Source organism: Ananas comosus, linkage group 4 (assembly GCF_001540865.1).
Source record: "Ananas comosus cultivar F153 linkage group 4, ASM154086v1, whole genome shotgun sequence".
NCBI classification, from domain to species: Eukaryota; Viridiplantae; Streptophyta; class Magnoliopsida; order Poales; family Bromeliaceae; genus Ananas; species Ananas comosus.
The window spans coordinates 12,088,158-12,145,932 of NC_033624.1; the positions used below are offsets into that span (position 1 = coordinate 12,088,158).

The 57,775-nt window shown below is 35.5% G+C and overlaps 4 protein-coding genes across 34 annotated transcripts; 1 reads left to right on the top strand and 3 right to left on the bottom strand.

The window, feature by feature from the left end:
* Positions 12,100 to 16,315, top strand: LOC109708844 (ETHYLENE INSENSITIVE 3-like 1 protein). Of its 3 annotated transcripts, XM_020230707.1 has the most exons (3): positions 12,100 to 12,324; positions 13,976 to 15,983; positions 16,104 to 16,315. In XM_020230707.1, exon 2 carries the CDS (start codon positions 14,046 to 14,048, stop codon positions 15,936 to 15,938), a length of 1,893 nt encoding a protein of 630 aa, XP_020086296.1. In that variant the 5' UTR covers positions 12,100 to 12,324; positions 13,976 to 14,045; the 3' UTR covers positions 15,939 to 15,983; positions 16,104 to 16,315. The 3 variants fall into 3 exon arrangements, with proteins under 3 accessions (XP_020086296.1, XP_020086293.1, XP_020086294.1); XM_020230704.1 differs by having other exon boundaries at positions 13,976 to 16,315; XM_020230705.1 differs by lacking the exon at positions 12,100 to 12,324 and adding an exon at positions 13,028 to 13,466 and having other exon boundaries at positions 13,976 to 16,315.
* LOC109708402 (protein PHYTOCHROME KINASE SUBSTRATE 1-like) lies at positions 30,853 to 32,849 on the bottom strand. The gene has a single exon (XM_020230126.1). The coding sequence runs from the start codon at positions 32,704 to 32,706 to the stop codon at positions 31,072 to 31,074; it is 1,635 nt and encodes a 544-aa protein (XP_020085715.1). The 5' UTR covers positions 32,707 to 32,849; the 3' UTR covers positions 30,853 to 31,071.
* Positions 44,860 to 55,838, bottom strand: LOC109709289 (presenilin-like protein At1g08700). Of its 29 annotated transcripts, none has more exons than XR_002215981.1 (6): positions 54,226 to 55,838; positions 52,836 to 53,011; positions 48,958 to 50,555; positions 47,378 to 47,457; positions 46,355 to 46,396; positions 44,860 to 45,319 (listed from the first exon to the last, which is right to left on the bottom strand). XR_002215981.1 is itself a non-coding variant. In XM_020231448.1 (2 exons), the coding sequence occupies exons 1-2, from the start codon at positions 55,669 to 55,671 to the stop codon at positions 51,589 to 51,591; spliced, it is 1,512 nt and encodes a 503-aa protein (XP_020087037.1). In that variant the 5' UTR covers positions 55,672 to 55,838; the 3' UTR covers positions 51,325 to 51,588. The 29 variants fall into 29 exon arrangements, 3 of the variants coding, with proteins under 3 accessions (XP_020087037.1, XP_020087039.1, XP_020087038.1); XR_002215979.1 differs by having other exon boundaries at positions 46,355 to 46,393; positions 48,410 to 50,555; XR_002215978.1 differs by having other exon boundaries at positions 48,410 to 50,555.
* LOC109709108 (putative disease resistance protein RGA3) lies at positions 46,144 to 50,185 on the bottom strand. Its single transcript, XM_020231176.1, has 6 exons — positions 49,444 to 50,185; positions 48,958 to 49,359; positions 48,557 to 48,914; positions 47,378 to 47,457; positions 46,355 to 46,396; positions 46,144 to 46,313 (listed from the first exon to the last, which is right to left on the bottom strand). Exons 1-6 carry the CDS (start codon positions 50,183 to 50,185, stop codon positions 46,144 to 46,146), a joined length of 1,794 nt encoding a protein of 597 aa, XP_020086765.1.

The following is a 57,775-nucleotide window of genomic DNA, read 5'->3' on the forward strand; positions in this document are numbered from 1 at the left end:
TTGTGAATCCATTAGTGAGACTCATGACAAAAGTGTGGCTTGATCAATAATAAATAGGATATAGTCACTAATTTGCAAAATGAACTGAATTAGAGAGCCTACTTATGTTATTCTACCGCTCGCTAATCTCTCTAATTAAGTTGTAACAACAAACAAGAAAAGCATTTTCTCTTTAATTATATATCATGCATGTGACGATACGCAAATTAATGACACCTCAAAAGATGCCCATGAATAAACTAACAAAATTAAAGAAACTAAACCAAGTTAATTAGCATGAGAAAGCTTATCTAGTTCTTATCTTCGGAACGCGTGCGACAAACTTAAAAACTAATTAAGTTGTTCAATAACTACCAAGTGAGGTTAACTAACAAGGTCTCATGAGACATGGCATTGTTAAATCCTTTAAGTTGGACTCCCAATGTGTTGTGGTCCCTAACATATGTGCTATGCAATGAACCAAGGGAGCAACAAAAAGCCTCCAAATCCCTATTTCCTAATTGATTTTAATTTACTCTCACATGCATTTGCTTCTTTGTTTACCTAAGCATGCATATGAGTGCTCATGTTCTTTTAAGCACCTCAAGCATGTGCTGTTGATCTAAAGCAATGTGCAACATGTAAGAGACCTGGGGCATTGAACCTGGGAGAAGTGGTTTAATTAGAGTTTGAGGTAACATGTTAGGGTTAATACACAAGGTAAAAAGTTTATACGAGTCGATATCCGAGATCGACTTTTTTCGGACAATTTACTCTACAAGTTCTCACAAAAATTCTCACAAATCAAGTTATAATATGCTTTAGGAATTAGGAATATGTCACATGTAACTTGATATCTACCAAAATGAGCAACCAAAGATATCTTCAGATATGTTTGAAAAGTTGATGCTGTTAATTACATTAAACAATGAAAACTATTCAGTGTCTTTGTATTTTGAATGTACTCCCAGGTTGGTTTCATTGATATGTTACAAGATCTTATTATATTATTATAGTTTTTAAGCTAAAAGGGCCTTTTTATTAGTCAACCAAGCATTAGAGATATTGTTTAACATATATCATGACTTAAGATCGATCTCTTAAAGCCACCAATCGAATATATATGTGACCATGTACAATATAAAAATATTTAACTTTTGTCAAAGTATGATGATTCCATTAATGGCAACTTGTAATACTTTATCTTTTGATTAAACTATGAGGCCTTTTGTTACAATCATTTGTCGCTAATCTTATACTAATATATGTTTAATGCAAGAGTTAGTGGGATAACAATCAATCGACAGCGCCGAGTTTAGGCATCAGAACACTATTTTATATAAAAAGATTCCTACGGATAAATACCTAAAATGCTGCCTTTAAGGGCACTGCTGATGCTGCGGCCTAGTGATTTGTCACGCGCAGATTGACTAGTATAATATAATAAGTCTAAAGATAATTATCCAAATGAGTGAAATTGTAGCATACTGATATGCGTACAGTATAAATGGTAAGAATTTAAAATGCTTAAGTCCAGTTATTATCATCAGACAATGTGAGACTTATCTCGGTAGCCTTGTCATTCCGACCCTGACTGAGCCATTGTCATTCTGACCATGGTTCAATCAAGACTTACCTCATATTTTCGGCTGGTGAACTGGCTCTGATACCAAATATAACGACTCAATCCCTTAGCAATAATAACTCGTTGGTCCCAAACCACCGACTCAAAATGTTTAAGCCCGGTTATTATATCTAGCTTAATCAAGCTTATATATTTCTATATCTAATTATAACTGTCTGATGTGAAATTATTGAAGTGTCACGTTTTTTTGTCTGAACGGGACAAAATACTTTTTGTTTCCAACTTTATCTTGTATCTATCAATCAATCTAATTTCTATTGAGCTTGTGAACTAAACGAAAAATAATTATTTTTGAATTACAAATAAACCTATGAATGATGACAAGGAAATAGTGAAGAAAAAAACAATCCAGTGGTAGTACGTAGTACATATAAAAGTGAATAAACCTTATCTGATCCTAAATATTATATATATTTGCATCTCTTAGTGATACCTTGTAACCCAATTTAAGTATGGAGATGGTGGATACTAACCACCCCAAATAAAATAAAACCTAATTAAGTTGATTCTAATAAAATAACTTCAATTTAATAACTAGCGTATAGATTAATCATATTCTTCTGTTGTGACCCTACATAGGGGCCAGTGATTAGTTGAGAACAACATATGCCCTCTTAATTAATTAATTAATTAATTAGAGAGCTTTATATTATAATTATCTGAATTAAGATTCCGTGTCATGTGAACCAGTTTTGCTTAAATGTTGTGTTAACCAATAAGTAAACGAAAAGTGGCATACAAAGAGACTTGGAGTATAAATTAATTATGTGTTATTATACTTGTATTGTGTAATTAAGTACATTTATGAGTACGATTACTTTCGTACTTATAAATAGTTTTCGATGATAGAGCTTCGAATCAATGCTTCACACCGTTAAACACGACTTAAAACATTTAAAATTTTTTAAAAATAAATTTTATAATTTTTTAATATTATTTATCTTATAATCAAAAGATCTCAAATTTAATAATTTTTAACGGCTGGTGTGAAATACTTGTTTTGTCCCGGCCCTATGTAACTAATTGCTTTTAAACCAAGCAATTAATTGTAACGTAATTTAATTCCCTTTTGTTTGACACACGTTTGATTCGGAAAAATGGGAAGCACAAAAAGTCAAATTTTGGTGAAAATGTTGAATTTATTTAGGGTGCGTTTGGTTCGCATTATGAAAGATTAGTAGAAATAAAAAGATGTTCGAGAATCTTATTCTTATTCATCCTATTACTAAGAATATGAAATTTTTGTGTTTGGTTCGCACGGTAATATTATTTAGCCATATTATTTAATATTACAAAAAATATACAATTAATTTATTTATTTTTAAATTAANTACCCATAGGAGTATAATTACCTAAACCTATTAATATTATACAGATTAGAAAAAGAAAGAAGAATAGGCGGCCACAGTAACGAGAACTAAAAAGAAATTGGGAGAGCCGTGCACGGGTATAGAAGGTACGCAGATTTTGAATAGAAAGAGAGATTTTAAATTGATAAAAAGAGAGAGATTTGAATAAAAAGAGAGATTTTAAATTGAAAAAAAAAGAGAGAGATTTGATTCGAAAAAGAGAGAGAAAGATTTTAAAGTTAAGAGAACCTCCCTCAAGGGAATGAGATTAGTACTTTGGGGTGAATCTTATTTCCAAGTGAATCCAATATTACCAACTAGATTACTTAGTGCGTTTAGCCAAACACCGTCATATTTTTTTTTTCCTATTGGATTATTAGGAATCTTTAAAAGATAGCGTGAACCAAACAGACCCTTAGTGTACCAAAACTCAGTGAGTCGACTTGATTGTCAACTCGAAACTCAGCCGAGTCGACTTGACTCAGGTGGATTTCAAGCTGATTTAGGGCGAAAATTCTGTTTTTTCAGACTCAAATTCAAATCTGGTCAAACTCGGCTCGCCCGATTGATGTGTTCTTTTATCTTAGTAATTGCAAATTAAATTTTATTACGTGATCTTGATTTTAATATATATTTGTTGATTGTTGATACGAAAATTCTTGTCTTTGAGCCTTCATCTCTCAATGAGATCCTTTGCAGTACCTTTACTCACATTATTATTGATTTGCTTATCAATCTATTTTTTGAAAAATAAAAACGATTCGACATCTTCAATAGACAATATTTCTATCGAAGAGAAAGTTTTCTTTAAAATGCATATACAAGGAAGGTAAAGAACAAAATGAAGGCCTTTATCTTCTTTCTCAATCTTTATATTTGTCGAATGTATAAATAATAGTAAAATAAAATTTATCAAGCTAGGATTTAATAAATGTACCTTTCTACATGGATAGGTGTTTCAGGTATAACTTATTTGTGAGAAATTTTCTCATATTAAATAACTTTAGTTTCAATTATAAAATCGTGACAGTCGTTTTATTGACAATTTTGTACAGAACCGCGTTAGAAAGGTAGAGACAAATTATAATTCTAAGGGCTTTAGAACATCTTTCTTTTGCCTAATAAAATTTTATGCAACTCTTGTTGAGTCACAAAGGTGTGCGTCTTAACTTGCCACGAAGCAAAAGTGCCGGAGCGATCAAAATTTTCGATCTCAAATTTCATTGACATCTTAAATAAAATGTCTGGCTCTCGTCCAAGTTTGTTAAGAATCTGAAGCTTGCTGATACTGTTTGTTTTTGTTCCGACAAAAGCGCAAATGTTCTAATTCAACAACTTCAAAAAAATTCAGAAAAAAAGAAAAAGAAAAAGCAAAGCATACAATAATTTATATGGTTAGACTTGGCCTACATCAAAGTGTGAAGTCAAAGTGGATGCTTTAATCATAACTAAATTAGGGTTTAAAAGGATGCCCCCAAAATACGCACGGAACGCTCTGTACCCTTGAATATGCTACAATACGTTACATCATGTTACATACCAAATTTAAGATAGCAAAGGTACATTTATAAAAGTAGCAAGGTCTCAATAAGACTATAATTAATTTCAGTGTAAGAATTAGGAATAATTCCAGCCTCTCGTCGCACGGATTCGTCCCTCAAAAAAAAAGAAAATTAGGAATAATTTTGATTTACCCAAAACTGCAATAAGATTAATAATCAGGAGACTTAAAACCCGATAAAATTAGAAGTAATCCTAGCGTAACCAAATGAGTGGATCAATGAAAAGAGAGTAGAGTTAGAAGGTCTTGTGACTTCATAATTCGAAGACATATTTAACACGATATTAAAACATTTTAGTAATCAAATTTTGTGATTCTAAAACATCATTTACACAGCATTCTTGTACTCCCAACTACACTTTATATTTTTTAATAAAAATTATTTATTTTGACAACACTTGAATGATAAATAAATGTAATTAAGAAATTATGAAACTTAATGTTTGAAAAAAAATCACATGCCGTAAAGTATATACATTTGATTACATCAATCATCGATTCGATTCGAATAACTCATCATCTAAATGCATGAACATTTCTTTTTCTTTTTCTAAGTGGACACTTTTCAAACTATTCTATAATAGTTCAATACAAAAAGAAACATTTGTGGTGTCAAATTAACATTTGGACAACCAAAGTTAAAAAGCAAAAGCTACAGTACCAGTGGCCTTTAAAAAAAAAAAAAAAAAATCTTCTGTTCTGTGTCACTTATTTCTTTTTTAAATTTTTAATTAGGCTAAATTACAGAAAACCTCTCTATCAAAATTCGATTTTTTTCTTTTTTTTTTCTGTCATTTAAAACCTACACTTTGCTTCCTTATAAAATAAAAAATATTCATTTTATCCCCTACCGTTAGTGATCTGTTAGGGTTCCGTTTATAAAATATTATTATATATTTTTTATGCCAAAAATATCCTCAGCCTTCTCTCCTGTTACAAAAAATGATAAGAGGCAAAATGGTCATTTTGTAATCACTTTTCACACCGTACGCTCTGTGAACATTTTTCATTTTACAATGAGGTAAAGTTAAAAGACAAGAGGAAAAGTGAAAAATCAAATTTTGACATGAAATTTTTTTGTAATTTAGCCTTTTAATTATTTATAATTTGTTATTGTCCACACAATCAAATGAAACTCAAGAATTAATATAAAGGGTCTTTAATTTCCAAAAAAAAAAGTGTTAAAATAAAGGGTCAAATGATATAATATTTTCAGATTCCTTTTAAATATATATAGATTTTGCTTATTATGTGGGATATGCTGTGACTACGACCCCTTACTTAAGTATATATTAACCACATCGATTTCCTAAAGCAAGACACTAATGTTTAGACCTAAAAAGGGCAAAAATGTATGGTTAGTCCCTCTACTTACTCCACATGGCATTTTTATTTGAAAAATAAAAGTCATATCTAAAATTTTTATAAATATGACCCATTTTAATATAAGTATTTAATCTTTCAAAATTTTAATTTTATTATCTAATTTTTTAATTGATTTGATAGGTATTGAATGACTTTTTCAATTTGATTTGAGTATGCCATGTGATTTGTATGACTAGTTTTTACTAAAGTAAATGAGGTTGCTCAAATTTATAATAAAAAAGTCATCAAAAAGCTCAAAAGAAGATTAGATAGTAAAATCAAAATTAAAAAAAATAAGAGAATTAGTTCAAAATGGGATACAGTTCAAATAAGTTTCATTTATTTTTTTACCTTTTTTATTGCGGCCCATGTAAATATCTTAATTTTTAAACACGAAATAAACTTAATTTTTATAAAATTATATTTTATGTTATTATCATTATATTGTAAATGCTTCATATTTTCAGTTTTTTTCAAGCATAGTTAAATACTATATTGTAATGAAAATTTTGATCTTTTTTAATTGTTAGAAAATAAAGTGCAATTTCTCCCCATATGCAGTTTGGCCTTTCTACTTCAATTTCAACTGAAAATTTTAGTCCCTCAACGTCAAAAGGAGGAACTCTTTTTTTAAAGATAAACTTTAATTTGCTTTAAAAATATACTAAATTAATTTTTTATTTTAAAATTTAGTTTTAATTCAAATCAATTTAAACGTTATCTAGTTATTACTTTAATTTCATATTTATTATCAAATTATTAAATAAGACAAATAAACTACTACAAATGTATAGCAGTTAAATATTATTTAACCAATATATTGTATAAAAACTTAAATACGTTTAAATACTTGATTAAATTTAAAATATATTAAATGCATCAAAGTTAGTATCTACATATATTTAGAAATAAATTAAGAATAGTATAATAAAATATAATATAATTTTGTGAGGATCTAAAATTTTTTGGGGCAAGGAATAGTATCTTCGTTCAGGCCAAGGCCCCGTGAACGGGGGAAATTTTCTTTCCCGTCTCTGTTCCGTGGGAATAAAATTCTCTTAATCTTTGTCCCGTCCGGAGAAAATCCCAGCAGGGACCAAATCCGTAAGAAAAATTATCATCCCTAATTGTAAGCGATTTATTATTTTGCTTAACTTTAAATATAGTGGAAAGTCACTGTACATTAAAACTCTTTTGTTTTTTTTTTTTTAATGAAAGAAACTAAAAGGTAAAATACCCAAGCCTTAATTTATAACAAAAGGATTTAGATTAAAAATAGAAGGACTAAGTTGCCATAGCTGGATTGTACAGGGACTATTTCATACATTTTACTTTTATTAGACTAATCACACCGATTTGTAATTACTTTACGTAATTTTTTAAATTAATTTGGTAAACACCAAAAGGCTCCACGTGTAACCAAAGGATGCGTCAAATCATTACAGCCCACTTAAAGCACACGTGGCGTATTTCCATTAGCTGGGAGCTTAGCTGGCATGGAGCTACTCGTTCTTATCCATATTGCTTATACTTTTTTTAGGATTAAAAAAAAAAGAAGCTATTACTTTTCTAAGCATTGACATATTATTAGCTGGTCAATTTCCCTATCAGGAGATATCAGTTGATTTAAAATTTTCTCATTATAAATAAATTATAACAGCCATATATTATTCGCAAGTCAGTGTATAGAAAATTATACGACTGTGTTCGCTGGATCGAATAGGAATTAGGAAGAGATGCTTTGATTGCAGGTTACGGAAAACATGACTAACCCAAAACTTAATTCTGATCAGTGAAAAATACGTATCGCATATATTATATACAGATTAGGGTTTGTTTTTATATCATTTATGAAATAATAATTTTTAACACAGCGCAGTATCTCATTTATCAGTAATTATCCAACAGTTAGCTGAGTGGGAAAACAGTGGTTCCCTGAATAGCGGAACATGTAGAAATTTTGTACTCTAGACGTATCTGAATTTATACTACTCCAAGTTAATTTCAAAGAAATTATTATATGTATGTAACGGCTGCATCCAGACATTTCTGCATTGTTGATTGCTTAACCTGTTATGACTTTACTTTCAACCTAATCACTCTTTCTAGGGAGATAGAAAATAAAACTTGCAATTTATATGGAAATAAACATTTGCAACTCGGGCATAGTCCGAAGAATCAATTTTCTAACACATTAATTTTGATACTTTTAAACGTTCCTAAACTACTTGAGGGTTATTCCTATATACGCACCGTCATTTTAAAACATCAGTATAAAGAAAAAATATTGATGTATAAAATAAAATGGACCGTATATATACGAGGAATATACAGTATATATAGCCGTACTAATACTAGGAATATACCGTCATTTGTGTATTTTTGGGGGTATAGCACAAGTAGCAAATGAGCCAGAAATGGGAAGTGCGATTGTACCCGAGACCCTCATCCGAATCTTAATTACGCATCTATCCACAGAGAGGCTCCGTACGCCAATTATTGTACGTGAGATGATTGGACGGCTACGATCGATCTTGTCAACGCGTACGGCTATGATCTCATTGACCTGAAATTGTTGAACATTTACCGTGCACCGCCACCAAAACTTTGTACATACTCCACGCGTCGACAAAGTCCCCTCGCACATAATATGTTTTTTTCCGCTTTAATTAAATTTCAAAAAATAAAATAAAAAGTCACCAATAGGATTTGGCCGCCACGTGGCACAATATCATTAGCCGCCAACTTTTGTAGTACAACGTGGACGTGGAGGCGACTCTCCGGAGCGCAACCTTACGGTGTCCGTTAAAATTGAGATCCCTACGAAACTCGCTCGACCCCAGAGGATCCGACGGCTCCTGCTCGTCGTCGCGCGCGAATCTTAAGGCAATCGCCGAGCGCTGCGTGACACGTGTTACTATCTGGTGCGTCGCCTCCACGCATGTATTTACGTGCAATATTCTTTTTTGGGGGAGAGGGGAGGAGTGGGGCCCACCCGAGCACGTGCGCGCACGTGCTCTTGCTTGTACTCGCCTCAGCAAGTTAGTCATATAATTTATAATTAAGTTAGATAAAAAAAATAAAATTTAAAATAAAAATGTACGGATACCTCCTCCTTCGGAGGGGCGACGAAAAGGAAAAAAAATAAATACTATAGAGTATTAAATTGATTTATTTTAAATCATATGATACTAAAGTGAGAAACTAAGAAACTTTAGGGGTGGTATTTGAAGTTTATTTTTTTTTATATTTGGTCAAAAATTTAGTTGAGGGGGCAATTTCCAAGTATGCTATAGCTGAGGGGGTCTCTATTTTGTTACCGATTTAATTAAAAAATAGGTTTAAATAATTATTAGAGTGTTAAAAAAAAAGAAAAAAAAGTGGGGCTGGCGCAAAATGCTGGGGACGTGTCGGGCACGATGACGACGACGACGGTGGGGCCCGCGGTGGACACGTGGCGATGCCTGGTGATCTCGCACATGGGTGGCGCCGTGGCGGGCGCCTCGGCAACTCCCAGCGGATTTGAGTCCGGCCTAGTTAACCAGATTGAATAAAAAAAGTTCTACGTCCGAGTTTCCCGATTTGCCCCTGTGCATTTCGGCCCGCCAAATGACGAAATTACCCCTGCACTTTGCTGGTTTTACTAATATAGGCAAATTAATTTCGATGGTTATTTTACTGTAGTCGCCCATTTGGTCAATCACTAATAACGAAATGAATACATCTAAATTTTCACTTTTTATGTAGGGGCAATTGCTTATACGTCCCTAAATTTTTTTTACTTTGTAATTTATCCCTCTTAAAAGACTATTATTAAAAGTATTTTTTTTACGTTCCAGTCTATTTCTAAAATACCTATAAAGTTAAATTATGTTAATAAATTATTAGCAATAACTGTTATCTTTATAAAATTACTATTTTACCCTTTCAAATATACCCTTTGTCATCACCAACTTTTCTTATTTGCTCTTAAGTTAGAGGCACAAAAATATTTTGATTTTTTTATCTTTTCAAATATACCCTTCTACCATCACCAATATTTCTTATTTGTCCTTAAGTTAAGAACAAAAAAGGCATTTTTATTTTTTTAACTCATAAATATTTAACTCACGTTTAACCTAAGTTAGCTTAACGGGTGGTAATTGTAGAGATATTTTGAAATAACAGGAAAACATATGAAGAGTATATTAGAAAAAAAAAATGATAAATAAGATATTTTCGAAGTTTTAAGTGATATATAGGCAATTATTCCTTTTATGTAACCATAAAACATAGTTTATATATGAGAAAATACTTTGTCATTTTCTTAAACAAAGTATTGGAAATAAGTAATATTAGAAAAAAGATTCAAAGTTTCAAATTTTGATCTGTTAAAAACACCTAAAATTCGATCATAAGAGAAGACCACTTTTTGTCAAAAGAATTCTTTCGCATTGTATACTTTTCTTATTAAGAAAAATACAAGTTTTGACATTAAAATGAAAATATATTTTACTGTATCTTATTTTGTAAATAGCAGGAAAGTAGTTAGAGCATATAAATTTGATATATGAAAGTAGTTCCATTTCCATCTCAGTGTATCCACCATATAATGGTATTTCATGAATTCCGAATCCAAATTACTTGGAAATAGAGTTGCGTCTTTTTGCAATCATATAAAATATATAATAGTGTAATTTTCATTTATCAAAAATATGCCTTATATAATTGTCTATAAATTTTAAAATTTTCAAACAACAGCACTGCAAATTTTATTGAATTTATAAAAAAATATAGGAATGCATTAGGTACAGATAATAATTTCTCCTGTTAACATATCACTATATCCACCACAAAATGGTATTCTCCAAATTCGAACTTCGAATTGTTTTGAAATGAATTTACGTTTCTCTATTATTATATAACGTATTACATATATCTATAACTTTTACTGATCAATTATAGTTTTTTACTATCTACGGTGTATGTTGAATTATAAATCTTATTCGATATATAAATGTAAGAATTAATGTATTAAGCACAGACAATCATATACTCTCTTATTTTATTTATTTTCAAGGGAAACAAGTAAAACGCAATCATTTATATAATTTCTTAATAAATAAAAATTATTGCCTACAATAGGTGCATAAGTACATAAACCACTTCAAAAAACCCATGTGGTTTTACACTTTTTCATTTTAGTATCATGTAGTTTAAAGTAAATCAAGTTAGTACCCTGTGGTTTCTCACTTTATCATTTTAGTACCCTGTGGTTTAAAGTGTATCAAGTTAGTACCCCGTGATTTTGCACTTTATCACTTTAGTACCTTGTGGTTTCACACTTTATCACTTTAGTATCCTGTGATTTAAAAAACTACAGGATACTAACTTGATACAAAATTAAAACCACAGAATACTAAAGTGATAAAGTGAAAAGCTACAGAGTACTAACTTGATATACTTTAAACCTTAGGGTACTAAAGTGATAAAGTGAGAAACCACAGAGTACTAACTTGATACATTTAAACCACAGGGTACTAAAGTGAAAAAAATTGAAACCACAAGGAGGTTTTTTGAAGTTTTCTCAATTTTTTATATCAATAAAATTAAGATCAATATATATATAGTAAACACACGAAGAAGAGTAAAACGATAACTTCACCAATTCCACATCCGGAAGTGATTCTACACTATCACACTTGCACCACGTCATCAATAACAAGCCAATCATATTCCTTCTTTTCAACCAAAAGTACAATAAAAATATTTTTTTACAATTTTGATGAGACATGTATTTTTTTTAAAAAATATTTGATTAATTTATTACGCCACGTCACCAATATACCCGTTGCATTCTAAAATTTTTCCACCCCGGACTCCCACTACTCGTATCACGTTTTACAATTGCGGGCCCCACGTGACAGTGTGTGACGTTACACTGAACCGTTACACGGAGGAATCTACGCCCCTGCGTTGGGACGCGAATCAAAAATGAAGACGCATTGTCGGCAAAAAATCGCCGCTTCAATTACAGTTACCATTTTTGGCAAAAATTTCACATCGCCCCCTCCCTTTTCCTATTTTTACCCCCAGAACCCCCCCGCACGTTTTTGAGTGGGAAAAAAAAAGGACCACTACACCTCCCCCACCCCCCACCCCCTCCTCTTTGGTTTGTTTTTTTTCCTATTTAATTATTCTCTCTTTTTCTAATAAAACTCTCACCATCTAATCTCTCGCTCTTTCTTTTTCTCTCTATCCCTTCTTTTTCTTTTTTCTTTTTTTGGTTTTTGGTTCCTCCTCTGTTGTTTCTCAGAGTCTTTCGTAAAAGAGGGAGCTTTTTAATGGTGGAATAATAATAATAATAATATTATTATTATTAGCTCCTACTACAAGTTGAAGCTTTGTAGAAGAGGGAGGAGAAGAAGAGGAAGAAGAAGAAAAAGGTTTGCTTGGGCACTGTTTCTTTTCTCCTATAAGAAAAAGCCGCCGCCTTTCTTTTTCGCTTTTTTTTATTTCTCTTTTTTTTTCCTCTCTTCTTTGAAGAATTGCATTTTATTTTGATACAGTTGCTTGTTTGAGGTGCTCTAATGGTGGAAATGGGTGGTTTTGGGGGGTTGGGATGCTTAAAGTAACCATCTTGGGGCTTTTTCCTAATGACCCAATTCGTATTTTGTTCTAATTTTTTGGTTCAATTTACCAATTTTCTCTTTAATTCCTTAGTTTCTGATCTTTTTGTCTTAATTATGCCCAATTATTTCCATTACTTGTATTAAATTTTGTGTATGAACACGGTTTGGTATTTGTACCTACGCGTGCTCGCGCCCTTTTAATTTGTTCTGTTCTACTTTGTTTCCATTTTTCTTGAAATTTTATGGAGAAATCGTAAAAACCCATCTCTCTCTTTTATCAACTCTTCTAAATTTTCGGTTTAATTTCATGATGAGATGATCAGATCCACGGCGCAAATATTTTTTTGTGGGTAATTTAATTCATGTTGTAATTTAAAAACCCATCTTTTTTTTTTCCGGTTTATATTGTATGAATTGAAAGTATAATCTCATTAACTCTAATCATCTTTTTGTTTCTCCATTTTTGGTTATGATTTGGATGTGTTCTCTGAAAATGGTTCCTCAGGGCTATTTTTGCAGCATCTGATTCAGCTTCTTTTATTGATCAAAACCTCATCTTGTTTGGTGCATCAATATAGGAGACATAAGTAATAGGTATTGTATTTGTAGGGAACATAATCAATTTTACGTCCAGCTACTTTTGTTGTGGTCCAATTTTTCATCTCCATGTTCTTTATTTGTAATGATCTCGTGGCTTTTTCGCGTACTGTCGGGGTAGATTTCCTCAATTTGTTGCCCCTTTTTTGCAGGATTTGTTCAAAATTTCTATTATAGTGTTCTCCTTTCTCATTTAATGGTGTTCGAACACCCGATTTCGTGTCTCGTAGTAGTAAGCAATACTCGGAGTATTATCACAGTTGCTGTGATCTTGTTGTGTCTATGAGGATCTCCCTAGAGTGCCGTCCGACGAATGTTTTAGTAATCTCTTCCTCAGCATCATTTCCGAGCTGATAATCGTGAGTTGATCATACTGTTCGGCTCATTTTTCGCTACTTAAAAAGCCAAATCCGTTCCGACGTATCCTTTTTCTCCTTTTCCAGCTTTATATATTAAGGTTGATCATTTTTTTTGTTGCTTTAGAATATTATTCAATCATTCGGTCCAATGCAAACGCATATTTGGCTACGTAGCTGAAGAGAAGATCTTTCTGAATTTCTTCTTTATTATGTCAAAGTTAATAGGCGTAAATGCTCTTTGCATCGACGCATTTATTTATGTTACTTATTTGCGTGTTTTTTTTTTTTTCATACCATGTTGGATCCAGCACTTTCACACTAGTAGTGTGCTCTTCTCCAAATTTAGTAGATATATGCATCGAATGTATTAAATTCCTTTGTTGTATGATATTTACTCAGTTATTAAAGAAATTAAAGTATTTAATGTTGTATACTTTATGTGCATCCGATTTCAATAGTAAGCTATTATACAAGGAAGTTTTAATATTTATATTTAAAATTCTTTGCAGGATAACTATATACACGCTAGTTTCGATCCGGCGTTGCAGAATCTGATCGCGCCTGTTCTTATTGCCTATTATGATGGGTGGCCTCTTAATGGAGGGCATGGTTTATTCTGGAGCCCATAAGTTCGTGCAACTCATGCCCGCTACGGACGAGAAGAACCTAGGTTACAACGCCCTCATCACTCAACCTCCCGTGGGCGAATGCATCATGGGCGCCGGGGATCTCGTGGACGCCCAGCCAGATAACTATCCAGACGGTGCTGATGAGGAGAGCGATGAGGACATCGACATCGAGGAGCTCGAGCGGCGGATGTGGCGGGATCGGATGCGGCTGAAGCGGTTGAAGGAGCAGCAGCAGAGCAAGAGCAAGGATCAAGGCGACGCGTCGAAGCAGCGGCAGTCGCAGGAGCAGGCGCGCCGCAAGAAGATGTCGCGGGCTCAGGACGGGATCTTGAAGTATATGTTGAAGATGATGGAGGTGTGCAAGGCCCAGGGATTCGTGTACGGCATAATTCCCGAGAAGGGCAAGCCGGTCAGTGGCGCCTCTGATAATTTGAGGGGTTGGTGGAAGGAGAAGGTCCGGTTCGACAGAAACGGGCCGGCGGCTATTGCGAAGTACCAGGCCGACAATGCCATTCCCGGTTCGAGCAACGAGGTGAACTCGGGGACCGTGAGCCCCCATTCGCTTCAGGAGCTTCAAGATACTACATTGGGCTCGCTTTTATCCGCTCTCATGCAACACTGCGACCCCCCGCAACGGCGGTTCCCTCTTGAGAAGGGGATTGCCCCGCCGTGGTGGCCTACGGGCACGGAAGAGTGGTGGGCCCAATTGGGTATCCCCAAAGACCAAGGCCCGCCCCCCTACAAGAAGCCCCATGATTTGAAGAAGGCGTGGAAGGTCAGCGTCCTCACCGCGGTGATCAAACACATGTCTCCCGACATAGAAAAGATCCGACGGCTCGTGAGGCAGTCCAAGTGTCTCCAAGACAAGATGACGGCGAAGGAGAGCGCCACGTGGCTGGCCGTGATCAAGCAGGAGGAGGAGCTTTTCATGAAGCTCCACCCCGACGCGTGCCCGCCCCCTGCCGCCATCACAGGCGCGGCCTTCTCGTTCAATAGCAGCTCTAGTGAGTACGACGTTGAGGGCGTTGATGACGACAAAAGCGAGAACTTCGTTGAAAACAAAGCTGCTAATGACGGAATTAACGCCTTCAACTCGGGTTCTGCTATTGGTCCGATGAAGGAAGAGAACGAGATAGAATTTATTCAGAAAAGAGGCTCCGGCGAGCCCGAGTTGGTTCTCAACGACCGCATCTATACCTGCGCCAATTTGGAGTGCCCGCAGAGCGATCTCCGCTTTGGTTTTCTCGACAAGAATGTGAGGAACAGTCATCAGTTCATCTGTAAGTACCAGAATGGTTTCACTCAAGGCATTGGAATTCAATTGACTGAGAATAAACCCTCCATTTTCCCTATGCCGTCCTACAATAATCCTCAGAATCCGATTCAGAACCAGATTGGGTCAAGCTCGAATCCAGTCGATATCACCGCGTTCAATATTCCCACTGACGGACAGAGATCGATCAACGAACTGATGAATCTTTATGACAGTAATGTTAGTCCTAACAGGAACTCGAATAAGGGTGGTATGAACACGCTCGACGGGTGTAATTCTTTTCCGCCGAAAGTTCAGATGGAGGACAACTACTTCGGGCAGGGGAATAACATCGGCGGCGGAATGTTTGACGAAGTGAATAACATAATGCAGCAGCCACAGTTCTTTATCCGAGAGAATGTAATCCCGCAACTCGAGCAACAATTCGCAAACCAGCCTAATGAGATGAACTCTACCGACTTAAGATTTAGCTCCGCTTTCAACATGCCTTCGATGGATTATGCCGAAGCATTGCAGAGAGGAATCGAAGAGCCCTTTCAGAAGCATAACGGACCGAACTGGTTCTACTGAAAAAGATCCGAACGCAGAGTCGAATCTCCGTTACTTTGGGCTCAGGTGATCGGTCTCTCTCTCTCTCTCTCTCTCTCTCTCTCTCTCTCTCTCTCTCTCTGCAGTGTAGTTGTAGTTCCTTTCTCTTTTGTCTTTTACTGTCGGGAACATATGTTTATGTTTCAGATTAGACTTTGGTAAAGGAGTAGGTTTGTATGGCTTGCGTTTGCTGCGAGGGATGATGAATGGGTCGTTTGTATTGATCCTCGTCCCGCCGGTCGAAATATTTATATAACTATGATGTTTAAACTTCCTATAGGGGTTAATAAATATATAGTTTAACTTCTATTTGAATTTTGTAAGCAATTTGGGTTTGTTTGTTTCCGCCTTTATTTAGCTATTGTGATCCTCATTGCATGAACTAGAATATATACTGTGATCTTCTTCGGTTCCGGATTCAGGTTTGGCGGTGTTGCTTCTCTCTATGTAGCAGATGTTTGTTATTTGGTGATTTAAAACATACAGTATTCGGAATGCCCTGTTGATCTCTTCTTTCAAATGAGATGATATTTTGTTGTGGAATTTTTTTTGACTTTTTGTTGCAAAGTCCAATGGAGTTAGGAATCTTATGAAGCACATACAATGCTTTCTCTTGGAATTTTTTGGTCACAGAGATCAGAAATTCAACTACAAAATCCTATGCTGTAAAAGTTGCTCTCTCTCTCTCTCTCTCTCTCTCTCTAGTTGTTAATGATATATTTTTAGAGGCCTCCATATATATTCTTCTTAGTAGTTAATGATTTATCATAATTTTTGTGACACACCGGAAATTGCAAATGAGAATATAAGGATTAAGACTCTAATACGAATAATTGGACTTAAATATTTTAGATCAGTGATTTGAATTCAGCGAGTATTTAGAGCTAGTGGGTCAAATCGTTATAATTTTAGATCCTAACTCTTCTCTAGCTAGCTTGCATCTCTTTTAATCTTTATTTGAATTTTTTTATTCGATTTGACACCAAAATTGATTTGGATAGAACAAAATGATTACATGTTACTAATTTTTTTTCTTTTAATCAAAATTTACTTGGGAAGATTGGGATTGAACAAGATTGAATACTATAAAATTTTCCCATTCCACTAGCTCCACCCTTGGCTCACCCTTTTATTTGTTATAACTCATAACTCTTATTTTTCTCAACATTACACTTTCGACTTATTCTATCTGATTCATGGCTCACCCTTTTACTTGTTATAACTCATAATTCTTATTTTTCTCAACATTACTCTTTCGACTTATTCTATCCGATTCAATTTTAGGACGGTAAAATTTCATATAAAGTTGAAACTCAGTGTGCTATCAACTTTTCTCTTCCCATTGTTGTCATCACATGACTAAAATTGTAGTTGATTTGTGCAACTCCACTTGAGTGAACCCTAATGCAACCTCTTGGAACCTACCATGCCTAACCCCTTTTCTAACAACTTTCCAAGGCCTTGATATTCCTCATCTTTTCTGCTTTTTCAAATCACAAAGTTAGGCAAGTATGGACCAAGCCAATAAAGTTGTGTCAAACTCTTTTCTTGGTCACAAGTATCTCATTCCCACACTTGGTGACTAACCAATCCCTATCCCTACTTTTGCCCCACTTCACATGCCCACCATTCATGAGCTTTGATGAGAAGGGACTATAGCTTCTTTTTTTTTTTTTTTTAAGTTCACATGATCCATATCAACTTGGGAGTCTTGATAGCAACCCCTAAATAGTGCTGGAGTCCAAAGGCCAGGTGTGAGCCTCATCAATTGTCAAGTCATTTCTTTGACTGAGGACTCCTTGTTGGATGTATTAAACATGTGTTCCAATGATAAGTTATGCCCAATGAAAGTTTTCTCTTTGTTTGATTATGGAATAAGTCACTTAATTATAATTTATTTATTCAGTATAATTTTTTTGTGCAATTAAAAAATAGGAGTTTGATATATATATATATATATATATATATAGAGTCCGACTATTGTACTTTTATGAGTATTGACACTCTTATACTCATAAGTTTTCAGTACTTAGATTTATTCCATTGATCATTTCCACCCGTTAGATCATACTATTCAACCAACTACCTACTCAACCCTAGAGGACCACTATCATTCTAAGTGGGAACCACCATCATCCTAACCACACATCCTATCAATCAACGGTTAAAAATTTATAAGTACAAGGGGGTCTATACTCATAAGAGTACAGTAGCCCCAGCCTATATATATATATATATATTATATATATTATATATATAGTATAGTATATATATAATTGGCTTGGCTATATATATATATATATATAGGCTGGGGCTACTGTACTCTTATGAGTATAGAGCCATTCATACTCATAAGTTATTTTCGATGTTGGGTTTTTCAAATCGACGATCCACACCGTTAAACATGATCTAAAGTATTTGAAACTTCTAAAAAATAAATTTCGTAATTTTTTGAATCATTATAAAGTCTGGGTATAAAATGAACAGTTAAAACCGAACGACATCCTAAAAATAGATGATCGGATCCTTCAATTTAAGATCGGAGTTATTGAACTTTTTTTAGGCAGTGAATAGAATTTTCTATCAAAAATTCAACTTATTTCGATTCTTTTTCACCGTTAAACTAGCAAATATCTCATACCGGCCGTTAAAAATTGTCAATTTTGTGAGTTTTTGATCGTAAGGTAAATGATATCGAAAAATTATAAAATTTGATTTCTAGAACTTTTAAATGCTCTAGATAATATTTAACGGTATAGATTGTCGATTCGGAAGCTCTATCATCGAAAACAACTTATGAGTACGAAAGCGATCGTCTCATAAGAGTACAGTAACCGGACTCTATACATATATATATATATATATACATACATATATATATATGTATATATACATATATATGTATATATATGTATATATACATATATATATATATATATATATATACATATATACATATATATATATAGATATATGTATATATACATATATATGTATACATACATATATATACATATATATATATATATGTATATGTATATATATGTATATGTATATATATATATATATATATGTATATGTATATATATATATATATATAGCTGGAATGCTTTTGGTAATTAACGGGCTCCATTGCTATCCATTTATTTTCGATGATGGAGCCTCCAAATCGACAATAAGTACCGTTGAACATAATCTATATCACTTGAAGCATCTAGAAATCAAATTTCATATATTTTCGATAGTGTTTTCTTATTCATCAAGTGGACTAAAAAACGAATGGCTGAAAATAAATATTCTTTAAAAAGTGATGATAGGAGCCTTATAATCAAGATCAAGAGTTTAGATCTTGCTCTAAATAGTTTAAAAAATTTTCTAGCTAAAATTCAATTGATTTGAATATTTTTACGTCGTTAAACAAGAAAATGTCTTATATCAATCGTTAAAATTATAAATTTTGAAACTCTTTGATTATTAGGCTAATAATGTCGAAAGATTTGAAATTTGGTTTCTAGATACGTCAAGTGGTATAGATCATGTTTGACGGTACCGATTGTCGATTTGGAGGCTACATCATTGAAAATAAATTGGTGACAATAGAATCCATTTGCTACTGATAGTATTCCGGCTCAACTCTCTCTCTCTCTCTCTCTCTCTCTATATATATATATATGTATAAACCTTGACAACCAAAATTTGATAATATATTATATTTTACTTATAAGGTACTTTATTTTATTTTGGAAAAAAAAAAAACAGCCTAATTTGGATATGATATTTATCCGTCTAAGGATATTCTAGTGTGATTGTAAGTTAGGAGTTTGATTTTTGCTCCATTAGATTCTGTTTGGAGATTAAAATAAGTTATCCAAGAATAACTTATTTGGTACAGAAATTTTCTAGTGTGATTGTAAAATAAGAATTTGATGTTTACTCCTTGAAAGGTTTTGATTCCATAGTTTAGTATGATAGTATATCTCATCTGTGAGATAATTTGTCTTGTACAAGAAAAAATGGTTCGAAGACCGAATATGATATTCAATTCTAAACTTTGATCACATTTCTTATTTATCAAATATACAAACTTTTTAAGAAAATCATGAAGATATACATAATAAAATAAGTATGCATCCAAACAAAACCTAAATGTTAAACATGCGATTCCATTTTAGACATTTGACAATACTTCTAGCTAGCAATCACAATAGAAATTTTCATGCCGAATAACATATTATTGCATAACTTATTTTGACATCCAAACAGAACATTAGTCCATTACAATAATTTTACAGTACTATTAGCTGTGATAATTTTTAAAATAATGCATTTCACCTAGAAAAATGATTTAGCGGATAATCGGAGTTGTTGAAGACATCTTATTATTCTTGCCTACCCATTACTGCGAAGCTTTTGAGTAAACAAAACAGTTGATTGCCGAATTAGATGTTCTGAATCCAAGCAACTCTTAAGCTCTGTTTGAATGTCATAATAAGTTATTAAAAAATTACATATCCGATTCGATAATCTATTTTACTTGATTGGAAGCAAGAAATTTACGACATGATTTATCTTATTCTCGAAAAATGAATGAAACACTGAATATAATATCTGTTCTAGATAAACGATCACAATCCTTATCTTTCAAATGCTATAATCAATTTGAGTAAATTAAAAGGATATTTCGAATAAGATACTCACGTGTCCAAAACAGAACCTTACAATTCTGCTTTACCCCTGCTGTAGGGTGTCTGTAACGTTCAATGAATTTGATAGAGGATTTAAGATGGCTTTTGAGCCTTAGAATCTTATTTTAGCTTTTTCTGTTACTCGTCCATCGTGGGTACGTGCGATAGGTTGGATGTAAAAGATGTGATTCGCATCCGAAAGCTTTAGGCAATTAATAATCCCCTTTGGATCAAATGATTCTCACTTACTCCCTGCTTTTGTGCGGCCAATTTTGGTTCCTCTACTTTGCATGCACGGTTGAGCATTTTGTGGTGGAAGATGCAAACGAAAAAGTACGTTGCTGGCCCATTAATTGTATCTAGGGCAACATTTGCTGGGATTTTTTTTTTTTTTCTTTTACCTTCTACTTTTACTTTTTTTTTTNTTTTGGTAAATTTTGGTGAGAATAATAAAATAGAAATAAAGATAAGTGAAAAATTAAGTTTTGAATAACTAGAATTCTTTTTTTATTTTTTTCTTTTTGGTAGGAAGTGGATTCATTAGGAGTAGGGCTACTATACTTTCATGAGTATAGAGTGCTTCATACTCATAGGTTGTTTTCGATGATGGAGCTTCCGAATCGACGATCCACTCCGTTAAATATAATCTAGATTATTTGAAACTTCTAGAAAATAAATTTCGTAATTTTTCGAAATCATAATAAAGTCCATCAAATGGGTATAAAATGAGCGGTTGAAATCGAACAACGTCCTAAAAATAGATGATCGGATCCTTCAATTTAAGATCGGAGTTATTGATTTTTGTCTAGATAGTGAATAGAATTTTTTATCAAAAATTCAACCGATTCCGATTCTTTTACACCGTTAAACTACCAAGTATTCTATACCAGCCGTTAAAAATTGTTAATTTTGATCGTAAGGTAAATGATGTCAAAAAATTATAAAATTTGATTTCTAGAAGTTTTAAATGCTCTAGATAATATTTAACGGTATGGATTGTCGATTTGGAAGCTCTATCATCGAAAATAACTTATGAATACGAGGGCGATCGTACTTATAAGAGTATAGTAGCCGATCTCGATTCATCAGAGGACAATTTTGGAAATTATTTCTTGGGCTTTTGAGTTTAAGGGGGTGCTTGGTTTCCTTAATTTTCTGGCTAAAAAATTAATTTTCTTTCATTTAGTTTTTAGAAAAAGTAGCTATTTTGAAAAAAAAATTGTTTTTACTGAAAAGTAGCATTTTTGTTTTCCAAATTTTTATCTGGAAACAAAAATTGTGGAAAGGATTGTTCTTCATGAAAAACTTTTTTTTCCTAAAAATAATTTTTCACACTTTTCGAGAAATCGGAGACCTAGTGAATAAAAATATTAAAAATATCATCCTCTTGTAGCTTAAGTTCTTTAAAAAAAATTATTATTTTACTTAATTTAACATGATATCAGAATAAAAGATTCTGAATTCAAATCCCGTCAGGCTTTTAGGGTTATATATTTAAGTCTACGTGAAGACAAGTGTTGACTATAAATATTGAAAACACCATTCTTTTCTCTTATAACTTTAGTTTTTGGGGAAAAACGGTTGCTTTACTTAATTTAACAAGCCCTCCTAATTGCATTAGAAATATAATATTTTGTTTGATGCATTGTAATCACACATAGTTAATGTAACCACAGGACCAAAAGAATAAAGGCCTAAATATTTCGGCTCTATAAAAATCTAAATTGGATGTAGTTGAACATACAGTAATCAATAAGCATAATTCTATAGTAAGGTATATAATTTCGCCCTCTCATCTCTCAAATAATTAATAAGAAGTAATGTAATTTTACCATCTCATGCATTAAATGATAAGATTTGTAATACGAATTTTAACTATTTGCAACTGAACAAAGAAGTTACAATTTGTAGCATTCCTAAATGTTAATTTTTGCAATCCTTGCATATATAAAACTAAACAATAAAAGAGAAATTTTGGTTACTACATGTCAAAGAAAATACATGACTTCTAATTAAATAATGTTTATGAAAGATATAGACCGTCTTTAGCGCTCGTGGTAAAAAACTGAACGATTGGTGTCAAAGATCTTAAATTCAAATTCTAGTTATTTTATATTTTCAGTTCATTTCTAAATAAAAAAAATAAAGCGGATAATATATTACCTTTCTCTTTTTTTTTTAAAAAAAAAAGTTTATGATTTTATTAGCTGTATTTTTTTGACTTCTCATGCACAATTCTGTTGTTGACTAATTCACACGGTAATGAAAATGAAAGCCTTGTTTAGGGCTTTAAGTAAGATATTTTAATGGAGAAATTAGAGTCTATATTTATTCTTTAAAAGGCATATATTTAAGTGGCGTAGGATTATAGCTTGTGTTCTCACGAATAGGGGCTCGTGCTTTGGCATCTTGAATATTATATAAATGTATTTGGGGTTTGAGTTTTATTTTTTTACTAAAAGTAGTATGTAAATTTACCTTTTTTTAATATCATTTTTGACTTAAGAGCCAATAAATCTTCTTTTTAAGTTTTGTATTTGAAGCGGGAACTTTTCAAGATGTCGTTTAAGTTTTGTATTAAGTCTTAACAATCACTGTTTATTGTTGTTTGAGGCATTTTTTCTGTTGAGTTAAGGAGGATCCTTTCAAGAAGCCCGTCCCTCGCCTTTCGTATATTCGGCCAAGTTTGCGGGGGATGTTTTGATAGAGGACTCGTTGTGATATCATGGGATTTGAAATAATTCTATATGTAAGATGTAATAGGCAGGGTTGGATTAAAAATTCGGTTGAATTTTTTAACCCGGCTATAACATTTTTGTTGGTAGCTATAAGAGGGTTAAGTATGTTAGAGTTAAAGTAGTTCTAGAATAGATGGTTTTTTAGAAAGTGGGGTATTACAGTTGATGTCAGAATCAATCACCGGCCGGAAGTGTGAGAATAAGTCACAGCTAAACTAAGGTAATATAGCAGATAGAGTACGGCTCCCCGGCTAATGACTGTTGTGCGTGAAATATGATTTCCCACAAGATTAATTAAGACTAGAGAGACGAGTCTTACATAGGCGGTGAGTGTGCTTGAGTCTGACAAAAAGGGCAGGGCCAAAAGAAACACTCCCATATATATTATAAGGCTAAACTTCTTAACCCGACTATAGCATTCTGGACGATTGTTAGACTAAAGAGGTTAAAAAGGTTAAGTATCCTAAAACTAAAATGGTTTTAAGATGAATGACCTCTTGGGAAGGGGAACGGGACATTCATTAACTCGAATCTTAGAACGGGGGAAACAATTGTTTGGCCTAGAAGAGTGTTTTGATTCCTGTTTGTGCCCCTTGGTGGAGGAATTGAATCCAGCCAATTCAAATTTCTTTCCTTAGGGCGAGGCTATTGCGACGATAATGGTGATTCTCTAATGGAGTAAATGGGTGGTGGCCCCATTAAGCCGTTTTCTTTTGTCAGTTATCCTCTTTCTATTAGTTGTTATATATGATGCAATCTAGGTAGGATACAAAGTCACGAATAGGGTGGTAAGTAGAGGCTAAAAATAAAAAATAATAATAATAATTCGTACTAAATTCATCCTAATCTACTAAAAAAATAACGTACCAGGTTGGAAATCCCTTCCTCTCTTGATCCGTTCTAATTCACCAAAAAATTGCTCTGCTTTAAGTTTTCAGCTTCTGGAATAATATAATCTTCTTTTTTTTTTTTTGAGAGAGATAAGTAGTATGCTATCTGTTTCGTTTATTTTATTTAGAAATAAACTTCGTTGGAAATGTGAATCAACTAGAATTCGAACTTGGGATTTCGGATACCAATCACGAAGCCCTTTGCCACTTGCGCTAGGGACTGTTGGTTGGAATAGTATAATCTAGTATGGATTCTTGGACATGCTAGTATTGAGGGCCTTCCAACAATCTTAAAAAAATAAAATAAAACGAAGAAAGATATTTTATAACTTACATAACATGTGTAAGCGATATCCAAATAAGACCCACTAATAAGAAGAAGCATAAATTATACTTTTGGTCATCAAAATATAAGGCATGTGAACTTTAATTTGTTATAATTTTTAGCTTGAATTTTTTGAATTGTTGTAATCGAATTATACAATCCAAATTACTTGGCTAAATAATGATAAAATATTAACGAAGAAGCAATTTAGCATCTTAATTATTGCAGCATTATCAATTACAATACTTCACGTTACTTCTGCGTCAATAATTTATCTATATTTTGTTGATCAAATAATCTCAGTAGGTTGCGATTATCGGTCCTACCTAATAGATTGGGATTGGACAAGAATGGATTCAAAAAAAACATTTCGTTTGCTGGATTGACCCTCCACCTTTTGTGACCTTTCGCCTCCTTTGACTCGCTAAATTTTGGCCTTGCCCTTCGTCGCTCTCTCGTCGTCTTCTTTCTTTCGTCTTGTTCTATCTGGTCTAGTTGTCAATGTCAAACAGGGCCAAAATTTTCTTTCGTGGTGTTACTGTATATGATTTGATGTAATATATTTTTAAAGATCTACCAAAGGAAAGATTCGACACGTAAATGTATAACAACTACATATATATCAGATTGGGAGAGACCACAAAACTCAATTTTTTAATAATTAAGATGTGAAATTTTGTGGGCCTTTTTTTTTTCTCTCATGGGCCTATTCCGTTCAATTTCAAGCCCAAGGCCCACCGAAACTTAACATCTAGTTGAGCTCGAGGCCCAACTTGGCCTATTTGTTTGAGTAAAGTGAGACTTAATTTGGTTTTGAGGCCCATCTAATACTATTAGATAAAATAAAGTTGGGATAAAAGCATACGAGGATATGCTTCTACGTTTTTCGGTGGGTCTGCAGAAAATATATCGTAAGCAACTCATCGCGATGTGCGGAACGCAATATTATGTACGTAAACAACAAATAGGGTATTTTCTCACCGTACTTTCTCACGCCTGTAACGCAATCTCCCGTAATCCCAAACGAAGCATGTTTGTTTCCATTACGTGCGTGAGAAAGTACAATGAAAAAAAATATTTTATTTATTTGCGTACATAATATTGCGTTCCGCATATTACGATGAGTTGGTTATGATATATTTTCTATAGTCCAACCAGAGAACGTAGAAGTATATTCTTATATATTTTTAGCCCAACTTCATTTTATCTAATAGCGTCAGATGGATCTCAATTCCAAACTAAGTCGAAGCCTAACTTGGAGAAGTAACAATTGCAGCTGAAAATAAAATCAAATTACAGCTTCTGCTTTTGAAGTTATTCCAAATTTTCCATAAATAGGGCCCAATGTGTAGGCTTTTCCAAGTTAAAGTTGTGAACTAGAGATTGAGGGCTCTTAATTTTCGAATCATTTGCTAATTAACCAAGTTAGTAAGCAATTTGAGTACCCATTGGTTAAGAAGCAAATTAGTGGCAATTCTCACACAAAGGAATCACACAAACATTAGCTTTTACACAATCTTTTGTAGAAGGCAATAGAGAACCCTCACATGAAAAAGGTTTATTACATGGGAATTGTGTTTCTCCGATAACACTCGATTATTTGACTTGATTAGAAAGATACTTAAAGCATCGCTCGCCTACACATCCTCACCATAATCGTCGCGTGTTTGGACAGTAATTATTGGATATAATACTATATTTACTTTTATTATCACATTATTGGCACTTTTTCGTTTTATATGTCCTCTTCAAATGGATAACAAGGAACTCGATAGTTAGGCTGCGTTTGGTTTGGGTATAAATAAAAACTGCTTATTTCAGGAATAGATACAAGTTTAGATATAAGGAGAAATTAGATTAATTTTGTGTTTGGATGAAAATTGAATTGTTCCTAAGAATAAGATAAATAATGTGTGGATGATTCAATTGAATAAAGAGAATAAGAGCTATAATTTTAAATTAAAATTATTTTATCTAATTAATTAACATCAAAAACTTAATAATAATAAATTAATATTAATAATTATAAATAATAATAAATTAAATAATAAATTACAAACAATTATAAATAATAAATTATTAATAATTATAAATTATAAATTAATTAATTAATAAAAAGTTAATATTATAAATAATAATAATTTAATTAATAATTGTAAATAATAAATTAATAATTTATTTTATTATTTAAGCAATAAATAATAATTTAAATATATCAATTAAATTAATTAATTATTTAATATCATAATTAAAATTATTTTTAGATTTTAATTAATCTTATTCTTACCTGAGAATTAGCTTGTTTCAAAAAAAATGTGAAAGTACAACAGTTCCAGCCTTATACCGGTTTATTCCACAAATCCGAAAACTACTATTCTCAGATACCAAACACAGCATTTTGAAACAAAAGGCGGAACAAGAGTTTATTCCCCCACTTATTTCCGAACCAAACGCTACCTTAGAGTCTCATAACTCCCACTTGTTCTTGTCACGTGCCATTATTGTAGATATAAAATTGAGGATTATTTTGTGCTTAGTTAAATAAAATGCTCCGGGTGCATGCAATAATTTATCCCTGATTACTGGGTCCCACATCTAGATCACAGCATCTTTACATGGAAGCATAGACCCCCCACATCACCGAATCGTAGACACATGAGCATGGGGAGGGCTCATATCCAAATTGGTTTGGGTTTCACCACCGTCCAATCGACACGTGGCAGCGCCCACGTGGCATCCCCAAAGCCCAATAGAACGAGAATATGCACAGGCCAGGTTCACCACGTCAGCAGAAAAAGCAACCCTCAAATGTTTATGAATGACGTGGAAGACCATGTCTACGCAATTGTTTTTTTTTGTTTTGTTTTGTTTTTGTTTTTTTTTCTTTTCGCAATTGTTACTCCAATCCAACCGAGGTCGTGGACCAGACTAGAGGAAACAGCTCACATGCGACGGCCACGCCCAGCCCACATGGCCAACCCCGCACCGAGTTTGGATACTGGCCAAATACGGTGAATGACGCGGTAAATAATTTATCGTATTCAATTTAATTTTCATACTCATTTAATACTTACGTGTCGTTTACGTAGCTAAATATAACTAATTTTATAAATATAAAATTTATAGTACTATTTATAAATTTTTTTTTTTTTTGTGACGGCTAAATGCAGGAAAAAAAAAAGCCCGGCTTAAAATTATCCGGCCCGACAAAGAAGATAATGCGCATTTTGGGTATGGACGCAACCTACGTGGTCGCATGCGGACCACTCGTTCTTATAAAATAATACGCTTTTGCGTACTTATGCTCATGCACTTCGTATTGCACGTAGAATTTGATCTGCATGGTGCACGAGTTTTGTACTTTTGTGCGACCTTATATGTACGTATATGTACATATATACCGAGATGTGTGTATAAGTAGATGTACCTCACTTAATATATGACTCCTTGATTTTAATGCCAACAGTTGATAACCTTCAAAAAATGTGGTTAGTTGGAGACGAGAGTTGCGTTCTCTGTTCGGATGAGTCCAAGACGATATATGACCTTTTTGCGATTTGTAAAATTACCACATTGTCGTCGACGCGCCTTTTACCTAGCTAATAAGTCATCCATACAAAATTGCAATTCAGTTGGCAAGCTTTGAGAAGTGAGCCGAATCAAAGGTGGTACTTTAGAGATCTAGAAGGGAGTCAATGACAATCGCCGTTACTTACTTGATGGGTTCTGTGATTAGAGCAGAATAAAAGAATATTTCAAAAAAAAAAAAAGCACATCATGAGACAAATGTTGGTGGAGATCCAATCCTGCAGGATTTTTTGGAATACGTACGTAGACACCCCTATAATTTTTATTTTTATTTAGCCCAACTGCCACACCATTATAGTTTAGTCCATCTTTTAAATGAATGAATTAGCAGTAGTATGCTATCATTCTCTCTCTCTCAAAAAAAGAAGAATTTATATATATATATGTAATAACTTTGTATCGTAAATTTCTTTTCTCTGTGACATTACTAATGGATTGGAAATTACTGTATGAGTGGATCGACCAAAATGTCCAAAAATAAATGCGCGACCTTAAATGGGTTCCCGCAAGATAATGAAATGTTGCTCAGTGATGCAACATCCTCATATATGAGCACCAGTAAAAGTAAAAGCTTTTGGACTTAAAAAGAGATCTGAATTAAACTAGAGCTAGCGAAAATAGATGTGACCTGTGAGAAGCATGTTGCATGGCGTGTTTTAGTCTCTGTTCATAGTGTGTAAATGGTTTAAGAAGTGGACTTTATACTCCACATTCAATATATGATTCAAATAAATGAATGTGTGGGACAACTGAGACAGGCTATTTGTGTACATTTTTCATTAATTTTAAGCTAATTTGAACTGAGACAAGTTGTTTGTGTGCACTTTTTCGTTAGTTTTTAAGTTAATTTGAGTGGTCATGCATCGATATATAACAAGATCAATTAAGCTTAAATATGCCATGCATATATATTTATGTATGTTTCTAAATGACAAATGGTTCAAAATTATAAATTCGGATCTGATTAAGAACGTACTAATTAATAAACTATAGTATTATTAAGTCATGAAAAACATATAATAGTGTCACGGGAAAGAGATCATCAAGGAGATGACGAAGATAATTAGAACGACAAGAAAAAGGAGAGATCAAAAAGATGGCCAAAGAATTAATTAGTTTAGACCAAATTAATTAAATCTCAAACACCACAACAAAATATTGAGTTCTTATAATTACTCCAAATCCAACGGCTCCTGCTGTTTCTGCAAGCCAAATCGCCTCGAGGAACGGTCAAAAAAGAAGGTTAGGAACTTTTTCCAAGATAATTCATCTCAGTGACGTGACGTTCACTTTGTTCGTCAATGATAAAAAAGGTTTACAAGGAATATTTAAATGCACTACGATTACTATATTTATGTATAGATATATAGAATAAACTGCACAACCAGTTTCGTGAACGTTGATTCGCGTTTCATTATGTTCAAGCCTTTGATTTCAACATTTGAAACCATGCATGAACCTTTAATAAGATTTCGATTAAGTGGCTAGTTAAACTTTTAAAAGTATTTCAATTATATCCTTACGTTGCTTCAAAAGACTTTAAAAGCACAATTAGCATCAAAAGATTTGTATATTTTTTTGAAGTGTACAGTGAATTAACGTTGCTTCTCTCGCTCTCTCTCACACACACACATAAGAAATATATATATATATAGTTTGATATGTCTGTGTTACTGTGTACATGATGATTGCACGAATTATGAGAAGCATTTTCCTACACTCGTTTATCTCTCGACCCACGCATATCCACGACACGATCTGCGTCCTCTTTTTTCGCGGTTATGCTTACCTAGCTTGCATTTGAACTTTCACATTTGATGAAAACGAGAATCCACACGTGCATGTACCTTTTTAATTCTCTCAACGTGCAACGTGTAATGTTTAAAATATATAGGCACCGTTTGAATTGGGATAAGGGGTATACCCAAACATTAATTTTTTACTCGAGAATAATAATTTTCAGTTATCTATAATAATCGGGTATAATTATTTCCACCAACACCTTCATTTTCTATATATAATTATCTATTATTTTTCTTATTCCATATTATTTATCAAAACGTTATTTTTTTTATCTCCGGAAACAATCTAATTTTCATTCAAACGCTATTTTTCTTATCCCCATACTTCTACCTATCCTTGTAATAATTAGTTCTTACTTATACCGAAACCAAACGCTACCATAGGGAATTGAAACTCATAAAATATTAATTTAAGTTTTTGTTCAATTTGCAATGTGTCATCTTAACTCAAAACATTAAAAATTATCACCAATAATTAGCAATTTTGTTGTAATTAATTAGTCATAAAACCTTCATTTCTAGCAATTGATTTGTACGTACGTACGTTCATAATCGTGTACGTGGATTACAACAAAAAAATTATAGACATGATAAAATAATTTAAAGTTTGGGTGACAAGTTACAACTCGGACAAAAGTTTATGAGATTATGGAGAATTTTTGTCGCTTTTGGATGATGCTTTTATATATACGAACTTTGTCGTTTTTCATTCAGTTTTTCTCATCATCGCTTATGAAGTATAATATGTAATCAGACATTTGTTAATTCTTTTCTACTTTATTAGCTATGATTAAAAGTGATTACCTTTCCACATTAATTAATTAGCGCCTACCAAAAGATAGAAACTATTTTATTGGTTCCTTGCATAGTACACACAATATATCGCTCTTTTATTTTGGAAAAAATTAACACATCTTTATTATTACATCATTATCAAAACTTTGCCAAATGAACTTCAAAAAGCTACACAAATGACCGTACGTACTCCACAATAATCTAACACACCCGATGACCAAATCAAAGCACCCATTATGTATAATTCGTGTATTACATATGGTCGATGAGCGATTGATTAGACTGTCTCTGTCTACCGGGTCACAACCGGCCGGCTCAACCGCGCCGATTGGCACCGAACCTGGTTAGTGTTCCCTAGCCTCGCCAAGCCTAAACCCAAGCCCGAGGCCCGGTCCGGCTCGTCCAAGTAAACCGGGACCCCGACCGGGCGGCGCTGGTCCGGCACGAACCGGACCGGGTTCGGACCCACGCTCACCGCCTTCTCGCATCGGCAGCTCATGAGCAAACCCCCGCCGGCGCCGGCGGTTCCCTTCTTCTTGGACGAGGCGGCGGCGGCGGCGCCGCTGACGGCGGCGGCGAAGCGGTCGTGCTCGGCCTGGAGGAACCGGAACTCGTCGAACTCGGACGCGGCGCTGGAGAAGTTGGCCACGCTCGCGCGGTCGAAGCCCTCGGCGGTGGCCACGCTCCACTCGACGCTCGCCTCGCTCGGCGCGTAGCCCCACTCGCTCGGCGCCGACTCCTCCATGCTCTTCCTGAAGCCGGCGCCGAGTCCTCCGGGCCGCCTCGGCTCGTCGTCGAGCGAGTCCCTGCGGCGGTACGCGGCGCACGACGTGGAGAAGCTCTCGATCTCGAACAGGTCCGAGCTCGCGTCGCTCCCCACCTCGTCCGCCTCCGCCGACTTCTTGTGGAGCTCCGCCGACTTTCTCAGCGCCGCCACCACCGCGGCGGCCTCCTCCTCCGCGGGGCGGAACACCTCCAGCGAGTCGCGCGGGGGGTCGTCGATCGAACACGTGGTGGGCGGCGCGCCGAGCACCGGGAACGAGAACGCCCCGGGCTCCGCGAACGCTCTCCTCCGCCCCATCTCAAGCGAGAAAGGCGGCGGCTTCTTCGGGGAGAAAAAGGCGTCGCCTTTGCCCCAATTCCCGGGGGTTATCTTCACCTTCGTTATCCCCTCCACCTCCGCTTCGCTCCTCGTGGTCTCTTCTTCTCCTACCGGTGGTGGTACCTGATCCGCCCGGTTGAAGGGGCCGAGCTCCCCTGCTTCGGCGCTAAGCTTCTTGGGCCCGAAGGCGCGTTTGGCGTCGAAGCTGGAGGGGATCGGGCTGCTCCTGGGCTCGGAGTAGCGCTCCTCGACGTCCACGGACTTCCAACCCGCGCACGGGCACCTGCGCCCGAAGCGGCCGCGGCGCCGCGCCGCCCCCGCCTTGGAGCGGGGGTCGGTGGTGTTGTTGTTGGAGGAGGAGGAGGAGGAGGAGGGGGGGAAAGGCCTCACCTTTACGGCGACGGCGCCCGGGGGGTTGACAAGGAGGCCCGAGCGGCTGTTCCAGCTGGCCTCGGAGGAGGCGGTGGGGGTGGCGTAGGGCCCGATGCGCGAGCTCCTCCCGTAGCCGTCGACGGAGGAGGAGACGGAGGAGCCGCGCGGGTTCGCGGAAAGGCCGCACCTTTCGAGGGCCGGGGAGGCGGCGGCGGCGACCACGGCGCGCTTCGCGACGGCGTCGTGGGCGGCGGCGCCGTCGCTGAAGTAGCGCTCGGCGTCGAAGATGCTCAGCTCGGCGTCGTCGGGGCGTGGCGCGGGGGCGCCGCCGAGGAAGGGGGAGGGTTTGGGGGGGACGGAGAGGTAGAAGGGGGAGTTGGAGTTGAAGTGGGGGCGCGGAGAAGAGAGGCTACTGCCATTGTTGAAGCTCGGTGTGATCCTGTAGCGCTCCATTGCGAGTGGGGGAGAGAGAGCGAAGGGAATGTGTGTCGCTGCTTTACAGGGGAGGTGTATATGTAGTGGTTCGGCCCCGACTTTACTACAACACCGTAGAATACGGTGCCGTATACATGCATACCCGGTTCGTACGGTATACACGCAAAGTGATAGTATAATGATATTGTAAAAGAAAAATAAGTATATTAATTCAGAGTTGAGTTAGAATACTTATAAAAGTATTATGTGAGTGGTGCTTTTGAGTTTTTAGTCATTGAATTGAAAGATGTGAGGTTGAGATGATGATGGTAGGTGAAATAGTGTTTGATCCAATGGCTATTAGTAATCAAGGAGTAGATTCAATGACTAAAAATCTAGTAGCATCATGAGAATAATATTTGTAAAAGTATTCTAGCTCAATTCATTAATTCATCCTAAATTTACATCACGTAAGTCATGTAGGATATATATCGATTGAGGTTGGAGAAGAGTCGAATCAATCACAGTATCATAATTTCATACTAAAATTATATTAAAATAAATTATATATATATATAGTTATTTAAATTTAATTGAATATTATTATTTTTATATAAAATAATAATAATTTTGTTGTGCCGAATCAAGACTCAAATAGATCGATAGCTGGGAATGGTAGTTTTTTTAGAAGTATTGTAGCAATGCTTGTTAGCTAATGAAGTGCAAACCCTATTGTATTGTTTAACATGGGATCCTGTAAGTTTTATGATTGAGTGCTTAATTTCATGCGTATATAAATTAGAGTTTTAGTAAAATTAATCAACCAGTTTTATATACGTCACAACTAGTTAATTATATTTTGAGCAAGCTCATTAATTGAATTTTGAAATTATTGGCAAATTCATTCTAAGGTACTATTGCATTACTATTTAGAATTTGAATGGTTGCAGCACATATAGACGTACAGAATTTACATTTACAATTTGGTGGTTAAAGTTTAAAATTTATAATCTTAGTGTTATTCCAGCAAAAGCTCGTGAATCGCAATATAAATATTAAATAGAGATCTTGTTCTAGCTAAGAGTTGTTGTTCCATCACAATAACTGTGGTATATATGTCACATTGCATGAGAGAGACCTAATTTTAATTAAGCTCCTCAAATACATTAAATATTTTAAATAATTAAAATTGAAATTCTTGAGAATCATCTTATTGGCCAATGTACTAATAACAAAGATAAATATGCGCAAGTTGAGATATAGTTTTCGTATTCCTTTTGTATGCCTTCTTCTCTAGTCAACCAGAAAGAAATATTAAAGTTCTTTTGGCCTAATTATAACATTTTTTTTAAAAAAAAATATGTCATTTGATAATTAAGTTTTTTGAATTGATTTTTTAAATAACGTAGTATCAGAGTCAGTTTTAAGCTCCACTGAGGTGTTGAATATTGAATCTCGACCTCTCTGCCATGTAATAGTAGAACTTTCTATTTCTTCTTGTCTTTTTGTTATTTTTTCTCTTAGTGCATGTGGAGGTATATTTGATCTTCTCAACGTGCATAAATGGTGGCGTTTAAACCAATTTTGGATCGTGTACTATCATATTGGTCTTCTGACTAAAATGGTATAAAAGTAATTAAGAGCTTCTCAACTTAAGTTATTACATCGTATTTCAAAAATTAGAACAAAAATTTTAAATTAAAGTTTCTATTTTGAAAAATTTAGTATCCTTGTGTGCTAAATATCTAGTTGCTGCTAGGGATGGCAATCAAACTCGCTGTTTGCGAGCCAGCTCGTGTTCGGCTCGAAATGAGCTCGAGATCGAATTGCTCGTTTAGTANAAATAGTGTAAAATATGCACCGTTTATACATATATTGTATAATTTTTATAGTATGTTGTAATATAATATATTATTTTCGCGTAATATACTAAACTGTGCGTAATTTAGTGTAAAAATCATGCAAAATATGTATTAACAATGCATATGTTGCACTACTTATACAGATATTGCACTATTTTGATGAGTTTGTTGCACTATTTGAGAGGATGTTGCACTCTTTCATCTTACTAATTATTCTTTATTTTTTTATTTTGTCTTGAATGAGGTTTTTCGTTTCACGAGAAAGGTACATATAATTATGGCTTAGCAGTTGTCATTTCAAGAAGTTTTACACTTAGTGACTTAACAGTTGTATTTTTCTAGGCGTTTAAAGCATATAATTTTTATGCATTTTGACAGAAGAGTTGTTTGGTCATCCTTCTAAAAATTCGGTCCGAATCTGCAAAAACTAAAAAGGTGGCCCACTTTTGCAAAAACATAAAATTAGTGGATTTTTTTATACAAATTGGCCTTTAAAATATTATATAAATTAATCAGTACATTATCAGATCACATAGAAACTCTATATTGCGAGGTACTGCTACAAAATTATCAAATATTATCTTTATATATTAATAATGCTAATGTGCTGGTACTATAATGTAAAGAAATTTAAATAATTAACTCATGCAATATCAATTGTGACTATATCAGTAGCATATATAAGATATTCATCTAAAAATATTATATAAATTAATCAGTACATTGTTAGATCACATAGGAACTCTATATTGCGAGAGTACTGCTACAAAATTATCAAATATTATCTTTATATATTAATAATGCTAATGTGCTGGTACTATAATGTAAAGAAATTTAATTGATTAACTCATGCAATATCAATTGTGACTATATCAGTAGCATATATAAGATATTCATCTAAAAAGAATCTAAAGTATTTCCTTACTGGGACCCTTTTTGATCACTTGGTCTAAAGTTGAGGGCCCAATTGATTCTCTTTCCATGTGGAACACATGGTTTGTGAATTGAGGAGCCCCATTAAAAGTGCCTACAGAGTTCAAGATCAACATTCCAACTACCTCCTCTTTTTCCTAGAAACTGGTCCAAAGGGAAGCAGCCACTAAGCTAGGGTTTGGTCTTTGTACATGTGTAAGTCTTCATCACTTGTTGTCCTTTCCTATCCCCTTGGCAACTAAGATTGATTGTCAGTTTTTGCTGATGTGGATACAGCAACCAAACACAGAGAGAGAGAGAGAGAGAGAGAGAGAGACTGCATGTGATGACTCTGTCCACCAACACTGATAACTTGTCGAGTCTAAAATATTAATACAAAATATTTAAATTCAGTTATTAGCTAATAATATGCTATACAGCTACACATAAATTTCTCACACATATTCATGTTATCTGATGTGGAACTATTAAAGCGTCAAATAAAATTGTATCAAGAGAGAAAGAGCTGCTATAATTTTATTTAAAAACTATTTCTCAATTGTATTGTTAAAAAAAAAAGCAAAATACAATTATAAAATAACTTTAATATTTTTGATAGCATAAGGTTTAGGTTCTTGTTTTTGAGCCTCATTATTTTATTTTGTCTCTCTGGTGAAGCAAAAGAGTATTAAAAGTTATTGATGCTGAAACATGCATGACCCAAAAATAATGAAAAGGCAGAGCTGAAACCAGTATTCCTGCATGGAGTAGGGGTGTAAAAGAGCCGAACACGAGCGAGCTAGGGCCGGCTCATATTCAGCTCGTTTAATAAACGAGCCGAACACGAGCTGGGGTCAGCTCCCTCGTGTTCGGCTTGATAACAGCTCGAATACATATATTTTATATTTATATAATTTATTTAATTTATATTTTTATATATAAATAAATAATTATATAATATATTATTTTTATTATTTATTTTTTAGCAAAATAAAAATATAAATAGGAGCTTAATTATAAAAAGACTCATTTATATGTAAAGTTTCAACTATTAGATCAAAGTCTAATTGATAAAATTTTATAAATTTATTTTTTATATATATTTAACATAATCCTTTTTAATTTATTGTTCATTGGCCAGCTCGTGAGCCAACTTGTGAATTTTTCGGCTCGATACTTTAACAAGCCAGCTCGTGTTCTGCTTATTTAATAAACGAGCCGAACACAAGCCGACCCCAGCTCGTTCGTGTTCAGCTCGTATACACCCCTTGTTGCTGCTGCTCAGAATATCCAAATAACCAAAAAATTAAATAAATGGCACTCCAACTCTACAATTATTGAAATAACCACATGGATTCCACGTGACAAAGCTAATACAAACGGGAGATGAATCTCATCCATGTCCACACAGATTACACCATGGTGAAGCCATTTTTGGCGACACAGCAGGTACATCACATGATGTGTTTGTCACAAAATGTTTTAAATGGAATTATTTTGCATGGGCTCGCACAAATTAAATTTTGTTCCACCCTTATACATGTTTAGTTTTTCCATATTATGTATGAATACATACATGGTACTCTTTTTGGCCTTGTACTTGTGCATGCATGTACATGTACATATCTATTAATCTGTATGAATTATCGATATTTTTTTTGTTACGTGACAAGTTTTTTTTTTTATCCTCACCAGCGTTTTTTGTTTTTCCTTCTCTACTAAATGTTTAATTAATGCATCTAAATGGTCTTCACTATAATAGAATTAGATTATAGGAACACATGTTTGGGACACTTTTATGTAAGTGTCTCATTTATACCAAAATTTTTTAAAAAAATTTACTAATGACTAAGTATAAAGCACAATCCAACCAAAAATAAAATGTTACTCTACTCAACCCATCCCATCCAGCCCATTCGGCCCGATGACAAACAGAAAAAAAAAGAAAAAGAAAAATTGATTACTATCTCCCTTCTTCCCTCACGCAATCCACTGAAATTCTAGACGAAGATCCCTTCCCTCTCGTCCTCCTCCGCTACCGCAGCCAACGAGGTAGAGTTTCGGTGGTTGGTAAATGCTTAAATAAGTATTGGTAAATTAACAACACTCTTTTTAGCTTATAGCGACACTTTTTAACTCTTTAACTCTTTAACTCTTTAACTGTCACTATATACCTAGCGACTCCACATTTGATAACACTTTTTGAAAGCGTCGGTAATTTAGCCAGCAGCACTTTTTTTAACCTGTACCGATATTTAAAAGTGTCACTATAGACCGTTTTTGTTGTAGTGTCTCATTACTCTAGTACTAAATTTTCAATTAATACATCTAAATAGTTCCACAGTCACTTATAATTTTCACTTTTCCATCTCCAATTAATTCATCATAACTCTTTTCCTTTCCTCTATTAGATTTTTAATTAATACATCCAAACGGTTCCAAATGATACGCTGACATCTACAATTCTTACCTTTTTATCTCAAATTAATTCATTAATTAACTCTCCCTCAGCTTTTCCTGTATACAGTCACCTCCCTCCCACTTCCTCACTAATGCGAGCCCACCTCCCCCTTCGCCACGGTTGAAGGGATTGTTGTTCCTGTCACTGTCGACGTTGTCGCCGAAGAAGGCGTTGTTAGGCCCATCCCCACCACCAACCGAGAGGGACTTTGGTGATGTGACAAGTGAGATACACAATAAAATATTTAGCATCCTCTTATTATTAATTACTTCTCCAGTTTTTACTTGCTGCAAAGTGCGGGACTCTTCATTATTAACAACATGATGCTAATAAATTCATGAAACTCATATGTAGTAGATGCAATTAACCTGTTATTACCAAGCATATATTTATTCTGCAAGAATGAGTTGGTATGGTTGGTAATTTCTAGTATGTATTTCTTGTTTAATGCATTTCCACTTAATTGAAGCTTACCAAGTGATTCTATCATAATTCCACTACAAGTAGTGTTCAGATTTTCACAAAGGTCGAAAATAAAAATCCTAGTTCGGAGAATTAATACATATTCGAAAAATGAACTACAAAAAGTAAATGCAAAAAAAATACAGCACACAAGCATTTCATGTGATTTGTGATCTATTGGCCTATACATACATGATTGAAAAGTTAACCCACTATTCTGTTAGAAGCGGATTCGGGTCATGATCGTGACCGACCCGCTATATTAAATTCAAATACTAATTAATGTCCATTATGATAGGTTAGATGCATGCAACAACAACAATCACTTTAACAAAGCTTAATTTTGTTGTGTTTTAAGCACTATTTCTATAAACAATAGTGCAAACTCCATGCTTCTTGGAGAGTTAAATACTATACATAAGATGAGATTGGACCACTTTCTGAGTGATAATACATTAAGCCAATCTTTTAATTAATGCAATAGATAATAGAGTTGAATGAACCCTCTTATTCTTTTTTAGGGACAATTGCTCGTATGCCTCTGAAAAATTCTAGACTTTTTTATTTGTCTCTCTTAAAAGCTAATATAAAAATATAATTTAATATTTTTGAATTTTTTCAAATAGAGTTAAATTCTGTTAGGAATGGCCATTATTTTACCTTCTTAAATATACGCTTTTGCCGTCACTTACTTTTCTTATTTGTCCTTAAGTCAGGAACAAAAGAGGTATTTTAACTTTCTTTTAACTCTGATAGAAATTTAACTCGGGTTTAACCCAAGACGACTTAACGGGTACTAACAGCGGGATTATTTTAAATAATGAAGAAATATACTAGGAGTATATTTGAAATAAAAAAAAATGTAAGAGTATATAAGATATTTCAGAAAATTTGAGAGATATATAGATAATTAATTATCCCTTTTGTTTATATATTTCTTTTGTTCATTTGAGGAGACAAGGTGAAGGAGCTAAAATATAGACTAAATTACTGCAACTCAAACTATGAAAATGAAATTGAAATCGAGGTCAAAATTGTTGTTTTAAATTTAATTACAACTAGCCTAAAAAAATGAGATTCATTTAATTTTTGCCCCTAAGCCACATATAATTAATCTAAAAGAATCAATGTTTTCATATGATAATTTTAGAGACTACTTCTAGCTGTAATTTGTCCTTTAATTCCAGAGTAATGTACATTGTCTAAGCAACTTTACAATAAAATAAAACAAATCAATGTGATTTGAAGACACAATACATATGATTACGGTTAAGGGTAAATAATTAGGTTCTGAATTTTACGTTAGCAACTAGATTTATCAAATCTGATCAATATTTTCTAAATTCGACAGGATTTGATATATATAAGAGTATAGTAGCCCTACTCTCTCTCTCTCTCTCTCTCTCTCTATATATATATATATATATATATATATATAGAATTAGACTACTATACTATTTATAGTACCGGAGCTCTGGTACTACAGTTTTGTTTTCGATCTTAGGGTGTTCAAATTAACGATCCACATCGTTAAATATGATCTAGAGTATATAAAGTTCTTAGAAATAAAATTTTAGCTTGTCCCGACATCGTTTACTTAGTAAATAAATTATGTCAAAATGAATGATGAAAATTAAATAATCTTTAAAATTTGAGCATAGGATTTTTAAATTCAAGATTAAGAATGTTAGCCTTAATTTAGATAGTTTAAAGTATTTTCTATCAAAATTTGAAGAAATTTAGATTCTTCTACACCGTTAAACTCCAAACTCGCCATAGTAGCTATTGAAAATTGACAATTTTGAAATGGTTTGATCATAAAGTAAAATATGTCAAAAAAATACAAAATTTTATTTCTAAAAACTTTAAATATCTTAGATTAGTTTTAACGGTGTGAATCGTTAATTTGAACATCCTAAGATCTAAAACGGGACTATAGTACCGGAGCCCCGGTACTATAGATAGTATAGGAGACTAGCTCTCTCTCTCTCTATATATATATAATTTATTGCTTCAAAATACAATTACATTTTTTTTCTTTTTTTTGCTCTTTATGTCAGAAAAGGTACAAAAAGCTGTATCAAAGGGCAAGGTGAATTAATGAATAGCTATCCCCATCAGGAAAATGTAGCTAATTCATAGTATTTTCCACAATTGTTCTTAAAAAATTATAGTAGTATTTTCCACATTTATGTAAAAAAGCTCAGGTCAATCCCTCTCTCAAAACCTAGCAAGTAAGCATTAATCAAAGTGGTAGGATTGAACGAAACTGATGACATCAGGGGAGACGTCCGATGTCTTTGGGTCGGAACTACTGAAAACCCAGTTGATTCGTTGAGAACACAAGACTTGATCGTCCTGACTGTGATTTAGTGGGTGGTCTGGACGGATAGAAACAATTTTATTTTTCAAGAAAAATCGTCTAGTGCTATCCGGTCTTTAGAACGTATTAAATTACTGGCCAGCAATTAGACCGTACTGCTCTAATGTGTCGCTAGAATTTTTTTGCTAAACTTGTTTCTTCTTTTTGCTTTTTAATTTATACCTTTTTTTGCCGGTTTCTTAAAGACCTAAGCTGCTTTCATTTTATACATTCAGTTCATTTGGCTTAATGAATAAAACAGGTAACGTGCTACATATTTTCCAGAAAAAAAAAATCAAATCTCTCTCTATCTCTCATCCTTAGTCCAATAAAAAAAGATATAATGTTGTGGAGGCTAATCATCCACATAGCTCTAGGTGTGTGGGCTCCGAAGGTGGTCCTTCTTAGAATCACACTAAGCACTTTAAAAAACCCTAGCTAAGGTGCCCAAATCACAATCTTAAAGCACACGCAAGGGGCCCCTTCTCAAGCCAGGGAAAGCACAGCTGTTCCCTGTTGTGACATTAGAAAGCTACAAGTCCCAAGTGTCCTTTTGCAAAATGACCATAAAATGTGCAGGGCATGAGCATTATAATAGATTTTGCCTTATCTTTAAATTTCAAACACCCTAACACTTTGTCACAAATCTATCTCACATGTGATGTTATAGTGCCATAGTATTTTTATGTTGAAATGTCCAATATAATTTGTTGGTTATCTTGGTATTGAGTCCGATTATTATACTTTTATGTGTATAAATACTTTTGTATATTTATAAATTTTTAACCATTAAATCTACTTCTTTGATCATTACCACCAGTTAGATTATACTATTCAACCAACTACTCAAACTTAGTTTGGTATTGAGATCTATCTAATGCTGTTAGATAAAATAGAGTTAGAAAAAAAGCATATAGAGATATGCTTCTGCGTTCTCCAGTAGACCGCAGAAAATATAGTATAACCGATTCATCGCGATATGCGGAACGCAATATTACGTACGGAAACAAACAGGGTATTTTTCTACCGTAGTTTCTCACCGCACGTAACGCAATCTCCCCGCAATTCCAAACGAAGCCTCACTCAACCCTAGAAAATCACTATTATCCTAATCGGGACCACTATCATCCTAACCGAAAATCTCTTCATCCAACGGACAAAGGGATCTATACCCATGAATACAGAAGAGTCTATATTCATAAGAGCATAGTAGTCATACTTCTTGATATTAATCTATGAAGATAATGGAACTTTGATCAAAATCGATTTATGTATTAAAATAAAGCTCTATCAAGGACATCATAAGATTTTGGAAATTGAGTAGATGTGGAGCTCCCACAACCACCACGTATTTATCTGTCCATTACTATAAGCATGTTATACAATTTATCAGAAGATTATTTTCAATAATATATTAGTTAAAATAATGATGCCAGGTGATACGATATTTAAGGTAAAACTATAATGCAATGCCATCTAATAATTGAGACACCATATTAAAATTTTTGTCACATATTAGGGGAATGTTTAAGATTGTCACATAAATACATACATACCCGTAGTTTAAATCTGTCTTATTTTAGTGGGACTTAGTAAGAGCACCATAATTATTGGCCAGTACTGGATGTCATTTTCTTTCCAAGGAAGATGCATGATGTCTATATATAACACTTTGGTGGTTAAAGGGTCAATGTAATGTCAATCAACAAATTAATGCGACGTATGAGATACAATAATTAATAAGATATAACCAAGTTAGAACTGTAGCTATGGATGCTATAGATAGTGATTGACATGGGAGCTCCTCTAAGGTCCCGTTTGTTCTGGTGTAAGTGGAGTGATGGAACTCAAGTTCCATCACTTCTGTTATTTGTTTTGATATAAGTGAAAAATATAATGTAACTCAAGTTACGTTACAGCTCCACTTCACCTACCCTCAACTTCCTCCTCTAAAGTACCGAACTCAACTTTCACTACACTCAACCTCCTCTAAAAAATTTATTAAACAGTAAAACCTAAACTCTACTTCCTTTATAATGGGTTAGAATTACCTTATTTATAATAAATTAAGATTATCTTTAAATAATAATAAAAAAATTAATTATATAATAGATTAAATTTTATAGTGATAAATTTACTATTATATTTAGGAGATAATGAGATTTACTTACTTACATCAAAATAAACAACGGAACTCAAAAAACTAATTTTACCAGCACCTAATTACATCAAAACAAACAACAGAAGTGATTGAATTTAACTTTTAGGTGGTACGAGTTACGTCAAAACAACCAACAAAAAAATAATCACACTTCAGGAAAACTCAAACACCACTACACTTGACTTACGTTGAATCTATAAATACGTCAATCCAAACGCCCTCTAAGTGATTGACGTGAGAGCTGTTTAGTGTTAGTGTTCCTGTCGGCGAAGCTACTCTCTGGCGAATTTTCAACATTCTTGAAGAGCTTGTTGATAATTTAGGTCGCGTAGATACTCGATCAGCAGCGCAATATCTCCTATTCATAGATGTCCGTATGCCTTTATGCAGTTAAGTATAAAATTATCAATCTTTTTAATAGGTGCTAAAGTGATAGATCTGTTAGCTCCTCGTCATCGTTGTGGAGGGAAAATTGGATTACTAGGGAAAACTGGGGTCGTATTGATCAACAACTGCCAACACTCATGAATGCATATCCATATTTAGGGCAAAGCAGGAGAACGTAATCGTGAAGGAAATAATCTTTACAAAATTGAAGAATCCAAAGTAATTAATGCAAAGAAAAAAAGAAAACACTTCAATTACCATCCGTATAGTTTCGCACTTTCCACTTTAGCACCCTGTGATTTAAAAAGCATCAATTTAGTACCCTAGGCTTTATTTTCTCTTTTTATTATCCATTGGACTATTTTTTTCTTCATTAAATCGGCGACAAAATTAAAATTAAAGGATACTAAAGTGAATATTCGATAAACCAAGATGAGATATCTAAAATTTTTGTATATAATTTAACAAAATATTAACTGAGAAGATAACGAAAAGAGAAAAATAAAATCATAGGATACTAATTTGATACACTTCAAATCACAGGGTATTAAAGTGAAAAAGTATGAAACTACAAGAATGGTATTTGAAGTTTACCCAAATGAAAAAAAAAAAAAAAAAAAGAAAAAGTATGAAACTACAAGAATGGTATTTGAAGTTTACCCAAATGAAAAAAAAAAAAAAAAAAACCTTGTACAATCTTGAGTAGCTCCCGCAAATTTTTCCATTTGGTTTCGCATTGATGGATACCATACTAGCAAATTTTGGGATCTTATAGATGAGATGGCGAGATTACTCTTTAACTTTTGTTTTCTTTCTTTCTTTTGTTTAAAAGGTTTGGACAGCCACTATTATACTCTCGTATAAGATACTTTCTCTAATTTAGATGTTGTACCATCTGCAAGAGTTGAGCTTTTGTTTTGCAATTCCAAACAATAGATTTAGACCAGCATGGAGTTAAATTTACAATACAATTAACAACCATACACAACCAAATAATCCCCGAGTTTGAACAACTACTACAAGCTCAGAAGAAACAACGTGCTTGCATCTTTAAGATTCAATTCTTGAAATCAGACCAAAGTGAGTGGTCACACAGCAAGTAATGACAATTTTAGGAGTTATCTAATGCTTACTTTCAGCTAATCTTGCAAGAGCACACCTGAAGAATATATTTTATTGTGGGAGATTCAATCAGACAATATTTTCTGCTGTCCCCACCAGAGATATGATTAGAGATATGATTCCCATAATGAATTATATAAAAACACTTAATTTATTGAGAGACTATTTGAGTATGGAAGTGTTGAATGCAGGGAGCAAAGAAGATAACAGTTGCTACAGGCTCACCTTTGGCTCATTCTACGTTTCATAATACCACTTTGCATTTTGATAACTTGTTTCACCCAGAAAATTCAATGCCGCTCCTCAAAAACAGCATAAAATGCAAGTGAAATTGTGAATTACAGATGAAAAAAGAAAAATGAAGGGAGAAGGAAGTACATGTACATCAAATGATTTATGCCGCGTACCATGTACGGTAGAGAAACAATTATGCAGAAAATAATGAAGAGAAAAGCACAAGATGGTTCAAAACCGAGGATCCCATTTTCTCCAAGTGTAAAAACCGAAATCCGAACTTTTTACACTCTAACTCCCAACCATAAATTCACTAATTTTACCAAGTGTAACAAAATGACATATACAAAGGGAATACAAACAATCAAAATAAGGCTCCAAAAAACGCGTTGCAATAAAAAGTGCACAGGAGAAGAAGAAAGGGTTACATAGGAGGCTACCGACCTCTCAGGAGAGCCCAAAAGTTTAGCTTCAAAAGAAATGAAAAGTTTAGCTTCAAAACACTCTCGTGACAACTTCCTTGATCTTAACTTAGACTGAACTTCAAAAATAAAAGACTTGACCATATAAATGTAACTCTAAAAAGCAAAACATAATGGGTTACAACAAATACCCTTCTTGAACTTGTATTCACACGCTACTGTTGATTTAAGGGCTATGAAGCTTGAAATTGCTCGATTCATGTTAACCTGAAGCACCAAGTCGATATATTGATATTATGCAGTTTTGATACCCTTTGTTGACTCGTGCTCTAGCTTTAGGTATTTGAAGAAAGCAAAGCATGCACAATGCAATCTACAAGATTAAACTACCAAACCATCATCAATAAAAATACTTCAGGTCAACTGGGGTTAGATTCTTCTTAGCTAGTCAAATTCTGAATCTATACCCAACCTGCTTATAATCTGGTTAAATAGAATAGGTCCAATCCCTATTCCACATACACACGTTATGTTTCTTCAAGACCACACATTAAGAAGGAAAAAGAAAACAACAGCAACAATGACGACTGACTACAACAAATACAGCTACTATAAAAGAATGTATAAAACATATGGTGCAGATTAGCTCTGAGAAAGTCAATTCTATCATATTATCGAATTATAAAGAAAGAAAAGAAAAGAAAAGAAAACAATGAGTAAAATGACAACAAATGCATGTACTGGTTATCCAGCAGACCTTGGAAATATGAGTCGAAGTAGAACTTCACAGTAAAGAAATTTATGAGAGTAAGAAGAATGAAGAGCAAAGTATAAAGTGTAAAAAAATTAAATAAAGTAAAGAGATAATAGAAGAAAAAAAACTACATTAGGCTACCAGAGGGGCTTAGGTTGTAAACAAGAGAACAGAGAAATCAGTTAAAACTTCCAAAAGAAGAATAATATATAATGCACTAAAACAGATTCTGCAGTAAAGGCCACAAAACCTCACTGTCACCATTTTCTTTTTTCCGTCTTTTTTCCCTCAATTGACCAACCCTGATGGAGCCAGCACATTGCTTGTAAGCAACACATTAGAAGCAAGAAGACAGTGCGGAAGGAGTATCATTATAAGTAAATGAATCTACAAAGGAAACATGGTACGTTGATCTATAGAAATGAAAATCTGTGGTTCCATATAAACAAGTATCTTCAGTTTTAGCAGAAATTTTGAGGCTGACAGAAAGCTGCAGAGAAGAGAAATCTGAAAAGAAAAACTGAAAGAAAAAGGCTGTTAATGCTTACCTGATATCAGCCATTTGCAAGTACAGATGTCCATAAGACCTGCTGCAACCATAGAGATGGAATTCAGTATGACGATCCAGAAACTTCTGCAGCTTGGAAAAGAAAAGGATTAGAGAAGGGAGACTACCAATTAAATAACACTAACCAATTTCAATCGTTGGATATTTAGTCTAGTATCTGGAGCACAGACTATAAAGAATATGTCAAGAAAATAAGTAATTAAATTTTCTCAAGGCAATCCACATTGATATGATGAAAGTGAAGGACCTACAGTTCTGAATTGTATTTATAATCCTAAACTTAATAGTTACATCAGTGCAAAAACTACAACTATGAAGGAAGATTAGTTGATGGGTAGCTGTACTAAGAAGGCGTAGGATATTAGGCAGGAAAACATAGCAGTGTATCGGCTTTACCAACACAAAAACTAGAAGCAATATAGTAATTATCCAATCTAATCACTTTTATATACAAAAGAAGAAATAATCTATAACCAGGTTACACTGACCTATTTTCATTTTTTACACTCTTATCCCGCAACTAGAGCAATATTAACTAGAAGTGTAAAAGATATCAGATCTCTTGAAGATGTAATGTCTCCATTTAAGGAGCCGGGCTAACAGAAATGAAGCAGATATCACTTAGTTCTTAAAATGGCCTACAATATCTCAACCAGATATTTCTTATTGTTGTTTTATAAGGCTGTCGGGCTACTACATCATTCCGATCAGCATCAAATATAGGACCGAATTATGTGACTTCATAAGAATCAATGTATCCGGAATCAGCAAGCAACCAAGAAAAAGAATATCTTTCCAACCGACTAAAGATAAAAGGAAAAGAAACATTCCACCCATTTTTTGCAAACTATGATGGTTAATGAGACATGAATAACAATTAATACCCCAAGAAGATGTTCAATTTGTGTTTGACAAACTACATATTATCATAAGAAGCCAAACAGTACTAGTCAACACTTTCAACTTTACAAGCAAAATATCCATCAGCAAAGAAGAAGCTTACCATGTAATCCTTCCGACTTAATCGCTGGAAATTCGCACATCCTGGGATGATGATATGAAAGAACTGATGCTAATCTTAAACTGCAAAATCAAAGTCAAAGAAATATGCTTTCAACAGTCATTCTAGTTGAAGGTTGTGCTGTACCCTTAGGAAGATGAACGATAGGCTAGGAGTCATTCTCAAAAAGTTGGATGAATCATTTTATTAAGTTCACAATATTGTCCTGTCTTTAGAGTCGAGTTGAATATTTCATGTTTCAATAATTGATTAAAAGGGTAAGGATTATTGTCCAGAAATAATGGTACATAATTGAAAAGAGTGCATAAATAATTAACTATCACACGTAATACTTAGTAACTTTTGCAACAAAATAACCTGAATAGATTCTAGTTTATTGGAAAATGAGATATTCGATGTTATAGAAAATGAGAAAGAGCTAAAAAAATGGACCCAACATATTGCATGAAATATTTTCATTGTTTTAAACCAATTACCAAACAAATGCAATAACCTGATAAATGAAAACACAAGGGTAGCGTTTGGTTCGGGAACAAGGGGGGGAATAAGCCCTTGTTCCCCCCTTTGTTCCCAAACGGTGCGTTTGGTAACCGAGAACTACTGTTCTCGGGTTTCTAGAATAAGCCGGTCCTCAATCCAATCAGGGAGTTCCCTACCAGGATAGTTTTCAATTCTTAAATATTTGAGCTTGCTGTTGGGGCGAAGTGACTTAATAACATTCCCACTCCTATTAACTTCTTCATCACTATAGTCTTTGCCAGTACACCGTAACATAAGATTACTAATGTATTCCTTTCCCCTCAAAATGGCATCTTGAGCATCATTTGAATCGATGACATTTTCTAGTTTTGAGATGCAAAGTTCTCCTCGAAGGTTCAAATCCCTCAACTTCGATGTTAGATTTGTTATTGGAGGTTATGACAAATCTAGACAGTGTTTGAAGAGAAGTTAATTTGCCAATTCCCTGTGGCATGGAGTTTAAGTCGGTAATGTTGTCCCAGTCAAGATGCATACCATTATGGTGTAGGTTGACCAATTTGCTTGTTCCTTGGGGTAATTCTAGAAGCTTGTAGCACTCGTTAAGCTCCAATGTTTGTAGATTGTAGAGGTAGGTAACTGAGTTGGGAAGCTTCTCTTTCAGTATAAGAAAGGCTGAGGTACCTTAGGTGTATCAAGTCACCAACAAAATCTGGCAACTCCTTTACTTCACTATTGCTCAAATCTAGCACCCGCAAACCGCTTAGTTTCAGGAAAAGCTCTTTTGGGACCTGCTTCAAAGGTACTCTAATTTCTCGACACAGCTTCAAAGTACGTAGATTTTCATACTCATATAACTTCTCAAATGCTAGAGGGTTCTGGTCAAGATGAAAGAGGGTTGCATAACGAACCCATTCAGCTGTAACATCGGAAATCTCATTTTCCAACCACACAAACTCATTTTTGGCAACAAACCATGCCAGATCGTGCATCAAGCTAGGAATCTGATACCTTTGTTTCCACTGCTGGCAAGTACTAGAAACTTCAAAAAATGACCTCCACAATAAATCATCAAAGTATCTTACCCCCAGTCACCTCCAACCGTCTCCTTCCATCGCGTTCGATCAAATCTTCTGCCATCCACAATCTGACCACCTCATCCTTTTCAAAAGCACACCCATTAGGAAATAGGAAGCAATATGCAAAGCACCGCTTTAAATGAAATGGCGAGTGGTGATAACTTATCTGTAAGCTCGGCAACACCCCATTTTGATCTTTTTCAAGAACAGGCATTTCACTTAGTCTGATCATCCACTCCTCTTCAGCCTTTGAGTCATGCAAGAGGTCACTGAGTGACTTTGCGGCCAATAGGGAGCCTTTACACTTCTCTGCTATCTTTGTACCGATCTCGACCAAACCTTTGTCCTCCTCTGAATCCCCTTGCGGGAAAGTGCGGCCTTGAAGAAGCGCCCAACACTCTTTCTCCTCTAGACCCATCAAACAAATGGGAGAAAATGTGGTTTGCATCCTCCTCCAAACCAATTCACTTCAGGTGATGATCATAACCTTACTTTCACTCTCCCCTGCGAGCAACGGGACCCAGAATATCTCCCAGAACCGCCTATCCTCGGCCCACAAGTTATCTAGAACAAGCAAGAACCTGTTCATCCTAAGAAGCTCACCGAGGCGGTGCTGCAATATGTGCAAGCTCAAAAGGCTGTATTTTGACCTCGTAATTGCCTCCACGGTCTCCTTCATGGCCCTCCTGATATCACACCCTTCACACAGTGAAACCCAAATCCTCAAACCGAAATACCTCACCACATCCCCATCATCAAACACCAATTGTGCGAGCGTCGTCTTCCCGATCCCCGCGGCACCGTAAATGGGTAGAACGGGGACATCCATCCTCCAATCTGAGGTCAGCTCCCGGACAATCTGAGCCCTCTCGCGATGCCTGCCCTGCCAACGACGTTGGTCGTTGGCTCTCTCACAAGAAGAAAAGCTCGGAGATTGATAACAGTGGCGCCTTCCCCCCACCGGAGCCCTCCGCCGCCCATCTCCCGGCCTCAAGAGGAAATTTTTACGGCCCTCCGCGATTTCCGCGAGCCTCTTGTGTATCTCGGCGATTTGGGCGCCAATTCTATGGTGGCAGAGGGGTCGATCGAGCGCTAGCCACGAGCGCTTGCGGTTGGGGTTAGGGTTAGGATCGGGACGGAGGAAGAGGGTGTTGTGGAGGTCGAGGGTGTCGTCGGCGTCGAAGAGGAGGGCTCTGAGGTCGGAGAGCCATTGCTTCACGAAGGCGTCGTCCATGTAGCGGCGATCTTCGGCGTCCGAGAGGAGGGAGCGGATGCGATCGGTGTGGCGGCGGAGGCGATCGATCGACCTCGTCGCCGACGCCGCGGAGGAGGGCGAGCTCTGAGCCCATGAAGGAGAGGGCCTCCCTCGCCGCGTGCTCGGAGAGGCCGATACTGGAGAGCCTGGAGAGGAGACCGATGCCTCCTCGGATCAAATCCATGGCAGGGTTTAGGGTTTGAGGGGGGGTGGCGTGGGTGAAGGGGGAACAGGGGAAGAGGAGTGGAGTTGACTCACTTCACACATTCGAAAGAGGAGGAAGAGGATGAGTCGAGCAACTTACAATTGCACTACCCGCCTCGCACTGTCATTTGGTGTCACTTCAGTCCTTAAATTAACAACAATAATCACAATTAATTTTTAACAAGTAAATATTTTAAAAAAATAAAAAATATATAAAATTTATCTGAATTATACGTCACTTTCATTTGACCGTAGATATCTTTTAAATTTTAATTTTAGTATCTAACCTTTTAGTAAATTAGCTATATAAATTAAACAAAATATACTAATTAAATCTATAATAACTAAATCCGTATCTAACCGACACATTCAAAATTTAAAAATTAAAGAGTCACCAGATGAATAAAATTAAATAATTTAAAACTAAAAATTTTAAAGTTTAGAGAGTTAAATCAAAATGAATGGTAGTTAAAACATATTTTATATAAGTTTACCTTTTCAAAATAAATTTTTATTGCAAAACTAATTTTGACGTCGAGAAGTCGTCATATATTACTCGTATCTCTTCTTATAAAATTTTTAAAGATAAACTTCAAATAATATCCCTGTAATTTCACATTTTCTCACATTAGTACCCCCATGATTTTAAATCTATCAAGTTAGTACCTTGTGATTTTAATTTTATTTTTCTTTTTCATCAGCTCCTTCATTAATATTTTGTAAAATTATATACAAAAAATTTTAGATACCTCATCTAAATTTATCGAATATTCACTTTAGTACCTTTTAGTCTTAATTTTGTCACTAATTTAACAAAAAAAAATTTAGTAGGATCAATAATAAAAAGAGAAAAATAAAACCACAAGGTATTAAATTAATACACTTTAAACCACATGATACTAATGTAAAAAAAATACAAAACCACAGAAGTGGTATTTGAATTTTTCCTAATTTTAAAGAGCTTCAAGAGTAACAACATGTAAACGGACCAAAATTCTCCTGAACCTTCTTCGCAGTTATTATGAGGACCCAGTATAAAAAATCAATTCCGTTAATTACATTGCAAACCAATCAACTAATAAAAAAAAAAAAATCTAATTATGTAATATTTATATTTAGAAATTAAAAATAGTAATAATACCATACAAGACCTTGAAGTGCAGTTTTTGAAGTACCTATTAATTGGCAGCATAGTGTTCATCTGTGTAATCACATGCCAATGCCACATAATCATAAAATAACCGCTAAATGATAGAACACAGTATTTAGAACCATGAATTTTCCAATATTTTTAGCAGCACAACAGGAAGAAAAGATCTTAAATTCAAACTAGGACTTACAGTACATGACCTAGCGCTCTAGTAAATAACAAGCAGAAAGACAAAAATGATTAGTATTTTCATTTTCTTTAGTATGTACTCTCTCAAGTAACATTTGAAGATCAAGAAACCAATGAAAACAGTAGCTGTAGATGTCAAGAAACATGACAACAACCTGATCCATAATAAGCAAATGCCGAATTAAATCTATTAGTAACATCATAATATGCACTTCAATAACGCAAACTCAGCTCAGCTTCAGCAATGCAGGAAACAGATAGATTAATATAACATCATCGGGACTTATTGATGGAATAACAGATTGCGATAGATAATAATCTCCAGAAATAATAGAAGAAACTGAGACCAAATATGAAAACACTGGACAATGATAGAAGAAACTGAGACCAAATATGAAAATAGAAAATCCACCATCAGATACTTATGCTAACTTTAAAGCAGAAACACAAGAGGCGATTACTTATAGACAATCTACAAAATGCTCACATGTTACTAAAGTATCCTGATGCTCTTTTATCTTTTTCTCACAGTACAACTTCAGAGGGACTTTGACTCTCAAGAGCAACTTGATAGATCAAGCAATAGAATAGGTAAATACTCGATAGGCCTTATCAGTTTGCAAGTTTGGGGATGAGATAGTTCACAAAGAGTTGGAAATTTATATTTTCACCCATGCAAACAAATAAGGTAAATTATTGTGGAATTTAGTGAATAAATATATGTGATTCAAAAAATGGTGTCATGTCACAAGTTCTCATTGACCTTCTTCTGAAACATGGATGTCCAAAGATCATGATCTGTATGCACATCAGTTAGAACACTCTATCTATACAGGCTGCAACAAATGAATTCTTTGGGCCAAAGTAATAGAAGAACAGACTCTGCCGGAATTAGCACATTTACAATGATACAGATATATTACGAAAGAAAGATTTCACGTGTGAAATTCCATCAAAGTGTCCATTGTTGTTTGCTACAGCCACCCTGACACCCCAGATCTATCATAAATTTAACATGTAATAAGGCAACTTCTGTGACTATCTCTATATGCAGTCAAATTAAGTTGTTAGAACACAGTCTCTCACCAAATTATGATTTGGCGGCTATAGAAAAGTAGCTAAGTCCCCCACTCACTGGAACCTTCTCCTCCATGATCTGTCATCCTTCCTCTAATTTTATGCAATATATATTTACCCTTGTCAATATAATAAGAGTACTGGATAGCCTTTATAAGAATCTCCAAGCAGCTATATCACAATGGCTATCATCAAATAAAGAACCAAGTTAGGGAAAGAGAAGGTTAAAAAAGAAGGAAGAAGAAGAAGAAAATAGGATTCAAGAGAATAAGGGAAGGGTTTTTTCTAGAAACTAATAAGAGAAAATAAGTCATCTGAAGTTAAGCTGAGGTAGACAAAAGAGTAAAAGAACAAGCCATCAATACTAAAATAACAGTTAGCCCATGAGCGCATTAACATTGATTCAATCAAAATCCACATACTGACCAGTAAAAGAGCAAATAATGCTGGCATTTCAGCTTGAACATGGGACAGATATCAACCCTCAATACCTATATTAACATATTTGTTATTTCTTAGCTGTTATTCAAATTCTTGGATCTCAATTATGTCGCCATTTTCTCAGAATCCCAACTAAAAGAATTAATTAGTTGAGAACCATGTGCAGCCATAATTTTTAAAAGTAACTCACAAGTTCGTGCAGTTATCGTGTGCTCTGAAGAAGTGGGAATTAGAAGCTATAAAATTACAGTTTTACTTCTTGTCGCACAAACAGTAGGAGTTGAATGAATAGTGGCGTCAATATCCCACTGCCGCCATCCAGTTGCTCTATAATGGCTCTACGGGTTCCCTGACAGACAGTCCATCAAGTTGCTCTGTAGTGGCTCTACGAGTTCCCTGACAGTCCATATCAAAGCCATCGTGCTACTATTTCTCAAGTCCCTTGCACAGGAAATCATAAGGTTGGAATATGGAGAACCTTAATGAGAAGTTCCTAATATAGCACTTCATGTTACAAAATATGGACTGTGTGGATTAGAGATCATAATCTCAATATCAAAGCATCTTGAAGCAACATTACAGTAAGTTGGTGACAGTTAAAACACAAGAAAGATAATTGGCTAGAAAATAGAACAAAGAGGGAGATGTTTTTAGGCATGTCGAATGGAAGAAATGCATCGTGTAGTTTTGAGCTCTTTCAAATAAACGGGGAAAAGCAAATGTTGTCTCGTACGTTGGTCTTTTAGGGCTTCTTTGAACAGCTATACCAAAACGACTTGCAGAGGCATCGACCATTTCAATTTGAAACAACTAGACAATCATGATCTTCCGATTGCACGAGATCCTAACCTTTACCGTGGGAAACTTCAATGAGATTCAATTAGATCAATGGGATTCACATTCCTGTTGTGTATAACATCAAAAAGAAAACAGTAAAAGAGTTCAGTCAGAACATCACCAAGTTGGTCGACGCCCCGACCACGAACGGCTCCATCAGCAGCCGGGTCAAGAAATAGAACATGACGCCTAGGGTTATCGAGATCGGAAGTGCAGGCAGCGCATGCCGGCATACCGAAAGCAAGATGAGCGTGCACCCGAGCCCCGAGATGATGGCCAGATAGCAAGCATACACCGTCATGAGATCATACATTGCCGCCCTTCCGACGAGAACACTGTAGAAGACAAAGTCGCCGAGGCCCAATCTGATTCCTCTGGTGGTCTCGAACATCTCAACCTCCTGAGTCGGCGAAGAAGGCGAAGAAGAAGATGAAGAACGGCGTCTCCTCCTCTGGGGAGGATTCTCCTGGCGTCCTACTAGGGTTCTCGAGACCAAAGGGGACGTCTCTCCCTCGACATTCCCGATCTCCAGTACGGCGTGATCGGAGCTAGGGTTTTCACAAGCATCCCTACCCCGCGCCTCCTCCTCGTCGGGATTCGCGATCTCGACCACAGCGCGATCGGAGGGCTCCCCAATGCGCACAACCCGTTCGTTGTTCTGCGCACTTCCGCCGGATGATCCGCTGGACACCAGCGGCGATCTCTCCTCGTCCAGATCCGCCATTTCGACGACGGCGCGATCGTCGGGATTAGGGTTTGTAGGGGAGCGGCGCGGCGGGGGATCGACGGGTTGGAGCTCGACGGAGCCGATCGAGGCAGGGGAGGGGGCGGAGGCGGAGGGGGCGACGGTGGGGCGCGCCTCGTAGACGAGGGCGGGGAGGTCGTCGTCGCGGGAGGAGGCGAGCTCGACGAGGATGCGCAGGGGCCCGCGCGGGGCGAGCACGGCGACGAGGTCGTAGGCGGCGAGGGCGAGGAGGAGCACCCAGGTGGTCCACTCGGGGAGGCGGGCGAACCACGCGGCGACGATGGCGGCGAGGGCGACCATGTAGGATTGGCGGAGGAGGAAGGGGAGGGCGGGGTGGAAGAGGGAGAGGGCGCCGAGGGCGGAGAAGTTGAGGAGGAGGAATAGCGCGGAGGGGGCGTCGAGGGGGAGGGCGAAGCGGCGGAGGAGGGCGAGGAGGAGGGGGCCGCCCATGGAGGAGAGGACGAAGAAGGTGGAGAAGCGCATGTAGAGGCGGAGGAAGGAGGTGCAGCGGTAGTAGTAGAGGAGGACGAGGAGGAAGGTGACGAGGGCGACGAGGGCGACGAACGCGGCGGCGTTGAGGAGGGCGCCGAGGAGCTTGTGCGAGGCGGAGTCGGAGGGGGACTCGAGGTAGACGAGGGTCGCGGCGGTGATGGGCGGCGCGGTCGCCGTCGTCGACGGGGAGGGGGAGGAGAGCGTGGAGATGAGGAGGACGACGACGAGCATGCAGATGGAGACGGGGGACATCACCCCCACGATCTCCACCCCGAGGGAGTCGATGATGCTCCCACTGCTCCCACTCCCACTGCTGCTGCTGGGGTCCATCTCTAGCGTGTATTGGGGGAGAAATTGGGGGGAGTTATTGGGGTCGCGGTGGGTGGATTACCCTAGCCTATTAGGCGGAGGCGGAGGAGGAGGAGGAGGAGATCGCCATTGTCGTGGTCTCCGAGGGGAAAAAATGAGGGAGGAGACTGAGGAGGGGGAGAGAGATGACGACGACGAGTAGGAGTAGTTAAACGGGCCGAGCCCAACCGACCCATATCATGCCATTATTCGGCCCATTTGAGCCTTGCCTATCGGGTCGGGTCCGATAGTTTTTTAATTTTTTACTTTTATACTTCATCATGTTTTTTTTTTCCTTGTTTTTTCAAATATGATTAAAACTACTTAAAACTTAGTAACTAAATAACCATATATGGCTTTATAAAATTTAATATTAAAAAAACAAAAATATTATAATTTCTAAAATTACAAAAATTGAAATATAAAAATGGGCCGACCCGACCCGTGACCTGACATGAGTAATCGGTTAGCCCGAATATAGCAGTAACCCTTGCTTCATGGGCCGGCATTGGATACGTAGAATATATGGTTCTAAATGGTATGATGTGGTCGAGTTCTTGTACCTTTCATCTTGAATGATAACCCTTGGACGAAGAGAGTGTAAAATATATACCCTCACTTTGGAGTGTGAGTGTATCAGTAATATTGTTCTAAGATAAAAAGTAGAAAGTCCCTAAACTATCATGAAATTGTAACTTGCTCCTACACTTTTCATTATAAAATTTTTGTATCTGAATTTTTGTATATATTTCGCAAAACAAAAAAAAAAAAATCTGGTAGATAACCAATCCACCCCTTTGTATTAATAATTTGCTTCAGACAAAATCAATTTTCAAATGCTTTTCTTCAAAAGTTACAGGAACTGAAGTATAATGTAAGAGACAAAAGAATTCACTGAAAAGTATAAGGACCAAGTCGTACTTTCGGGATAGTACATGGACTATCCACGCATTTTACACTATTACACAATAAGAAATGCTATATGTATTTTACATCCTCTAATTATAGTATTTAGAAAATCTTTTAAATTTTAAATTTTTTTAAAAAAAAAAAAACGGACAAGATAAGTGTTAATTCTTGGTCTTTGAATAAGGAGGTATAAGATATACGCTCACTTTTGAAGTAAACAGTGAGCGGTGCTCATATATACTGAATACTTTGAATATAGTTAGTTCATCATTTGCTTCTGATCTGTCAATTCCATCATGATTTCCACAAGTGCACAATCACATGATCTGCTACTGCAAGTGGATGGATCAGATTGTTGGAATATTGCTAATGAAATGAAATTCTTTGTGAGTTTCCAGTCCTTGCCAGCTGCTTTTATGGAGAGTGCAAAGGACAGTCAATATTACTCATGACTAGCAAATTCAAAAAGCCAGCTATAAAATTTGGTAGCATGAAATTGTGCTCCCACTTAAGACTTCATTCAAACTTCTTCCAAAAGCACTCAACTTAACTGGGGACAAATTGTGATCTAGAAGCAGTACTGGTGAGACAAATTGGCTTAATCTGCAAGCAATAGTGGGATATGCCTGCAGATTTGATCGAAGAGCCACTTGTAGCTCCTTTTGGATGATTTTCTTTCTATCTTTATTATTATATTTTATTAATCTTTATATTGCATATCTTGTACTATTATTTTTTATAGATATTACTGATTTTTTGTTTCTAGTCAATTTCTTCATTACTATTANGCTATGTATTTTGGATGAAAAATGATGTAAAGAATGCAACTATTGTAATAGTTAGTAAAGTACTCTCTTTATTTCACTCGTATATCTTGTGGATTACTTGCTCTTCTTGTTGTTGGCACTGTTTGTGCCCTCGTTGAATGTGTATGTTTAGAGTTTAAAGTCCTGAGTAAATTCTTGTACACATTCCGGTTGTGGAGCCTTGGGCGGACAGGGGAGGTGCTGTCTGTTCGGCGGTCTGTCACCGCGGCCGAATCGTGCCAAATTGGTAGCGATTTCGGGGCGGGGCGTGACATATCTATCTGTTGTTCCTCCTTTGCTGGTGAGTACGCCTCGCCTTCGTCAGCTTGCGGTACCCAATGGGAGGGGAGACATGTTTACATGTTCTCACC

Bases quoted from the DNA above. Each gene is read 5' to 3' on its own strand.
- LOC109708844 (XM_020230704.1), top strand. From the start codon at position 14,046: ATGATGGGTGGCCTCTTAATGGAGGGCATGGTTTATTCTGGAGCCCAT.
- LOC109708402 (XM_020230126.1), bottom strand. From the start codon at position 32,706: ATGGAGCGCTACAGGATCACACCGAGCTTCAACAATGGCAGTAGCCTC.
- LOC109709108 (XM_020231176.1), bottom strand. From the start codon at position 50,185: ATGGACGACGCCTTCGTGAAGCAATGGCTCTCCGACCTCAGAGCCCTC. The intron at 49,360-49,443 runs GTAAGGTTATGA...TGATGGGTCTAG, and splicing joins GCTCGCAGGGGAGAGTGAAA to AGGAGAAAGAGTGTTGGGCG. The intron at 47,458-48,556 runs GTACCTCAGCCT...TTGATTTTGCAG, and splicing joins GGTGACTTGATACACCTAAG to TTTAAGATTAGCATCAGTTC.
- LOC109709289 (XM_020231448.1), bottom strand. From the start codon at position 55,671: ATGGACCCCAGCAGCAGCAGTGGGAGTGGGAGCAGTGGGAGCATCATC. The intron at 51,655-54,225 runs GTGATGTTCTGA...TCTATCATTTAG, and splicing joins TCGGGGCGTCGACCAACTTG to CGGTTATTTTATGATTATGT.